The following is a 70490-nucleotide window of genomic DNA, read 5'->3' as shown; positions in this document are numbered from 1 at the left end:
GCCCGAGAGCCGTGGCAGGAGCACGTAGGGCGTGCAAAGCAAGGCATGCGTGCCCCCTCCCACCGCCAGCCGCGCTTCCGCAGAGGCAGCGCCTGCCGGGTTCACCGGGAACTAATCGTTGCCGCCGGCGTTCATTGCAGACTACATCATGATGGGCTGAGAGGAGGGCCGGCGAAGATAGAGAGGGATTGCGATGTACGGGGATGTCCGGATGGACTCGGCGGCCGGCGGCCGGCGACCACATGGTGGTTGGATAGGAAAAATTTCCCGATACAATAATTAGCGCCAATATACCAAATTATCGTGAACGCCTAAGCGGTGGAGTCGCTCGATTCTTCGAGTCGGGTCGGCACAGAGCACCGCTTTGACTGATTGAACATGAACCGCCAGAGTTACCACATCGAAGCCCCCACCATGGGCCACCACCTTCTCAGCCTGGATAGAGCTATGGCCACACCAACAACTCACCAAAGCACAACACATCAGGAAGAAAGGACAAATTGCTACACAGGTGTTAACACCATATTAAAACAGAGCCTGCAACCAAAACGCTGCAAGTCCCCCAACTGTACACAGAAAAGAATGACCAGGAATCAAAATAACCAAAGCACAAACGTGTCAGCTCCAGGTTAATCCTAAGCAGCCTTCAAAATTCTTACAAAAAAGATGTTTGTTCCCAAATAGTATAGTAGTTATGTATCGATAGAACTAAAAGCTTCAGATTCAATCTTATGCAAGGAGGTGCTTTAGAATAAGTGTACCTAAAGTAAAAGAAGTGCTTTAGAATCTTGTAATGGAAGCAAACAAATATCATCCATGGTGATTTCTTTAGGTAGTCAATCACAATCTCATCAAAAAATTGGTAAGCAAAATACACACGCCGGTTCAATTGCATCTAAATATAGGTATTCATGATCGTATCTAACCTTTAGTCTTGTATTCAGTAGTCTATTAAACAAAATGACAACTACATGATCACCTATGAACTTCGGTCTGTTCCGTGCATATTTCTAAAACTTGAGTTTTTTTTTACAATATTAACCTGTTTGCTAAGTGATAAACACATCATGTAAAATTCAGTATTTTGTACTGGAAGGGGGGAACTTACTTATGATAGTCCCATAAAGATAATCAAAATATGTGAAACCAACTCGAAATTGCTCAAGATTTTCCCAATACTAATACTCCTTAACACTATCACTTGACTCCACGTAAGAAAATGCATGTGGTGTGCCGTCGATAGTAGCTAGCAGACCTGAAAGCCAAACCCAGCTCTCAACCAATCCAATAAATCAAGCTCACTCCTTTTATTCTGGTCCAAAAGCCCAACTCTGATCCAAAAGAGAACAATTTCCATGGAGAGGCATGAACAAGGAATGCACATCGTATAAATGCAAGGAAGTGCTCTAGAATAAGTGTCATAAAAGTAAAAGAAGTGCTTTAGAATCAGTGTTATGGAAGCAAACAAATATCATCCCAGGTAAGTTCAATTTGGCAATCACAATCTCATCTGAAAAATTTGACATGAAGTGATATAGAATTCGTAAGACTGCGAAATTAAAGTTCAAGTAAACTGAACTTTACTCCAGACAAAATGCGGCCAAGAGATAGTTGGACATCTACTTGAACAGATCACATGATGCCCCATTTACATACCTTATTATCAAATATGAAAATTCAGTTAGCAAGATTTAACTCTTTAACTGGCATACCATGAACCACAAGGCCTCAACTTTGAAACTGAAACCTTTAATTTTAATGTTTTTGGTAGGCCAAATATCCACCTTTAATGTGAATCTATGTTGGAGTACTGCTGAAGTTAGAATATTGTGTCTAGCATAGAAAAAAAAACTTTATCAGGCACTGTCAAGAGAATAAAGCACTCAAGAGAAGAAAGCACTCCATGCTCTTTTGGCCACAACAAAATCAAAATTCACAATAGGCCAACATCATTTGAAGATCACCTCTAACAAAGTCAAGCGGTGTCCATCTCTCTATCTCACACTTACGTTGAATGTGTTGCTTCAATATGCATCAGGGGCTAGACCGTGTGAAACCCTGCAGTAGTCCATCAGATAGCCAAGTATTACATCCTTTAAAGCACCAATCAACGATCAATTCTTATGAGATCTCATCCTCAGAATCATGTGGTTTGTTTACCTGGGTCAAGGAGAAGGTCCAGATCGAACTCGGGGACGGCGGAGGTAGTGAGACTCGGTGGCGACGAAAGGGAGACCTGGTCCCATCGGTACGGAGACCAAAGGTCTAGTGCGTTGCCGTTGTCGCCCTGAAGGCCTTGATGCCGCATCGGCCGATCCCGTCCTCGCCGACCTCTGCGACAAAGCTGGAGGAGGAGGTGATGCTGGAGCGTGGCATGACGAAGGAGGTCGATGGGGGCGGGGAGGCGGGTCCTTGAGCGTCGAGAGGATGCAGGCCTGGGTGAGCCTGGCCTCGCCAAACTGCGGCTGGTCGGGGCGATCTCCGGTCCTGGCCCAGGTCGAGAAGAGGCGGGGCAGGTAGAGGGGCGACGAGCGAGGTCCTGGCGAGCGGCGGCGGGCAAGGTCATGGCGAGCGACGGCGGACAAGTGGTAATCGACGTGGTCGAGCGGCGGCGGGCGAGGTTCTGGCGAGCGGCGGCGGGCGAGGTTCTGGGAAACAAAGGAGGCGAGGTAGTGGTGCTTTGGAAACGGATTTGTTGGGCTTGGCCGGCCCATCTGTGCGGTAGCGACGTGCGACCAAGGACGACGAAAGTTCGACGTATTGCTCCCTAGGCAGAATAAGGAACATATTCCTCCTTTTTAAGTAGTGTAGATGAGACAGTGCTTTACCTTGAGTATGGCGGGAAACGGTGTGTTGGGGCCTCTCGATGAGAAATGGGCGACCCTCGGCGCTAGCACCCCCTCCCCGACAACGCTCACGGTAGGCGACACCTTCACCACCGGATTCCTAGCATGGCCATGAGACAGACAGACATGAGGTTTTGCAGAAGAAGAAAATTGTAGCAGCCTAATTGTTTCGGACCGTTGATGAAAATTGTAGCTCTCACTCTGTGATATCCCAATAGGAAGTGATTCTGTGCGCGATCTCGAAATCCACCACCACGCAAGGCATAATGCCCTCGCACACTGCCAGGCCGGTGAGGCTGTTGGCAGCGTTCTGCGCGAAGATGAGGCCCTCCGCGCCAGCCTCCACCGTGAAGTTGATGGCGTCCCGAAGTCCTACCCGAGGTGGCGTCACGGGCGCCGCCCGCGGTGCGTAGCAAAGTACGACTTTACCGGTGACGTTCCTGGATGCCAGTGTCTGCGCGTCGCATCTGCAGGCGGCGCACATAGATCGTAATTACGCTGGAATAATGCAGGACTAGATCAAATATATCTAGACTATCTGGATGTTTATTTCATTACCTCCTGACATAAACAAGGGCCTTAAAGTCTCCGCTGATCACAGTTGCGTTGTAGTGAAGAGATTGCCCCTGCGTTTAAAACAAAGCAGGAAATAGCTCACTAGTGACTCCTCTTTTCGAACCGGAGTTTCCCCCAAGAAAGAGCCAACTTTCAACGTGCAATTTCATCGGAAAACATATGAATTAGAAAGACATGATTCTAAGGTGAACTAGTGCATAAATATTTTGTTGAACTATTCACCTCTGAAGTAACCGACCTTCATGCCAATGTTCTAGCTGATGTTCAGCGTTTTGTTACAGATGATATGAATAGGGGCTTTGTTGGCTCCTTTTGCAGCTGAAGAGGTGAGAAAGGCTGAATTTAGTATTGGAGATTTGAAGGCCCTTGACCTGATGGTTTGCACGGAGTTTTTTCGAAATTGTTTTTGGGATCAACATGTTAGGAGATGATTTGATAAAGGAAGTGCTGAGTGCAGTGAATAATATTTCTATACCGGATGGGTGGAATAATACAACAATTCTGACGATTCCAAAGGTGGACAATCTGGATAGGGTATAAATTATTTGAAGATGTTAGCCAATTGCTTGAAGTTTTGTTTGCCAGAGATTATAGGTGATCATCAAAGTGCATTTGTCACTGGTAGGTTGATAACACATAATACTTTATTGGCATATGAAAGTATACATGCACACGGCATATGACCGAGTGAAATGTTGGTACCTTGAGAAAATCATGTTGAAAATGGGTTCTGCAAGGAGGTGGGTGAACATTATCATGCCTTGCATTGTGTTTTTTCTGTAAAATACAGTGTTGGATTTGATTCGATGGAGGCAGACATTTTCACCTCATCGAGAGGTTTATGGCAGCGGGATCCCCTATCCCGTACATTTTCTTGCTGGTAGTGGAAGGACTATCTAGTATGTTAAGAGGTGTAGAATCAAGAGGAAAAATTGAAGGGGTGCGGGTGTGCCATGATGCACCTATGATTTCTCATTTTTTATTCACAGGTGACTATCTGATTCTTATGTACGATGATAGGTCAAATGAAGCTAAAAGAGATATGAGATAATTATTGTGCAAGCTCGGGTTAGAATATTAGTTAAGGAAAGTCCGGTATTTTTTCAGTACACATACTTTGGTTGAGAGTCGAGCTAAGGTATGCTCGATTTTAAATATCATGGCAGAGTCTTTGAATGATAAATATTTGGGTCTGTCTACAATGATAGGATTGGACAAAAGTGATTGTTTTCAACACTTGATTTATAGAGTAATTGCAAGGATTAGTGCATGGAAGGAGAAAATGCTTAGTATGTGAAGTAAAGAAGTTCTGATAAAGGCTATTGATCAAGCTATACCAGTTTTTGCTATGATGTTTTTCAAAATTCCAAAAAACATATGTAAAGGAATATGAGATCTACATTGAATTGGAAAGTGTGGTGGGAGTTAATTATTTATATCAAAGCAAAGTGGTGGAATGTGTTTTACAGATCTACATTGTCTTAACATGGCTATGCTAGCAAAAAAAAAGCATGAGGCTTATGAGTGAGCGTGGATTTCTATGTGAAAGGGTTTAGTGTGCAAAATATTATCCTCATCGCCAACTTCTAAGTGCAAAAATGAAGAGTGGTAGCTCTTAAAGCTGGAAAAGTATTTTGGCGGGTCTAGAACGTTTAAAAAAGGGTTGCATTTGGAGAGTAGGAGATGGTACCCAAATTAATATTTGGGACGACAATTGGATCCTATCAAGCTATAACTTGAAAATTATGATCCAGAAGGGCTCCATTATGCTTATAGTGTAAATGATTTGATAAACCCTACAGATGGTAATTGAGATGAAGAACTCATTAAGGAGTTATTTTGGCCGGTTGATGCTCATCGAACACTTCAGATTTCTCTAACTCCTGACAGGGAGGAATTTGTAGTACTTACCACCAGGTTTTCATTGTTCCCAAGTGTCATTAAAGTCGGAAAAGACCGGTCAATGGTGCTAGCAGCCACTGTCGTGACCCACGGCACAGCATTCGACACTGTAGAAGGCAGTGGGCCATCGTTTCCGCCGGAAAATACGACGGAGATGCCTCTCAACACAGCATGCAGCGTTCCGAAGATCTCATCGCCGGCACCGGCTCCTAGTGAAAGGGACAAGATGTCCACTCCATCTTCTATGGCATCATCGATGGCTGCAAGAATATCCGACACGGGGCAGCTCCCGCCCACCCAACACACCTTGTAGACGCCCAGTCTAGATCGTGGCGCCCCGCCTCGTGCCACTCCGGCGCCAAGGCCGCTCCCTTTGTAGCTCACGTTCCACACTTGCCCACCCGCAATCGTCGAGGCGACATGTGTGCCATGGCCACTGAGGTCCCTAGGTGACATGTAGTTCGCCTTGAGCACCTCATCACTGACGCCGCTGCTATACCACCGGGCGCCGATGATCTTCTTGTTGCAACTCGTGGCATCCCACGCCTGTCCTGCCTGGCATATGCCTTTCCACCGCGCCGGCACCGGGCTGTACCCGGAGTCGTCAAAGCTCAGGGATTCAGGCCATATACCTGCAGCAGCAGAAGTATGGAGTTCAGTTGATGATGATGTTCATCTCGGTCCTATTTGTGGGGCTACCTTTTCTTGTTTTGGATTTGTGAATGGCGATTTGTTAGTTATCTAGACGTGTGATTGCAAATTAACCTGAATCAATCACCCCGATGATGACATCTTCGCCGTAGTTTGCTTTTTGCAGAAGGCCCTGTTGTTGTGATTGTTGGACGTCATAGTCAAGGCCAAGGAAGTCCCAGCTCTGAGTTGTGTGCGCTTCGTGATAAGTGTTCGGCTTCACACTGAAAACTTCAGGGAATTCTGCACTTGTAACATGTTGATTAGCTTCAGCTGATCATGAAAATTTTGAGACGCTCTAAAATAGTTATAGGCTCTCCATTCTGTATGATTCAAGATTTTGTTTCAAATGAACTTACTGGAGGTACTATGCAAGGAAAATAGTAATAAAATTTTCCATAATATATGTAATTCATTAGAAGCATGAGCGCATTAAGGAAAATTTTAGATATTATAATTGTTGTCTAAGGATGGTAGTAAGCTTGCTATATTTGATAAATCTCACCACCTATAAATTCATTTATTTATTTACACACTAATCATTTCTTTCTGAAAGAATAACAGAACTAAAGTTAAGTATCGCTAGAGCAATTTCGATTTCTTATGGACCTGAAATACTAGTTCACATTATAGCTTGTTAATACCCAAGATTTATAAATTTGTACCCATATGAGATTTAAGTACGAAATCAAATTGATTGCTTTATACTCTATGGAAGTTTCATGTGTTCTTTGAAAACACACTAACCTAATATGAAAATCCATAGGCATGAACTGTATAAACGTATGTACTTTACAATGTACCACACATGTGTTTGTACCTGTAGTACATGTATTGTTTTATTTTGAGTCTTAGCAAGCATATGTGCGTAAAAATATTTATTTATACATGGGAGGTATATTGATTGTATCCTGATAAATTAATGAACATCAACGACTGTAGATATTGATAACGTATCCTTTATGCCTTTTCAACAAATCCCGCAAAACTTACCAAGTGAACCAAAGGAGCACTAAAATTTAATTGAACGTTACTTTTACTTTCTAAGAGGCTATTTCTTGGGGCATTTTAAACAAACGTGTACAGGCTGATGACATATATTAACGAATGGTTATTACTTGCAAGTGCCTCTGCTTGAGATTCAGTGAGCCTTGCCGCAAATCCAGAAAATCCGTGCTTATAACTGTAAACCACCGAGTTCAGGGCTTCATTCTTGCTGTTGAAAGTAAAAAAAAAAAAAAAAAAAAAAAAGAGGTGAGAGTTTCACTCATAAAACGGAAAAAGGGAAGCGATCCAGAGGTGCTTAGTTTACATGCATATGATTCAGACATGAACTGGTAGCTAGAAGTACCTCCCAAAGACAGATGTTAGTATGTCATGGTGCGACGCGGTAACCATTGACGGATCATCATGTTTCTTCTCCCCCATGTACACGATGTAGATCTGGAATTGGCGCAAAAACGTTTTCGGTAACCGACATCACCCCCAAAAGAGAAGCAAAAAACGTTTTCGGTAACCGACATCTTACCTCGCTCGACGTGTTTGCTGAAAGAGGCAGCAGTGTCACCAGAAGCAGAACACATGAGAAAGTTGTTCTCAAATCCATGTCTGGTTTCCAGAAGATTATTTACTTGTGTCGTATTGTGTCCTTTGTGTTATCTCGCGCGTTCATGTATATATATATGTAGCAGCCATGAAGAACCATAGGGGTGCAGTGCAAGAACAGTTGAGAAGACTAGATCATGTCCAGTAGAACACGCGACGCTTTGATCAGGTCCGCCCCGAACAGACAAGTATACCAAATTAACAGGATACACAAACAGTAGTATATTCAGGTTTCTGATGCAATGATCATTATCTACGTCCAATCATAACATAGTCTGACGAAAGCGGATGGAATTTCATAAAGTTTGGTGGACTTTTGACACACTGAAACATTCCATGAGCAGAAGATTTGTTGAGCTGAATTCGTTCCTCCTGTAGGCAAGCTAACAAACGCTGAAACGCGGTAACACTCTCAACTATTATTTGAGCCGACGTACGTATGCACAAGTTCAATTGCATTTCAGTGGATACGTACGGCCGCTCCCATTGCGAAACGGCAAAGTCGTCGCTTAAGCGCTTCCACGTCATCAATTAATCCGAAGGGAGATGACATCCCTAGTGGGCGTTTTTTTGTGCCATATCCTCTTTTACTTCACGCCACCCAGCTAGCTCAATCCTCTTCCTTGCCATGTGTGCTCATTCTTGGCCGCCCGAGTCCTGCGCCTTGCACGCTCAGCCTTGGGATAAATTAGCCTCTCCACCGTACTCTGTTTGAGAAGGAGCAGATTGCTAGATTTTTTCTTCGAAATGGGGAAATAATCAACATTATTATCTTCAAATTCGAAGAGAAGGGGCAGATCTCATCGCCCAATTTGGACCAATCACTATTCAGCAACCTTATCTTCAAGATCTTTGTTCCAAGCTTGTCTTGCTTAGACCCCATTGACCACACAATTATTAGCCATAATCAAATTGCTTTTATCAAGGGAAGGTGTGAGATTCGTTCATAAGCTTAAAGTTAAGAAGCTTGGGAGCATATTGCTTAAGCTTGATTTTGAAAAGGCCTACGACAGAGTTAACTAGAAGTTTGTCCTTGAAGTCCTACGGCACAAGGGTTTTGATGCCGGTTTAATTCTATGGATTAATCAGTTGGTCTCAGCAGGACGAACTGCAATCTTCATTAATGAAGAGATTGGTCCTTTCTTCATAAACAAACGCCGGGTGCATAAAGGAGACCCCTGTCTCCATTGCTTTTCAACTTCATTGCAGAAGCTATTTCGATCTTTTTGTCGTGTGTGTGAGGCTGGCCACCTGCACTTGTCCCACATTTAATTTTAGGGAATTTTCTCACTTGTCGTACGCGGATGACACCCTTATTATCTTCCAAGACAATGACGGTGCCATGGGGTTGTTCCTCCTTCTACTGTTTGTTGTGGGCATCGCGAGCCTTCTAATGTTTGTTGTGGGGTTGTTCCTCCTTCGGGATGGAATTCACCTCAATTTTGACTCGCACCACTCTCGATTCTATTGGGAAGAACCATGGTCTAAGCGCAAGTACCACATGGTGAGCTGGTCGCCAGTGTGTAGACCAAAAGAATGTGAATGTGGCACTCATGATCAAGTAGATCTGAAAACTTTATAGTGGATTTAGGCGAGAATTATCCCCGTTAAATACACTAAAGCTAATAACATCTTTGCTGGCTCGGGATAGGGAGGCTCGGCATTCACAAGGCTAAACACTTCTTTAAGCTTAGGGCCAAATATGATATCAGATACGGGTCTTGAACTCTGTTTTGGTATGATTGGTGGTGTGGGGACGCCCCTCTTAAAGATAGATACCCCCTCTTAGAGATAGATACCCGCTTCTCTTTGCTATTTGTGACTCCCCCATACTCATTGCCAATCGGTACATAGGGCATATAGTTTTTTCCATCAAATGTACATATGGGTTATTATGTGTGAATACACATTAATTTAGAGCATGTAAATGTCTAAATTATCAATAACCACCATTAGAATATGGCTCATAGTGAAATATCACATGATTCCTTATTGGGAAAGCCAAGTTCTTTGTTGCACTATAATACATCTCAAACGTATCTATAATTTTTGATGCTCCATGCTTGTTCTACACCAATTTATATATGTTCTGTTTACACTTCGTGGCATTTTTATGCATTTTTCAGAACTAACCTATTGACAAGATGCCACATTGCTAGTTCCCTGTTTTTTGCTGTTTTTGTATTTCAAAAAAGTTATACAGGAAATATTCTCGGAATTGGAAGAAACAAAAGCCGAAGTTGCTATTGTACCGAAGCGAATACGGAGTCCAAAGCAGAGAAGGAGGGGGCGCCGAGGCGGCCAAACCACCCCTAGGCGCGGGTTGGCCTTGACCCGCGCCTAGGCATGGTGTGGGGCCCTCGGGCGCCCACCGATCTCACCCTTCCGCCTATATAAAGCATTCGACGCAAAAATCCTAAATATAGAAGCCTCCGTCCATGAAAAGTTCCGTAGCTTCGCCGCCGTCGCAGACAAGATCAGGGGGACAGAAGTCTCTGTTCCGGCACGCTGCCAGGATGGGGAATTACCCCCGGAGCCATCTCCATCGACTTCACCGCCATCTCCATCTCTGTTGCTGACTCCCATAATGAGGAGTGAGTAGTTCTTCCCTGTGGCTGAGGGCTCTACCGGTAGCTATGTGGTTTATCTCTCTCTCTCTCCCATGTACTTCAATACAATGATCTCATGAGCTGCCTTACATGATTGGGATCCATATGATGAGCTTTGTAATCTAGATGTCGTTATGTTATTCAAGTGGATTTTACTTATGTGATCTCCGGAGACTCCTTGTCTCACGTGTGTAAAGGTGGAGTGTGTGCACCGTGTGGGTCTCTTAGGCTATATTTCACAGAATACTTGTTCACTGAATTATAATTTGAGTTGGATGTCTCTATGAAATTGTGATGTGTTAGTACCGCATATGAATGCTCAAAGTACAGCGCGGGGTGTTTATTAGTACTTGGGAATATATTTTTAAGGTTAGCTTTTGCAGTCCTACACGTTGAATTAGTGTTCGTTATCCAGCCATAGAGTAGTTCAGAATAGCATAATGAAGTGCTTATATTTATATGCCTTCATGATAACATTGTTGAGAGTGACCACTAGTGAAAGTATGATCCCTAGGCCTTGTTTCCAAACATCGAATCACCGTTTATTTATTGTTTTACTGCATATTTACTTGCTGACATATTTATTTCAAATTGTTATTACCACTCATATTCATCCATATCACTTGCATTTTACTATCTCTTCGCCGAACTAGTGCACATATACATCTGACAAGTGTATTGGTTGTGTTGGGAACACAAGAGACTTCTTGTATCTTAATTGCAAGGTTACCTGAGAGGGATATCTTTGACCTGTACCTCCCTGAGTTCGATAAACCTTGGGTGATCCACTTAAGGGAAACTTGTTGCTGTTCTACAAACCTCTGCACTTGGAGGCCCAACATTGTCTACAAGAATAGAAGCGTGCGTACACATCAAGCTCTTTTTTGGCGCCGTTGCCGGGGAGGTAAGGTAAAAGGTACTCACATCCTCTGGCTACTAAGTTTTTTTTAGTTGCTCGTGAGTGCTCGAAGTTATTTCCTTTAGATTCTGCAATTATATTTTTTTGTTTCTTATTTTTATTTTCACTAGTTAGGCTTAATGGAAAACAACAACAAAATTAGAGAGCTTTATAGTATTTATCTTGAGTTAGGACATGAGGTGTTTAAAGAGAAAATTAAGAAACCTATGGAACTTTACTTGCATGCTAGTAGCAATGTTATTAGTATGAATTCTTTGAACATCATTATTGCTAATGCTATGGAAAAGTCTAAGCTTGGGGAAGCTAGTTTTTATGAAAATGATATTTTTAGTTCCCCAGCTTTGGAGGAGGAAATTTACTTTGATGATACTATGCCTCCAATATATGATGATTATAATGATGATTATGTTATTTTCAGTCTACCTACTATTGAGGAGAAAATTAATTATGATTACAATATGCCTCCTGTATTTGATGATTATGGTGATGCGAATAATAATGATAACTATTTTGTTGAATTTGCTCCCACTACAATTAATAAGAATGACTATGCTTATGTGGGGAGTAATAATTATTTTATGCATGTGGCTCATGATAAGAATGTTCTATGTGATAGTTATATTGTTGAGTTTATTCATGATGCTACTGAAAGTTATTATGGGAGAGGAAAATATGGTTGTAGAAGTTTTCATGGTACTAAAACACCACTCTATATGCTGAAAGTTATGAAGTTACGCTTGTTTTATCTTTCTATGCTTGTCACTTTGTTCTTTGTGGATTTATTTGTGTACAAGACTCCTATGCATAGGAAGTGGGTTAGACTTAAATGTGTCTCATATTTTCTTCTTGATGCTCTCTATTATTTCAATTCATATTTCTTATGTGAGCATCTTCTCAAACTACTGCGCCAACATTAAAGAGAAGCACTTATGGGAGACAACCCATCATTTTATTTCTGCAAGTTTTCTTTTATGTTGAGTACTGGAAGTTATTACCTCTGTAATAACCTCTCTTTATCATTTTTATTTTGATTTTGTGCCAAGAATAGCCTCTAATAAAGAGAAAGTAAGATTTGGGAAAGTTGTTGTCCTGAAAACAGATTCTGTGTTGTTACCATAAAAATTCATAAAAATATCCAGAGCGTAATTTTGAGCTGTCACTTTTATGCATATGCCCCAGGTTATTATCTAACTTTCGTTAGTTGACCACTTTTCGAGATGAGCAACAGAAGATTTTCGAAAAAATCGATCTTTACCTGTTGTTCTGTTTTGACAGATTTCTGCACTATTTGCATTTGCCTCTTAAATCTCTTTCTTTTTTAGTTCTTCTGATCAAAGAGCTTTTTGAATAGTTGCTACAGTATCTAATGCACTAATATATATATGTAGAACTGAACCCAAGTGGATTTATTTATTTTGATTGTACTAATGCTGCTAATAGAGAATTGTGTGAAGTTTCGTATGAAGGAAGTTTTCAAGTGTAGCGGGAGAAGAATGATGTGATGAGATGAAGAATGGACAAAAGCTCAAGCTTGGGGATGCCCCTGCCACCCCAAGAAATATCCAAGAGGTACAAGCGTCAAAGCTTGGGGATGTCCAAGGCATCCCCTTCTTCATCAACAAAGCAACATGTCATCTTTCTGTACGCTATATTTTTATTGCTTCATATGCTATATGTTATTCTTGGAACGTCTTTATTTTGTTTTTAATTTTCTTTTGTTTTGTTTGATGTAGCATATGGTTGATCCTAGCATTATTGTGTGGGAGAGAGACACGCTCTGTTTTAATTGCATAGAACACTCTAGTTTTCGCTTTTATTATTCTGCGGGTGTTCTACTTGCTAGTACTGCGTTTAGCTCTTTGTTTTCCATTATTATTTTGTTCAGAGCTTGTTAGTTTTATTTATGTATGTATGATTAGCTGTCTGGTCCATATTGTATTTCATCTCTGAGAGCTATTTCAAATAAGTTGATTGATGTTGGATACGAGTAAAATGTTTCATGACTATAGTGATGCAAATAGAAGCTTGTCTAGACTGTGGCATAGACTTTGGCATGTCATGTTGGATGTTATTCTTGTCATATGCTTAGTATTTATTGTTGTAGTATGACTTGTCTCATATGGCTGAGAGTGCATAATGTATCATTGAAAGAATCATGTGTTGTTTCCATCATATAAGCATAATATCGTGGTATTCTCCTTTGATGCTTTATTGGGTCGACTTGGCGCATGCTTACACCATGTTATGACTATAACCAGTCAACAAAAGCCTCTATGATCATTTAGTTTTTGACTTGTAATATTACTTTATGCTTTGATTGATAATATTTTATCTCTATGCATGATTATGGCTATTATTGCTCTCTTAGTTGGTCGCTCCCGGTCTTTTGCTAGCCTTCGCATGTGCTAACTATGATTTCTACTCGTGCATCCAACCATCATGAAACAAAGTTTGCCAATTGTGTCCACCATATCTACCTAGTAGCATTATTGATATTCCAAGTAATTCATCATGTTTTTATCTTGCAAATTAAATCTTGGCATGAGAAAATTAGTCAGTAATGCTCTCACGAACTTGATGGCACATTTACTTTCTTGAATTAATAAATTTGATCATTGTGCCTATCTTATGAAGTTTATATGTTTGCAAATTGTGAGTTGGGAGTTAGTATAACCATGCTTTCATGGGGAACACTTTCGACATTGCACTTATATTTAGTTGATGTCATGTTCTTTTGTTTATGGATGCCTAACGGTCCGAAATAAAATGGAAACTTATAAGTCCATGGAGTTTGTATATGAGTTAGGGAAACGCTTGGGCCGCTAATCTAAGACATGTATCATTCATGGTGGCAATTTACAGCTAAGCCATAATGAGCATTCTATGAAGCATTTTCAATAAAAAGCTATACTCATAATAAATAAAAAAATTGCTGAGGTGCTCACTGTCTGTTTGTCTTGTCATTTTGGCATGAGATTGCTCCACAAGAGTACCTCCATATCATCGGGCAAGAGGTACCCCGTTGGCGGTTCTCAATGATACATGTATATTTAGAATGATAAGAACTTATTCGGGGCCTAAGTTGAGTAGCATGAGGTTTAGGTACTCGCATTCAAGGGGCATGAGATTTTCAACTTGTGATTTGCAAGCATATAGCTCATTTTTTACTCACATTAACTTTAACCATTCAAGATGCTTGGGTCAATGAGATCTCAAAGCTAATAAGTACCATACTTTTGGAAGGTTTATAAAACGTGTTTGTCTTGTTTACTCTGCAAAGAGTCTCTCTTTTACTTTTATGTTGAGTCTTCATCTTCTACTTTATGCACCAAGAGCATAGATGTTCTTCTTAGTTCAATGTGCATAATCCCAAAATTATTATTGATTTATTCATGATTGTGCTATTGCTTGCTCTCAAATTATTTGTATTTAGTCACCCCTTAAACTTTAAAGGTGTTCTGGCATTTATGTTTTGCTACTTCATAAAGGACAAGATGAATACCACTTTATTATGTTTACTCTATGCTCATAAACAAACAGTTGCTTTCAATGCATTATTATTCATGATCCTTTGTTTGAGTTACTCTTCCTGTTATAACATAGTTGCTAAGTTCTATTGAATTATATCTATCATGCCTATGTTTAGAGTACTTTGATCCCAGCTCACAATGATTTACATGCTTGATCAAGATTGTGTTGGCTTCATGTCACCTCAAAAATTATTTTGTTATCACTTACCTACTCGAGGACGAGCAGGAGTTAAGCTTGGGGATGCTTGATACGTCTCAAACGTATGAGGCTCCATGCTTGTTCTACACCAATTTCTATATGTTTTATTTACACTTCGTGGCACTTTTATGCATTTTTCAGAGCTAACCTATTAACAAGATGCCAGTTCTCTATTTTCTGCTGTTTTTGTATTTCAGAAAAGTTATATAGGAAATATTCTCGGAATTGGACGAAACAAAAGCCGAAGTTGCTATTTTACCGAAGCGAAGACGGAGTCTAAAGCAGAGACGGTGGGGGCGCCAAGGCGCCCAAACCACCCCTAGGTGTGGGCTGGCCTTGACCCGTGCCTAGGCATGGTGTGGGGCCCTCGGGCGCCCACCGACCTCGCCCTTCCGCCTATATAAAGCCTTCGACGGAAAAATCCTAAATATACAAACCTCCGTCCATGAAAAGTTCCGTAGCTTCACCACCGTCGCAGATAAGATCCGGAGGACAGAAGTCTCTATTCCGGCACGCTGCCGGGACATGGAATTGCCCCCGGAGCCATCTCCATCGACTCCACCACCATCTCCATCTATGTTGCTGACTCTCATGATGAGGAGTGAGTAGTTCTTCCCCGGGGCTGAGGGTTCTACCGGTAGCTATGTGGTTTATCTCTCTCTCTCTCCCATGTACTTCAATACAATGATCTCATGAGCTACATTACATGATTGAGATCCATAAGATGAGCTTTGTAATCTAGATGTCGTTATGCTATTCAAGTGATCTCCGGAGACTCCTTGTCCCATGTGTGTAAAGGTGGAGTGTGTGTACCGTGTGGGTCTCTTAGACTATATTTTACAGAATACTTGTTCACTGAATTATGATTTGAGCTGGATGTCTCTATGAAATTGTGATGTGTTAGTACCGCCTATGAATGCTCAAAGTACAGCGCGGGATGTTTATTAGTACTTGGGAATACATTTTTAAGGTTTGCTTTTGCATCCCTACACAGTGAATTACTGTTCGTTATCCAGCCACAGAGTAGTTCAAAATAGCATAATGAAGTGCTTATATTTATATTCCTTTATGATAACATTGTTGAGAGTGACTACTAGTGAAAGTATGATCCCTAGGCCTTGTTTCCAAACATCGAATCACCGTTTATTTATTGTTTTACTGCATGTTTACTTGCTTTCATATTTATTTCAAATTGTTATTACCACTCATATTTATCCATATCACTTGCATTTTACTATCTCTTCGCCAAACTAGTGCACCTATACATCTGACAAGTGTATTGGGTGTGTTGACATAAGAGACTTCTTGTATCGTAATTGCAGGGTTGCTTGAGAAGGATATATTTGACCTCTACCTCCCTGAGTTCGATAAATCTTGGGTGATCCACTTAAGGGAAACTTGCTACTGTTCTACAAACATCTGCACTTGGAGGCCCAACACTGTCTACAAGAATAGAAGCGGGTGTAGACATCACACTAACTAGACTTCCGCGTATGCCCTAGGCGAAGTGTTTGTCCATCGACTAGTGCCTACGCATGCTAAAACTTCATCTAGGCGCCGCCTTGTCCAGCTTTATGCCACAACATGATCGGTTAAAACCTAAGTGCTTTATTAATTTAAAGTCGCCCACTTCATGCCTTTTTATTTAAAATAGGGGTAATTAGCTGACATCTGAAATTTGTATTAATTGATGCATGAAGTCTTTTATTACCTTATTTCAAAATTCAAACCTCATGGGTCACATAAATGTGGATATATGGATCAACCATCTAAAAATGAAAGACAACATTGAATGATTATGCATCAGCATGTTATCAGAAGATCAAAACGCCAATTACACTGGCTGTATAAATGACGTGCAACCATCTCTAGGCGGTTGCACCAAATATCCATATCTCTCGTTTCTCCATTTTTTGTTGCTAAGACGACGTATGGATCTAATGCGTAGCGGAATAACTTGCATATATAAAATATATTTTGCATTGTTAATGATATAGTAGTAGTCATTTCTTATATTCCACATGGCCCAAATTAAAGCGCATACTCCTTTTTGGGGTATTATATTAAAGTACATATGTACATTTCGTCAAATGATATTTGCTAGCGGGCAAGAGATGAATAAATGTTGAATTGTTTTATTTTGGTCACAAAAACAATATTTTGTACTACCTTGCCAATTTCAAGTTATCTTTGGTAAGAAGCACTCTACGATGAAAAAAGGCGGTGAAATTTTTGATCTTTTAGTGGTACTTTTATTTTGAAAATATATTTGCGGATGAACCTCGAATGATCATTCAAGTAGTCCAGATACAATGATTTGATCATAAAAGATCCCGTAGTTGTTAACTTCCAAATGAATGCATCTGGCTTAGTGGATAATTGAACGTCCATTAGCTTACGAACCAATAAAGCCATCTTTCCAAACTGTTCTCTATTGAAGTTCTTCTAAAGGTTACGTTTAGCGGATTATGTTGGCAACATAAGCTTGTTTTTGTTGTACAATGTTGCATAAAGATGGGTATTGTTGAGACAATGTGAATCTTCTAACCTCATGTCTTCGCAAAATTGAGTAACCTCTCCATTACCTACATGAAAGGAACTGCTCTCAAATAACTCATCTTTCACCTCTATAATAACTTTCTAGAATGGTGAATCCGTCGACTTGAACTTAATGTGGGACATTGGTTTTGACTGTAGATATTTATTTTGTATTAGATATTTACATACACCTTTTTTTGGACTTCAGTTTACAAGGTCACTTGCTCAATAAATATTTGTTCTTAATATCAAAAACCTCTACTCTGAGGTCACTTTGGTCCTTTGGGCGACAAATGATGTTCCAGTTCGTAAGTCTATACTTTTTTTATATGGCCATCACTTTGCCAAAAACAATCTGGAGCAAAAAAAATGTCCAATCTTTTCATTAGACCTTTGGGTATTTCAAAAAATGAAAGCATAAACATCGGACGACTAGTTTGGATATAATTAATAAGATCCAAACGGTCCACATCTGACAGCAATCTACCCACCCAATTCGCAAGCTTTTTCTTAAAGCGGTCCTCCGCGGCTTTCCACCCATTTGTGAGTGTTCTATAGTGAACGGGAATTCTCAAGTACCTCAAAGGAAGTGAACCAGACTCACAACCAAATAGGTGTTGGTAACGATCTTCTACCTTCTCTGCTCGTCCAAAACAAAAAATCTCATGCTTTTAGTAATTTATTTTGAGTCCCAATAGTTGCTCAAAGATACAAAGTATTAGTTTCATGTTCAATCTTTTTTGTAAATCACACTCCATAAAAATAATTGTGTCATCGACATACTCCCGCAACTAGATGAGGTATGAGGTCTTCTACTTTCCCATATTCTTTGACTCGAGCAATTAAAATTTCTAACATATCTGCCACAAGATTGAACAACATGGGTGTTAGCGAATCACCTTGCCTCAATTCTTTTTTAGTCTGAAAATAATTCCCAATATCGTCATTTATTTTAATACCTACAGTTCCTTGACTAGCAAAATGCTCTATCCATTGGCACCATCTAGAGTCGAAGCCTTTCATTCTCAATGCTTGCTTCAAAATAGGCCACTTAATCCATCATAGGCCTTCTAAAAATAAATTTTAAGAAGTGCACCATGCAATTTCTTCCTATGAAGTTCATGGATAGTCTCATCCAAAATCAGTACCCTGATATGTCTTCGTGGAATGAACGCCATTGGTCTAATGACCCTATGTGTGACCTCCGTAACTCTACTAGTACCAACCTTTATCAAAACTTTAAAGTTCACATTTAACAAACAAATTGGCATGTTGCTAAATTTGAATTGCGTTTTCTTTCTTTGGTAACAAAATAATCGTGTTTTAATTGAAACAAAATAATGGTAATTCTCCATGTTGGAATTTTCAAACATATTCATCAAATCTATTTTAATAACCTCCCAAAAAATTGGTGCCTTGTTCTTTCCCATTTTCATAATGACTTCATACACCCCCTTCTCTATGAAATCGCCTGTAAGAGTCATACTGTCCACATGTGAGATCTGAGGTATATCAATCCTTTCTATTTCTACTAGAGAGAAGTGTAGTTTTGAGCTGGTGCTCCAAACAACATCTTTTAATACTTTCTAATATAGTTTTTAACATTATTTTGTCCAATAATTGTGCCTTCGTCTTGCTCCAGTTGAAAGATATTCTTTCGTCAGTGTTTACCATTTGCAACTAAATGAAAGCATTTCTTATTATTACCTCCTTGAATATATTATACTTTTGTTCGTTGGGCCCATTTTGATTTATCGTCTTGTTTTTTAGTTTGACAATTTTATCACTAGCCCCTCTCATATCCTCTCTCTCGGAGGTTTCTATAGGATTTGTATCCACTTTCAAATCCAAAGCATCAGTAATACACAAAAGTATTTCCTTTTCTTTCTTATAAACTCTGCTTTTGTTTCTCGCCCAACCCCTTAAAAAGTTACGGAGATGACATATTTTATTGTGCCTTTCTTCCATAGGATTCCGGCCATATGAGACGGCAACCTACGATAATTACACTCCTCTCGTACCACAACATGTCTTCCCTTCGCCGACGAGCATGTCACCCCTCCTGCACGAGGCTCACCCCTCCGCCAATGGGCACAACGCCCTCCCGCGGGCGCGCTATATCGACGGCCAAGCACAACAACTCTCACTCATGCTACCTCGATCGCCCAGGAAATCGTCGGAGAAATTAGCCGGAGAAAACCCTAGCTAATCGAGGGGAATGGGGAATGGACATAGCGTGAGATATAGCCACACAATGACACGTCCCCCAATATTTGAAACAACGTCTACTAGCGACTCGTCACCCACAGGCCTAGGTGGCAATTGCCCGGGGGCATGTGAGACTTTACCGGGTCAAGGTAAAACCACGCGTGGGGCGATCGCACGTGTCCGAGGAGCATCACACGGCCAGAAAACGGATGTTGGAACCTGTCAATTGGCCTCCGTGCAGTTTTTAGCATCTAGGATACAATTTTGTCGTCCTTACCATTTTTTCGAGAATACACCATAGAAAGGTGTATCAATCATATATAGAAGGGTGTGAAAGAAGGCAAAGTTGTTTCTGTCCACAAGGGGGGCTCCCCACACAAGCCTACTCTCTGTGGTACCATGGCAAAACACTCGAGTCATGAAACACAAAAGGCGTGCCACGGAAGAGCTTGGCAGGTCGCCACCTATCGAAATCCTCTCTAACCTCATCCTTAATGGCGGACTGTGAGGCCACATCACCATTGAAGACTGCGTCGTTCTGGTGCCTCCATATGCACCAGAAAACCAGGATGATAGCAGTCCACATGTCTCACCTATGAGCCGCCAGGCAAGGGCGAGTATCTCACCACTCCAGCAGCTCGGTGTCCGCCTACGGGAGCCACTCCACCTTGCCCCAATAACGAAGAGTCCACGCCCACACCTCCCGTGCCACCACGCGGCCAAGAAGCAGGTGTTGCAGGGTCTCCAGCTCTTGTTCACAGAGGGGGCAGGCCGGTGGATAGGGCAGATCACGCCGCTGAAGTATGTCAGCCATCCAACAACAGTTCATCACGGCGAGATACACAAAGAATTTGCAACTATAGGGAGCCCTCGAGCGCCAAATTTCCTCCGAGACAGAGGCCTTCTCCTACCAGAGGCCTTCTCCTACCAGCGAAGAAGGCCCCATAAGATGACTTGGCGGAGTAACAACCGTCGGCCGACCATCTCCACAGAAGCACATCCTCTCGCTCATGGGTCAGATGTTGGCCAGTCTGTGCCACATCAAGAAGAACCCAGGGAGGGCCTCCTCTACCATGTCAGGGCCACAATTTCACAGTCATTGGCCGGATAGGCCCTCCTTCACCGAACCAGGCAATGGACCTCCTGTTCGAGACCATCTTAGCCATGTTTGGCGCAATCTCCGTGTGGTGACCCGGCATACCACTGCATGGTGTAGTATGCAAGTCTGATATAACACCAATGAAACACCGTTCCACTAGTATTATATCGCTCAGAGTGGTACAACAGAAACATATGCGGGTCCAAGGCATGTCTATAGAATTACATACAGACTCTGTTACATAAGATCAGCATAGCCTCCTACTTTACAATGAGGTAAATCTGCAAATAAACTCCAGAAGAGCGACTCGTAGTCTAAACCTATCACGAACTCTATTTGTAGAGTATTTACCTAGCTAGAGAGGCTAAGAATAGATTCTAGCTAAATAGGAGCTAGGTTTAGGAAGCTAGTTCCTTTCTATTGCTAATCTAGGTTTCTCTTGGTTGGATGTGGTATCTGACTCCTCTGACAGGGTTCTGTCTCTTGAAGTAGGTGTTGACTCCTCGGCCTTCGAGTTGCACTGTAGATCCTTCTTCGATGCCTCCATATCTAAGCAGGGGATTTAAGAGTGGGATGAGTACGAGCGTACTCAACAAGTTCATTATAGGAAAGAGGTGTTTAATGCACTAGCTACGGCATTAGACCAGAAAGTCTAATACCAATGCAGGTTTTCATAATCATTTCTTCAAAAGGTTGCTTTTATTCGGAAGAACTATGTCCGTCAGCCTTCACCGGTTTACTAGAACTTCATGGAGTTCCTTTCCGGCAGCGTTCGCAGTTCCAAAACCCGGAACAGGGAGTGACTGGTCACGATTCATTACACTCTGCAGAGGTGTGTTGCTTTACCCATAAGAGATCTTATCCTTGGTGCCAACCAGGTGTACATTCATGTCCACACTTCCTTTGGTGTGAGGCCCGGTATAAGGTCTAGCCAATCATGTTCCTCCGCTACCTCGAACACCCACCCTTTGTTGCAGACTCCGACCCTGGGTCCACGCCGGTCCCATTATTCCCATAGATTTCGGGGTGGACCCCGACCACGACGTCAATGCGGGGCTCTACCATACATTCCTACGCCGGCAGCCGCAACCCATCATAGACCTCATTACCGTTGGGACTTCTACGGGTTCCCACCCCCGCATCATGTCTCGCAAGATCATGTGCACCCGAGAATGAGCATCCGTTGATGAACGAGAGGTGGAAACACTTTTGACTACTCCGTCCCACTCCGGATCTTATGGTTAACACGGGTATTACGGCACAAGAATCATCTGGACGACATTTGTTGTTTAATCCTAGATGGATATAAACCCTTGCAATGGAACCTCCACCATATCAACACAATCCATGGTTCCATTGCCCACCACATAGTCATATTCATAGTTATGAAAATAGTGGTTTTGCTTTTTATGCAATAGTGATAAACATAGTACTTTGCAAGTAATTTGATAAAGATACTCAAATGACATGAGCAAGTGATGAACTTGCCTTTCTTGACTGCAAGATTATGCAGACAATGTCTTCGATACGCAATAACTCCAAATTCTGAAATAGCATCATCGTCCGGTAAGGACGATGTTTAAAAGATTGGCAAGGATGCAATAATGCATAAGTATGAGATGCTATCGCTCTAAGCGTGACCTAACCCCGATGATTTAGGATTAGTGAGTTGTAATGATTAGTTTCGGGTGTGTTGCACTTTTAGAGTGATTCACAAACAAGGTTCTTATTCAGGTGTGATTACTTGGTATCATAAACAGGTTATATAATACAGCATAATAATCAATTGAGCACACAAGGAATTATAACTGGCATAATGTTCATATGTAAAGAACAGTTGTTGGTTTTAGCACTCTATGGCATGGTTAATGGTTATTTATTATATACTTCAAAAGAATAACTTTTGAAGAACATGTTCTTTAATAAAGAACAGATATGACAATTAGGTTTGTGGTTTCTATGGTGTTCTATGGTTCCAATTGGTTTCAAGAGTAAGGATTAAATGGATCCCAATAATGGTGGATTTATCGACACCTAGGGCTGGTAAGGCTGAGTTAGACCTAGGCATCCGAAGCAAGTATTCATACAAGGTTGTTCTTAAGATTGGTGCAGTTTGTTGGTGATAACTAGCTAGGGTTTATAGGTCCTTATAAGGCAAGGTTGATGACTACTATTAGTTTTCTTCAAAAGAATAACTTTTGAAGAACATACTTCTTAAGTAATAAGAAGTATCTCAATTAGAATTGAGGTTATCTAGGGTTTACTATTGAATCCACTTAAGTAGGATATAGTTGGTTTCTGGATATTGTGGTTCATAAGTATATAACACTAGTAGGGTGTAGTGGAACATGGTTATGTAATGCACAATAGTAGGTATGGTTGCTATTAGGTTTCATCAAAATGGTGTGATGCTAAGCATGGATAATTAAGGATGATTGTTTTGGTAATAGGATCTAGGGTTTACACTTGGTTAACCCTACTTGATTATCTAGGTCTGATGAAGATGAACACAAGGAATACCCATATATTAGTGATAGGTCTACTACATTTTATGTGGCCAAGACAAGTATTTAATTGTTATTGTGGTTCTATGATTGAAAATAAAATATTATGATCACATGTTCTAACCTAAGGTTTAGGTTAGAAGCAATTTAGGGTTTACATGTAATAATGGAGCTAGGGTTCCTAATGAGATTAGGGTTTTAGGAATCACATGAAATGATGAGGTTATCACTTTATTTAATATGGAACTAGGGTTTACTAATTACCCTATAATTATTGGATTAATAACTTTGAAGTAAAAATAATATTGGATTTGGCATTTTATTTTATTTTAGAACAATTAATAATTAGGACAATTTAGGGTTTAAATCCTTCTAATAAGGATTTCATAAAATAAATAAAGAAAATTAGTTTTGATGTTTTCTTTATTTATTTACTGGTTTTTTATTTAATTTGGAAAGTTTTCCTAATTATTGAATTTTTAATTCAATAAAGAATAAAAGAAAAGGCTTATTATTAAGTTTAAAATAATTAAATTTTTATTAAAAATAAAAATTTCATATTATATTTTTATTTGATAGAGTTTATTTTTCTAAGAGTTTTGATATCTTATTTATATTTTTCCGAGTTAAAATGAATTTTATATAATTTTGCAAAGTTGCAGTAATTATTTAATTTAAATTAAAACGGAAGAAATACTAGAGTTACCCGGCCAGAATATACCCACAGTCAATGACTAGTGGGGTCCTGGCCACGTCAGCTGCCACGCCCTCATTTGACCGAAGTCAAAATTGACGAAGTGGCGCTGGAGCTCACTGCCGGCGGGATTCGGCGACGGCGCCGCCGTTCCCGGGCTCGCGCGGACGAGATCTTCACACCACTCGACTCAGCACAACGCGGGGATCCTAACGGTACCAGCGCCGCCCCTAAATGGTCGCCGGAGCTCGCCCGTCGGCGAGGCCGAGCGGCGGCGCTCACAGGCTACCGATGCGGGCACGATTGAGGGTGAAAATGAAGAGGCTATGGGGTGCTTGAGCACCAGTGGCTCACCCTGAGCATGATGCGTGTGACGGCGAGGCCAGGGGTGGTCGGGTTCGCCGGAATCGTCCACTCCCGCCGTCGGAGAAGACGAGGTCGACGGCGGCGCTCCAGGGTGCTGCGGCTCGATTCCCTCCGCTAGCAGAGCAAGTTGAGCACGGTGATGACGATGGTGACTACGGCGATGCTCGGGGAGGCTTCAATCAACGGCGGTATTGGTGACCGGGGTGAGTTAGGGTTTCGGTTTGGGGGCGAAATTGGAGCAGGGGAGGAAGAATCTGAAGCTCCAGGTCGTCGTTGGGCTTTTATATGGCGCCAAGATGCGCCTCGTCACGTCGTCGAGGAAGGAGAAGTCGCCAGCGACGAGGGGAAGATGGGCACGCCGTCGTGCTGTCGTCCATGCGGGGAGAAAGGATGAGGACGACCTCCTCCCAGATCTTTTTGACGAAGGGGTACGTGGGCTGGCGTTGGGCCGTGGTGCTGGGCTTCTCTGCAGGCTGCTGCTGGGCTTCTTCACAGGCTACACGGCCAGGTAAGCCAGGTAAGCTCTTTCTTCTCTCTTTTCTTTTTCTGTTTTTATTTTCTGTTTTTTTTTTAAATTTCACCTTTTGAATTCTAATTTGAATTCAATTCTATTTACAAATAGTTTTACATATTTTAATTATGACTTAATAACAATGACAATTTCATGGTGTTGTTGTGCAGAACAAATATTTAACATATCAAGTTTTGTTGCAACTCTCATTAAGCATGAATTTATGCACTCATTTTAATTTCCTTTTTCTTGTGTAATCAAATCTATTTTGAATTATTAGGGTTGATAATTTCTACTCTAAGTCTTTTAGAATTTATCATTAGGGTTTGAGCTCTTAATTGAGAATTTAGTTCCCTGCATATGATTTTATGTGATCCTCTATTTATTAAGATCTTGTAATTTTGATTATCACTCTATGTCAAGGTTAGCACTATTATTATATTTTAATAACACTTTGATTTACCTAGAGTAGACATCACTCTCCTCATGGTTGGACTTTGGTTATAAAGATAAGTGGTTGTTAATCACACTTATGGTTCTAATTATAAGATGTATCACAAGAGTTTTCCCAGGTTTAATAATTATAGCTTAAGACTTTATTAATGTGCCATACTAGGTTTCTAATGATATTTACCTAATGGCAATTGGTTTGAATCTTAGTCATGGCCTAGGTTTATATTATGATCACCATAGTGATATATAACTAGGGTTGAGGTTTAATTCTAGGTTGTGAGATGAGATGACACCATATTGCATGTGCTAGGGTTAATCTCCCCTAACCAGGATGAGGTGGTGGCTTAATTAACATTTTATGTGCTCCTTTAGTTACTAAGATATTGAGAATTGGTTTTATATTCTACCAATTAACTTCTATTACTATCCTCAATTTATCATTAAAGTAACTGAAGTTGTTATAGTTCTTTTTATAGTTAACTTTGGTCATATGGATGGATGGTTTCTCACCATATTAAATATGGAGTTTTACTCTAAGGTTTTCTTAGGTTCTTTATTTTATGAAATATAGATATGGTAGGATTCTACTTATGATCACCAAATGGTTCACAAGTAAAGGTTGGGATATAAGTATAGGGTTGCTTACTAGTGATCCCCCTATGATTTCATGTGGTGAATAAGACCTACTAGTCATATAAGTGTTAGCATTTGGATTATTCTCCTATTTCCCAAAGCATGGTCATGGATTAAGCATGATCCACTTGTTCTTAATATCTCTACCTCAAGTTCTTAGGGTTTATGATCATCACTCAATTTATAATGATCAAGGTTTGGATTCCTAAGGTATCTCTAACTAAATAGGTTTCTCACTTCCATGATCAAGCATTGTCTTGATCAACTAAGGTATAGTACTTCTAATTTACCTCCTTAAATGGGACTACTATGGTTGTCTCATTAGTTTATATCCCAGGAGAATGTCTGAGATTTTAACTTAGGGTTCTTTCCAGGAAATGATGATATAATCATCTGGTATATGGATAGTTCTCTCCCTCAAATTCAGGTGTTGCCTCTACTAGCTTGAGTATAACACCATAGGTTGAGCTCTCTCATTTAAGAACAGTTATTCTAGGGTTTATGGTGTACTTCTAATATTTATTTAGGTAGCTAAGCTAAAGATTCAATTGTCTAACTTAGTTGGTTTATCTCTCTAGGAATTGTCTTGGATAATACTCTAGGGTTCCTCTTGAAGATGATGATTAGATTACTTGGATGTATATCCAAGGTTTAGCTCAAGGTTTGTTATGCTTTTCTAATAATTAAAATAGAACTCTCACCTCTCTAGGTTTGATGCTTAACTATTTGGAATGGAGAAGGATATATATTTCTAGAGTTGCTCTCCTTGTCATGTTTCCAAGAATGTAGTAAAATGAATACCATGAGGTTCATGGTAGGGTCAAGGTTTTAGTTTAAGACATGGAAAAGATAAGTGAAGAATGGTTTCTTCATTTATTGTTACTTGATTTCCATTTAAATGGATGTTCATATGTTATGGCAAGGAATACCATGTTGTGATCTTTAATAAGATCAAGTAGTTGATCCTTGATTCATATGTTCTTGTGTTGGTTTTAATTCCATTTGATCTAACCCCTTAGATCAACTTATGTCTACCCAAAACAAGGTTTTAGCAAAGTCACATTGAGGTTTATAGCACTTGACTTGATGAGCTACTTCAATTCCACCAAGGTCAAGTGAAACTTCAGTTTCTGTGACTGTTTTACTTTAAAGCGCGAAAATTCCCCAGATTTTCTATGCATGAATGCAATGCACACATTTGTTTCCTCTATTTTTGTAACCCCAATACCTGGGATATTACACTCCGCCACTTTGGTTCCATCAAGCTAACGATCAGTCCAGAAACGAGCCCGCTCACCATTACCCACTATATAGCAGGTGTCCTTACCATTTATAATGTGCATACACATTTTATGATTTATATTTAACCATCAATTTGAATGTAAGTATACGATGATTCTTTAAGGCATGCAATGGTACAAATCATACATTGCAAACCACTTTCGTGGCATGTAACTTAGTTATATATTTTTGGTTAAAGATATGTTCAAAGTTGAACCCCCAAAGAGTTTGCACCTTTGTTTCGCAAAGCTCTTTGAGTCATCTTTGGCCGATATTGTAGTCCGTCCCTCTGGGTGACGGTTCGTTTCCGTAATCTTCGCTCGAGCGACCGCAAGGCGATCCCGTCTTCGTCTCCTCCAGTGTAGTCGGCTTAGTCTTCTTCCGATCCCGATCTGAAAGTGTGACCTTCATCCCATCAACTGTCTTTCCTCCTCTGCGACTTCGTCTTCCCATCCAGTTTGTCCCGTCCCTGTTCACAAAACCCATCCACAAAAGCCTTTCGCACGTGGCTAGGGCGTGTGACCGTAATACACCAGATCCCTAGTGTTTTCGAGGTTTCTGCTAGATCGGGTGATATGGCTGGCGTTGATGGTGTGGCGGGTTTGATGCAGAAGATGCAGCTGTCGGAGGCGGAGAAGAAAGGCGTGAAGATTGGATGGTCTAGTGGTGATCAGGTCGGGATGATAGAACCGCAAGCAATAGGAAAACTGATGTCCGAGAAACCTGCGTTTGCGGAAGGTATAAAGAAGGCGCTCGGCCGGATCTGGTGTCCGTTGCGTGGGATCGATTGCAAGACAAGTCGGTGAGAACATCTTTCTCTTTACCTTCTATCAGGCTAGTGGCAAAAGGAAAGCTGTAGACGAGGGGCCATGGATGTTTGATAATGCACTGCTAGTTATGGAGGAGTATGATGCAACTAAAGCAGCGGATGAGTATGAGTTTGCAAGCATACCAATCTGGGTAAGAGTTTTTGACCTGCCATTGGGAATGATGAAGAGAGAAACGGGTGAGAAACTAGGAGATGCGATTGGTGAATATATGTCTATGGAAGCAAATGCAGATGGGATGGCAGTAGGAAAGTGTCTTAGCGTGAAAGTAAAATTGCAGATTCATAAACCGTTATTGAGAGGTATGATGGTTCAGATTGGAGAAAACAATAAGGAGAAATGGTGTAGGTTCGAGTATGAGTATGTAGGATAACGTTGCATAGAAAACAAAAAATTTCCTACCGCGAACACGAAATCCAAGCCAAGATGCAGTCTAGAAGACGGTAGCAACGAGGGGATTATAGAGTCTCACCCTTGAAGAGATTCCAAAGCCTACAAGATGAGGCTCTTGTTGCTGCGGTAGACGTTCACTTGCCGCTTGCAAAAGCGCGTAGAAGATCTTGATCACGGCGCCACGAACGGGCAGCACCTCCGTACTCGGTCACACGTTCGGTTGTTGATGAAGACGACGTCCACCTCCCGTTCCAGCGGGCAGCGGAAGTAGTAGCTCCTCTTGAATCCGACAGCACGACGGCGTGGTGTCGGTGGCGGTGGAGAACTCCGGCGGAGCTTCGCTAAAGCACGCGGGAGCTATGGAGGATAGGGGGGCGGCTAGGGTTTGGGAGGGGGTGGCCGGCCACTCAAGGGGGGCGGCCAGGTTGTGGTCTTGGGGTGCGGCCAGCTTGTGGCTTTGTGGTGGCCGGCCCCCTCCCCTATGCCCCTCATTATATAGGTGGAACCCCAAGTGTTGGACTACAAGTCTTCGAATAAGACCCCAACCCAAAACCTTCCATGTAGTAGGGAAACCTACCCAAGGTGGGACTCCCACCCAAGTGGGATTCCCACCCTTCCATGAAGGGGGGTGGCCGGCCCCCTTGGTGGAGTCCACCTTGGACTCCCCCCTCTAGGGTTGGCCGGCCATGGGGAGGTGGAGTCCCTCCGGGACTCTTCCTTCCTTAGTGATTTCTTCCGGACTTTTCTAGAACCTTCTAGAACCTTCCATAAATGCACCGGATCATTTCCAAACTTGGAATATGACTTCCTATATATGAATCTTATTCTCCGGACCATTCCGGAACTCCTCGTGATGTCCGGGATCCCATCCGAGACTTCGAACAATACTTCGAACTCCATTCCATATTCAAGTTCTACTATTACAACATCAAACCTTAAGTGTGTCACCCTACGGTTCGCGAACTAAGTAGACATGGTTGAGATCTCTCTCCGACCAATAACCAATAGCGGGATCTGGAGATCCATAATGGCTCCCACATATTCAACGATGACTTAGTGATCGAATGAACCATTCACATACGATACCAATTCCCTTTGTCACGCGATATTTTACTTGTCCGAGGTTTGATCATCGGTATCACTCTATACCTTGTTCAACCTCGTCTCCGACAAGTACTCTTTACTCGTACCGTGGTATGTGGTCTCTTATGAACTTATTCATATGCTTGCAAGACATTAGACGACATTCCACCGAGAGGGCCCGGAGTATATCTATCCGTCATCGGGATGGACAAATCCCACTGTTGATCCATATGCCTCAACTCATACTTTCCGGATACTTAATCCCACCTTTATAACCACCCATTTACGCGATGGCGTTTGATGTAATCAAAGTACCTTTCCGGTATAAGTGATTTACATGATCTCATGGTCATAAGGACTAGGTAACTATGTATCGAAAGCTTATAGCAAATAACTTAATGACGTGATCTTATGCTACGCTTAATTGGGTGTGTCCATTATATCATTCACATAATGACATAACCTTGTTATTAATAACATCCAATGTTCATGATCATGAAACGATGATCATCTATTAATCAACAAGCTAGTTATACAAGAGGCTTACTAGGGACTCCTTGTTGTTCACATAACACACATGTATCAATGTTTCGGTTAATACAATTATAGCATGGTATGTAAACATTATCATAAACTTAAAGATATTATAATAACCATTTTATTATTGCCTCTTGGGCATATCTCCAACAGATCTCCCACTTGCACTAGAGTCAATAATCTAGTTTACATTTGTAAAGATATAACACCTTGGCCTTCCGGTGCTTTATCATGTTTTGCTCACGGGAGAGGTTTTAGTCAACGGATCTGACACGCTCAGAAACGTATGTATTTTGCAATTCATTTGCGTCTCAACGCATCACTCATTTCCAAATGAGTCGGGATTAAATATGTTTGGTCTTCTGGTGGAACCTTAATTCCTTGGTCTGAAATAAGTCACTTAATATTGTCACACACAATATAGCTTCAAAGTTCTGACACTATTGGAACTACACCAAGTTCTCAAAGAACTTCTTGACTTTAACATCCTCAGTCATTGTCAAAACAATGACATAATCTGCCTTCGTTTGTAGAATCCGTCATAACATTTAGAACTCATCTAAATCTAACATAGACAACTTCTATCTCATTGTGCTACCTTTTAAACAACACTTAGTCTAATTTGAAATTGAAATTTTATTTTCATATGTGACAAAACAAATATCGTTGCAACACCTTACGGTTGATTTGTTTGTCATTTCTCCATACAAAACTATATATATATCCTTGGTTCTTCTTAAGTACTCAAGGATATTCTTTACTGTTTTTCAATGATCATCACATGAATCATTCTGGTATATGCTCCTAACTCTTTAGAGCACGGGATATCTGATTTTGTACGTATTCTTCGTGATCTAAATCACTCATGTGTTTTTACTCATCGAGTGTCAGATACACTTAAGTCTTGTTAAAACTTCACATGACAAGAACATTTTCTTAATATTTATATATTGAACAATTTCAATATCCATTCTATGTACTTTGACTTAAACATATTATGTGTTTCAATCTATCTTCATAGATCTTGATACAAAATTTGTTTCAGTCCATATCCTTTCATTGAAGTTAATTTCTCAATGAAACCTTTTAATCAAGTATATAATTACATCATTTATAACCAACTATATGTCTTCTACATAAGTATTATAAATATGTCTCAGCGCTCCCACTTAATTTCTTGCAAATGCAAGCCTCTTCATCGTCTCTGATGAAATCAAAAACTCTTTGACTATTTCATCCGGTGAAGATTCCAACTCCGTGATACTCACTTTATCCAATTGAAGTTCGTATACCTATCTAGTATTCTACGGACTAGCAAAACAATTGGTTGTATCTTGTATACACTTCTAATACATACTTCTGTTAAGTAGTGTATTTTGCCATCCTACTAGCATATCTCAAAAGAAATATGTAGTGATTACTAGAATAATCCATATAGACTATAAGCATTGCTACGGAAGATCTAATCTTGTCGTAGTCAACTCTTTGAAGTTTGTCGTAAACAACTTTTCGACAAGTCAAGCTTCTTCAAAGATATTTCATCCAAGTCCATCAATTTTATAGATCCATTTACTTTCAAAAAGTATTCATCTATCATGGATTTCATGGCGTATAGCCATTTTAACGGAGTCAGGGCCCATCATAACTTCTTTGTTTGTAGTTGGTTTATCATTGTTCAAAATCAATCCTTTGTCCACAAATCATTTATTTGATCACAAAGTAAACCATACTTGCAAGGTTCAATATGTACTTTGATCTCCATGGCTAAAACACTTTGTAGTCATGGGAGCCATGATCGTCGTGGTCGCTTCCGGAACCAATTCCGATGCTGCGCTACTCTGATCATTATGCTCAGGTTCATAAACCTTATCAAATTATATTGTCCTCCCACTCAAATACTTCACTAGAAACAATTTCTCGGAAATAAGAAACATTGACAAACACTTTTGTCTTTGTCTCGTGGGAAGAATTCCCAATTAAATCTTTGGGATAACCAACAAAGACATTCATCCGATTTTGGTTGTAAACTCTTAGACCAAAATTTAAAGAAAGGACTATAAGGGTTTATACCTATGCCATAACTCGTATGGTGTCATTTCAACGGATCATGATGATGCTCTATTTAGTGTAAAAGCGGTAGTCACTAAAGCATAATCCACAAAAATATAATGGCATCATAATATTTTATCTCATCATTAATCCAACAAGGTTTGGATACATTTCTCGGATACTATATCATCATTATGATACTCCAAGAAATGTGAGTTGTAGAACAATTTCATGACTCTCTTAGATGTTCGCTAAAACTCGTAATTCAAATATTTCCACCATGATCCAATCATAGATATTTGACTTTTCTATTACGATGATTTCCACTTCATGCTGAAATTTATTTGAAGCTATTCAAATGTTTCAAACTTCTTCCTTATCGAATATATCCACATATATATACTCAATTCATTGTTGGAAGTTTTCATGAAGTAGAAGAATCTCCCGCACACAACTATGCCGAGTGAACCACATACATCATCATGTATGTTTTCACTAAGTTAGTTGCCCGTTCAACTCTTGGCCTATGAACGGTATTTTAGTCATTTCTCTTTTAGAAAATATTTGCAAGCGCCAAACGATTCAAAAAATCAAATGACTCCAAAAATCCATTTGCATGGAGTTCCTTCATGCGTTCCTTTCTAACATGACCTAAATGGCGGTTCCACAAATAAGTGGAATTCAAATCATTTGCCTTATGGCATTTTAGCGTCAGTGTTATGTATGTGTGTTTCACCATTAAGATTTATAATAACTTATCCATCGTACATGGAGTAATGTCATAATTTGAACAACTCATTGTTTTCATTTGACCGAGCAAAATAACAATTATTAAGTTCTTTATTATAAATTCTAAGGGCTAGATAGAATGCTAACGACGAACATAATAACACTTTATTTTGTTCCGGACGTGCATTATCATATTCCTTGTCGAGTCACTTAGGCCATTGTATTCTTGTATTGCGTTGTTTTGTATGACACTTCATACCAACCAATATAGTACTAATACCCAAGAATTTCATAGTGTGACTTTACTAGGAATACAACCATAACATGTATATCATTTATATACACCTGAGCTAGACTTTCTAGTCTTTTCTTTTCTTTTTGCCAAAATATCTTTTGCAGTTTCTCTTTTAGCTTTCCTCATTATTCAGAAAAACACTTCACTTTTAATAACTTCTAGGTTTGTCGGTCAAATAACAATAACCTTGATGTTCTTACTTTGAAGTTGATCATCATATGACAAGTTTTTCAGATTTCACTATTAGTAACTTTGTAATATGATGAACAATTTCACTCATAATTTTATCCATTATATCATGACGACTTTCCGAGACCATGTCTGTACATGTTAGGCTCGTAAAGTTTTAACCTTGGTATTCGCATGTGCAAATCTGGCTTGCACCCGTTGTATGCACACGTAGAATCTATAACACCCGATCATCACGTGATGCTTCGAAACGACGAGTCTTAGCAACGGTGCATACTAAGGACGATCACTTCATGGATATGCGAATATCGTTAGTGCCCCAATAGTTGGAGGATTGGGACGTCTTGCGTCTTCAACCTTCGTACATTCCCATAAAACTTATGAGTTTATGTAGTCTCACCAAATTATATTCTATCATCTTGTAATAAGGTCTTAGATATCAAATATATCTCATACCTTGATTATTTTTGAAAACTAAATTTTCAGCTCCTTACTTTTCAAACAGATTTGAACTTCAAGTTTTACGGAGACAAGATAACTTTAGGTACTAATTGAAACCATAGCTCTTTGAATCAACAATGTGAGGTTTACTAAAAGTTTGCAATAGGACTTAATCATTTCTTGATTCTTTAACAATACGGTACCAGTCCGTAAAGTTTCTTGTCAGATTTTAACAGTATTGCTATCTCAATTACAAGACTAGCGCATGGTAGAATACGGATGCCAATACTACAAAATTAATTCAAAATACTACTTAGACTATGTTTATGATAATTAGTTCATGTTTTAATCTAATTACTAATGAACTCCCACTTAATACAACATCCCTCATAGTTGTTAAGTGGTACACGATCCACATCCACTACACCAAAACCGATCATCACGTGAGATGATGTAGCTTCAATGGTGAACATCAACATGTTGATCATATCATCCATATGACTCGTGTTCAACCTTTCGGTTTCCGTTGTCCCGAGGCCATGTCCGTACATGCTAGGCTCGTCAAGCAAACCCAAGTATTCCGCGTGTGCAACATGGCTTACACCCGTTGTATGTGAACGTTGAGTCTATCACATCCGATCATCACGAGATGCTTCGAAACGACGAAGCGTACAGCGGTGCATACGAGGGGAGAACACTTTATTATCTTGATATTAATGTGAGGGATCATCTTATAATGCTACCGTCGCGTTCTAAGCAAAATAAGATGCATAAAGGATTAACATCACATGCAATTCATATGTGATATGATATGGCCCTTTAGTCTTTGTGCCTTCGATCTTCATCTCCAAAGCACGAACATGATCTCCATCATCAACGGGCATGATCTCCATCATCGTCGGCGTAGCGTCAAGGTCCATGGCGCCGTCTTCATGATTGTTCACCTCATGTAGCAACTATTACAACTACTTTGAAATACTACTCAACATGAAATTTAAAGACAACCATAAGGCTCCTGCCGGTTGCCACAATACAATAATGATCATCTCATACATAGTCATCATCACATTATGGCCATATCACATCACCAAACCCTGCAAAAACAAGTTAGACGTTCTCTAATTTGGTTTGCATATTTTACGTGGTTTAGGGTTTTCGAGTGAGATCTAATCTACCTACGAACATGAACCACAACGGTGATACTAGTGTTGTCAATAGAAGAGTAAATTGAATCTTCACTATAGTAGGAGAGACAGACACCCGCAAAGCCACTTATGCAATACAAGTTGCATGTCGAGCGTGGAGCAAATCTCATGAACGCGGTCATGTAAAGTTAGCCCGAGCCGCTTCATCCCACTATGCCACAAAGATGCAAAGTACTCAAACTAAAGACAACATAAGCATCAACGCCCACAAAACCATTGTGTTCTACTCGTGCAACCATCTATGCATAGACACGGCTCTGATACCACTGTAGGATAACGTTGCATAGAAAATAAAAAATTTCCTACCGCGAACACGAAATCCAAGCCAAGATGCAGTCTAGAAGACGGTAGCAACGAGGGGATTATCGAGTCTCACCCTTGAAGAGATTCCATAGCCTACAAGATGAGGCTCTTGTTGCTGCGGTAGACGTTCACTTGCCGCTTGCAAATGCGCGTAGAAGATCTTGATCACGGCGCCACGAACGGGCAGCACCTCCGTACTCGGTCACACGTTCGGTTGTTGATGAAGACGATGTCCACCTCCCGTTCCAGCGGGCAGCGGAAGTAGTAGCTCCTCTTGAATCCGACGGCACGACGGCGTGGTGTCGGTGGCGGTGGAGAACTCCGGCGGAGCTTCGCTAAAGCACGCGGGAGCTATGGAGGAGAGGGGGCGGCTAGGGTTTGGGAGAGGGGGGCGCCGGCCACTATAGGGTGCGGCCACCTTGTGGTGTTGGGGTGCGGCCAGCTTGTGGCTTTGTGGTGGCCGGCCCCCTCCCCTATGCCCCTCATTATATAGGTGGAACCCCAAGTGTTGGACTACAAGTCTTCGAATAAGACCCCAACCCAAAACCTTCCATGTAGTAGGGAAACCTACCCAAGGTGGGACTCCCACCCAAGTGGGATTCCCACCCTTCCATGAGGGGGGGTGGCCGGCCCCCTTGGTGGAGTCCACCTTGGACTCCCCCTCTAGGGTTGGCCGGCCATGGGGAGGTGGAGTCCCTCCGGGACTCTTCCTTCCTTAGTGATTTCTTCCGGACTTTTCTAGAACCTTCTAGAACCTTCCATAAATGCACCGGATCATTTCCAAACTTGGAATATGACTTCCTATATATGAATCTTATTCTCCGGACCATTCCGGAACTCCTCGTGATGTCCGGGATCCCATCCGAGACTTCGAACAATACTTCGAACTCCATTCCATATTCAAGTTCTACTATTACAACATCAAACCTTAAGTGTGTCACCCTACGGTTCGCGAACTAAGTAGACATGGTTGAGATCTCTCTCAGACCAATAACCAATAGCGGGATCCGGAGATCCATAATGGCTCCCACATATTCAACGATGACTTAGTGATCGAATGAACCATTCACATACGATACCAATTCCCTTTGTCACGCGATATTTTACTTGTCCGAGGTTTGATCATCGGTATCACTCTATACCTTGTTCAACCTCGTCTCCGACAAGTACTCTTTACTCGTACCGTGGTATGTGGTCTCTTATGAACTTATTCATATGCTTGCAAGACATTAGACGACATTCCACCGAGAGGGCCCGGAGTATATCTATCCAGTCATCGGGATGGACAAATCCCATTGTTGATCCATATGCCTCAACTCATACTTTCCGGATACTTAATCCCACCTTTATAACCACCCATTTACGCAGTGGCGTTTGATGTAATCAAAGTACCTTTCCGGTATAAGTGATTTACATGATCTCATGGTCATAAGGACTAGGTAACTATGTATCGAAAGCTTATAGCAAATAACTTAATGACGTGATCTTATGCTACGCTTAATTGGGTGTGTCCATTATATCATTCACATAATGACATAACCTTGTTATTAATAACATCCAATGTTCATGATCATGAAACGATGATCATCTATTGATCAACAAGCTAGTTATACAAGAGGCTTACTAGGGACTCCTTGTTGTTCACATAACACACATGTATCAATGTTTCGGTTAATACAATTATAGCATGGTATGTAAACATTATCATAAACTTAAAGATATTATAATAACCATTTTATTATTGCCTCTTGGGCATATCTCCAACAGAGTACCTGCCTGACTTTTGTTTTACATGTGGGATGATCGGCCATAAAGATAAAGGGTGTGATATCCAGTTGAAAAAAGGGGAGATACAACAATTCGGCAGTTGGCTCAAGTGGACGCCGAATCAGAAGAGCAACAACTCGGGGGATAGAGGCTTGTGGACTACCAGAAACCAGAATGATAATAGGAAGTACAATGGCCCAGGAAGCTGGGGAAGCGACTCTGGAAGTGATAGTCTCTCATGGAGGAAGGACCTGACCCGGGTTTCGGGCCGTGGTGGTAGGAATAATGGGGAGGAGAAAGTGGGTTCTAGTCCACTAAAGTTGACTGATAGAAGTGCGAAAAACGGACATCAAAATGACAATTCGACAGTAGGGGAAGGCTTTACGAAACAACCCAGTCTTGATGAAACAAAACGAGCAGGCATTGAGAACGGAAAGATAGCACCAGGACCCGTTCAAAATGATAAAGGGTTTACCACTACAATAAAGGAAGGTTTGCAAATACATAACCAACCAGAAGTAGTGATGGATGGACATGGGCAGCTATGTCGGTCGGAGGCTCAGGAGTTGATGCAAGGAAAGACAATTGCGTTAAAGGACAAGCAGCCACAGGGGTCATGCAACGTCCAAGCATCAGCTGGGAGGAGTGGAAGGGAAATCAAGGGAACATATAGGAGGAGGCAGCGCAAAGCAAAAGGCACAGATACTTCCCCAAAGGTGATAGTGGGAAGGAAACGTCAGAGCACAGAGGATGTGATGGACATTGATGAGGAAAATGCTCAAAAGAAGAAGAGGAGTGGGGAGGATAGTGATAAGGGAGTGATGAAGAAGGGGAAGGGAGTTACAACCTCTGATGAGGTCGTGGAAATTGAAGCAATATCGGCCGGGCTGCAGAACCAGCCCCGCCGGGCGCAATGAAAATATGTGGACACAACGCGTCGGGGACGGGAATGGCCGGCGGTGAATAGCCTCTTGCAGCTCAAGAGGAGGGAAGACCACGATGTTTTATTCTTGTTTGAAACAAAACTTGATGGACGTGAGATGGAGAGGTTTAGGTGGATGCTAGGGCTCGCTAGCATGTGGGTGGTGAATCCGATGGTAGAAGTAGGGGGCTTGCGGCTTTACGGAGGAAAGATTTGAACTTGTCACTTCGATCATCCGGGAGGAGACACATTGACTTTGATATTACTGAGAATCAAATGGGGAGATGCGGAGGCTGACTCGGAGTATATGGGGAATCACGGACGAGAGAGAAAGAAGGAAACATGGAAGATGCTACGTACTCTTGGTCGGCGGCACCAAAGACACGGACCATGGCTTTGTGCGGGTGATTTTAACGAGATACTTACAAGTGATGAGAAGTGTGGTGGGGCGGTTCGGCCCCAGGTATGTATGGATCAGTTTCGGGATGCTTTGGAGAGTTGCGGTTTGAATGACTTAGGCTATGCAGGAGATAAATTCACGTGGCGAAATCATTGTCACAATGTGGATGGATATATATGTGAACGCTTGGACCGAGCTACAGGAAATAGTGAATGGTGTCTAAAGTTTCCAAAATTTAAGGTTGTAAATGGTAACCCGAGGCATTCTGATCACAGGCCAGTCCTAATCGATACGGAGGGTGAGGAAGAGGGTCCTTGTTGTGAACCGAACTTCCGTTTTGAGGAAAGATGGGTGAGGGAGGAGGGTTGTGATGAGATTATTGAGGCGGCATGGAAGAGAGGTTGGGAGGAGGGAGGACGAAATGTGGCCCAAGTGATTAAAACAGTAGCTAATGATTTAACTTGCTGGAGCCGGGATGTTGTTGGAGATTTGGATAAGCGGATAAAAAAGGCTAGAAATGAGTTGGAGACATGCATGCTTGCACCGATCTCAAGGGAGAAAGTAGAGGAGGAAACTAGGCTACGCTGCCACCTCGAACATTTGGAGGAGATGAAGAACATAAAATGGAGGCAGCGTGCACATGCATGGTGGCTGAAAGAGGGTGATAGAAACACACGTTACTTTCATTCCTTTGCTTCGGCGCGAAAGAAAAATAACCGCACCAAGAAGCTAAGAAGGGAGGATGGATCAGAGGTGGAAGAGGGAGGAGGTTTAACTACTTATATTCTATCTTATTTTCAGGACCTTTTCTCTTCTCAAAGAGGTGATCGCATTGAAGAGTTATTGGCAGTGGTGCAGCCATGTGTGACACAAGCTATGAACGAATGTCTAACGGCTGAATTCACGGCAATGGAAGTAAAGGCTGCGCTAGATCACATTGGGGACCTCAAGGCGCCTGGTCCGGATGGGATGCCATCTCTGTTTTACAAAAAATATTGGCATGTCATAGGGGACACTATAGTGGAGGAGGTTCTGAATGTGCTAAAAGGTGGGGCTATGCCAGACGGATGGAATGAAACATTTGTTGTGCTGATTCCAAAGGTGAGGGATCCCTCGAGAATTAAAGACCTGAGGCCTATTAGTCTATGCAATGTCCTTTACAAATTAGTTTCAAAGGTACTCGCAAATAGACTCAAGCTCATTCTTCCGAACATCATCTCGGACAATCAGAGTGCATTTGTGCCCGGGAGGCTAATCACAGACAACATTTTAATGGCATATGAGGCAACACATTTTCTGAAGAATAGAAGGAAAGGAGGAGAGAGTTATGTGGCTGTCAAGGCTGATATGAGTAAAGCCTATGACCGCGTGGAATGGGAATTTTTGCGTCAAATGATGTTAAAGATGGGCTTCAACCAGAGTTGGGTGGAGGTGGTGATGCGCTGTGTGACAACGGTGACTTATCGAATTAAGGTCAACGGGCAGGCCACGGAACAATTGTCACCAACTAGGGGTCTTCGTCAGGGAGACCCTTTGTCGCCTTATTTATTTGTCATTTGCGCGGAAGGACTAAGCTGCGTTGTTGAAGGAGGCTGAAAGGCAAGGAACATTCGATGGGTTGAAGATTTGTCAGAGGGCTCCAAGTCTTACCCATTTGTTCTTCGCGGACGACTCTGTCATGCTCATGAAAGCTCAGCGAGAGGAAGCAAGGGTGCTAAAGGAAATTCTTTGTCTCTATGAGAATTGTTCAGACCAATGCATAAATTCAGAGAAGTCATCATTGTTGTTTAGTGCGAATACAAAACGGCGAGTCAAGGATATGATCAAATCTGAGTTGGGTATTGAAAGTGAGGACTGGAATGAGAAATATCTGGGGATGCTCGTGTATATAGGTCGTTCAAAGAGGAAGGCATTTGCTTATATAAAAGATAAAATCTGGAAAATCATACAGGGATGGAAGGAAAAGCTGTTGTCTAAAGCGGGGAAAGAAATTTTGATAAAAGCCGTAGCCCAAGCTATTCCAACATTTCTTATGTCATGTTTTTACCTCACAAAGGGATTTTGTGATGAGCTTAGTGCTATGATAGCAAAATATTGGTGGAGCCAACAAGATAAGGAGAACAAGATCCATTGGCTGAGTTGGAAGAAATTAATCAAACCAAAAGGTCAGGGTGGTTTGGGTTTCCGTGACCTGCACGGTTTTAATATTGCTATGCTCTCGAGACAAGTCTGGAGGTTTATCCAAAATCCAGACAGCCTTTGTGCAACAATTTTGAAGGCCAAATATTTCCCAAACTGTCACATTCTCGAAGCTGAACCAACTGATAGCATGTCCTACACCTGGCGAAGTATTCTCCATGGTGTCGAGCTGGTCAAGGAAGGAGCAGTGTGGAGAATTGGGGATGGAGAACAAGTTAAATATGGCAGGATCCGTGGATTCCAAGGGCATGGTCACGAAAAATTATTACACCTTGTGGGGACAGTATACTGACTAAGGTGGCTGAGCTTATAAGTCCAGTAACAGGACAATGGGATCAACAACTGGTTGTGGACACGTTTTCAGCAGCGGAAGCACGTATGATACTAGACATGCCTCTTCGAGATGGAGCGGTCGATTTTATTGCTTGGCAGTTTGATCCTCGCGGTCTTCATTCGGTCAAGAATGCTTACAAGTTATTTACTGAACTTGAAATGCAAAGAACCGAAACTGATGCTAGCTCTAGTCTGCAAAGACCAGAAGTCCTTGGAGGAGGAGGAAAGCAGAAATGGTGGCGTATTTGGAAGCTCAAGTGCCCAAATAAAGTCAAACATTTTTGGTGGAGATGTGCACACAATTCCCTCGCCATCAGAGATAATCTTATTAGAAGAGGAGTTTCTATAGAAAACACAAATTGCCTGTTCTGCAACCGTGCTCTTGAGGAGGGTTGTCACCTATTTGTGAAGTGTAAGGAAGTGAAACCACTTTGGAGGTTACTGGGGTATGAAAATCTGAGGCAAAACTTGGAGACAAGCAGTAGCATTGAAGCAGCGATGGACCTTATCTGGAGTTTGCCAGAAACACAAAAGATACAAATCATCACCATGTGGTGGCTATGGTGGCAGGAACGAAACAGAATACGAGAGGGAGAAATTCCAATGCACACACCGAACCTAGCACATCGGGTTAAGTGCACAGCAGCTGAATATTTGTCCTCCTTTGCAAAGGATACAAACCAGATGGGTTCAAAGGAGGGGAGCTGGAGACCACCGTCCGAGGGTACTATAAAGATTAATACTGATGGAGCCTTTGTAGAGGGACAAGCTCTTGGAGCATGGGGGATCATAGCACGTTCGGCTGACGGACAAGTTGTTGAAGCGCGAGCTGGCAGCTCAACCGCCATTCATGATGCTTTCTCAGCGGAGCTCAAGGCAATGGAGGAAGCCTTTAATCTTGCAGCAGAGCTAGGCGTGATCAGAGTTGTATTTGAAACTGATGCTCAAGTGTTAGCTATGGCGCTGAATAATAAGAAGCCTGACTTTTCAAGGGAGGCGGCGATCATTGAGGATCTCAAGGTTCAGAGTAAAACATGGTTTTCTTCTTGTTCAGTCCTATATACCAGGCGAGCTACTAATAAAGCTGCCCATGAATTAGCCAAACATGGTCTTACATTACATGTGATGTAAACTCCAGTGGGAGTATGAGGTGCCGGAGTGCGCCAGTGCCCAGTACTGCTGTAATGGACGATTCTGCCCAGATTGTTGCGTAATAAAGCTATATATGCTTTCTCTCAAAAAAAAAACTGGGAAGAAGGGTGTGGTTGTTGGGTGGGGTAAACCGAAGCAATGAACTCAGTCAACAACGTGGTCGCTGAATAGCTTGAACTGTCCGGCGTCCAGCACAAGCTTTCGAATGGACGCGACTGCGCCGATGACCCCGACGGCCGTGAACACGACGATGATTGCCGCATTGACTATGTACACCGGCGACCTCCTAGGCGGGGCCAGCGCCACATTGTACATGACGACGGGGAGCACGAAGTCGAGCGGGATGAACCCCACGGCACCGATCACGCCCACGATGTCGCCAAAGAACGGCAGCGCCGCCGCCACGAGCGAGCACACCGCCACGTAGCCGGTCCGCAGCGCCACGCGCGGCACCAGGTTCCGCCGCGAGAACCTTCCGTGCTTCGCGTCCGCCGACCGCTTCTCCATCATCTCATACGCCACCTGCGAATACACCAGCGCGATGGCCAGGAGCTGGAGGAGGATGAGCACCACGGAGAGGCCGAGCAGCCACGTCGGCGCCAGCGAGGGTCCCGAGTCCGGCATCAGGCTCTGGAGCGCGTTGGACTGCACGGCGTTGCCGAAGGCCCAGTAGCCGGAGATGGCCGACAGGTAGAAGGTGAAGAAGATCACGGTGTAACAGAGCAGCAACGCCTTGAGCATCTTCCCGGCCGCCGGTGGCGCCAGCGTGGCTTGGATCTCCGGTAGGATGCCGTTGCCAAACACGGTGGCCAGGATGGAGATGGACAGGAAAGTGTCGAAGGTCCTCCCGGACTTGGACGGAGTCAACGAGTAATCCTTCACCGGAGCATTGCTCAGCATACCTATAAAAAATTCCAGAATTGAGATCGACAAGAGATATTTCTTTAGAAATATGTGATCGTTGGTGTTTATGTGCTGCACCTGCCCGGATGCAAGCGGCGGAGACGAGGATGGTGTAGCCGAAGCTGAGGATCAGCGAGCCGAGGTTGATGTACCGCAGCGAGTGGAAGGACGGCATCTGAGAGAACAGGGACAGCACGACGGCGACGATTATGATGAAATGGTACAGCTTCAAGGAGCCATCTGGCGCCAAGCTCGTGTACATGATCTGCAAAAGAAAGATCAGTTAGACAGGCTAAATAAGATTGGTGGACATTGTGTTTCTCTGCAGCATTTTATTTCAGTTTTTGTTGACACGATTTGTCCCTGTCTTGTAGGAGTTTCTGACCATGTGCTCAGCTCAAGTTTGAGTACTATGCATGTACCTGCAGGCAGTCGCCGGCGATGAGGATACTGCCGATGGTGATCCCGGCGTTGATCGCCGTCTGCACGGTGACCACCAGGTAGAACACCAATCCAGATCCTGCCAAAATACATAGATAATCTTAACCAGGCCACGAATTGGTTGGTGCATAGTAATGTTATGAATTAGCGCATTGATGGACGAAACAGAGATAAGTAGTTACCGAGGACGTCGGCGGCGAGCTCCCGGAAGCGAATGTGGCGGCGGCCGGCGGCCTCGCAGTGGTCGAGCACCCTGGACATGAGGTAGTACGTGTAGAAGGTGACCGCGGCGACGGCGGTGAGGGCCGCGAGCCCCAGCCCCCAGCCCATCCCCCGGAGCGCGTACGGCAGCGTGAGCACCGTCGGCCCGACCATGGCCGTCGTCAGGTGGAACCCCGCGTGCCACCACGTCCCCTTGGACTCCAGCACGAATTCCGCCCCGGCGTCGCCCGCCGCCGCCTCCTTGCCATCGCCGTCGCCGGTGGCGGTTAAGGAGTAGGAGGCGTCGGAGGAGCAGGGCATGGCGTGCCCCGTCTCCGGCGAGACGAGGAACGGGGTCCCTCCGGTGTGGCGGCCGGCCATGGATGGATGCCTCGCAACGACAACCGATCAAGCTAGTAATTACTTACCAGTCCGCCGTATATCAAGCATTGTCACGTAGAGACGAAGGATAATACGGAAGCGCGCGGAGCTAATGCCGCGGGCGCATGTGGGATCGAGGAGATGAGATCGTGTTCTTGCTGGATTACACAGCACAGCCGGGTAAGGCTGTACGTACGACCGAGGAGACCTTGAAGGCTGAAGCTAGCCTGTGCCTGACAAAGTCAACGTACCGGAAGACAACTTCCGGAGATTCTTCTTTCCTTCGCTCTACTATATACTACAGTAGTAAGTGTGTAAGCACAACGAGGCATGTCCTAACTGCAACCGGATCCTCGATCCTCTATGGGCATGCACTTGATCACGAAAAATGACTATTTCCATCTGTATATGTCGGGCCACGGACATAAAATAGTCTGCCATGGCAGGATTGATCCTTTGCATTGGGTAGCCTGGACGCAAGAAAAATGATGATGATTTTTTTATTCATAGAAATAGTTTACATAATTCGTGCGGACGATTCAAGAGCTTGAGGTTAAAGAGCCCATCAAAAGAATGAAAGGAGGAAAGTCTCTTGTCCCAAATGATATTTCAATGAGGTGTGGAGAAGTCTTGAAGATGAGGCGATGGCTAACTAAGCTATTTAACCACACTTTTCGGTTGAATAAGATACCTGATGAGTGAAGAAAAAAAGCATATTAGTACCTCTGTACCTACTATCTTCAAGAATAAAGGAGATATTCAAAATTGTACTAACTATCGAGGGATTAACTTTATGAGCCGTACTATGAAACTTTGAGAGAGAACCATCGAGCATCGCTTTAGGAGAGTGAAAAATGTCACTAAAAACCAATTAGATTTTGCACGTACAAATTTATTTTGTGCATTTACAGTAGTTACATACGGACAAAATTATGGTGTAATGAAGTGTATTGTTTTTTATGTCAACGGTAATTACCTATGTACATTAAGTTGCTAACAATCCCTAACTTCCCTTCTACATTTTACACTGGCTAGGACTCCACAGGACAACTTATTTCATATTTCTTTTTTACTTATTTTTTGTTCGATTTTTACGCTTACTTTCTCAGAGCATATCTTCCATTTCAGTATGTCAGGCCTTTATCCCAATGAATTTGTACATGGCTTTTTTGAGTTTATGTTTGACTTTTCAATTTTTTACAAGTTTGTACAGGTTGTGTCTTTTGGTGCAAAATAGCGGGGGGAAATGCATAACTGCTTCAATTTGTGTGAGGATCCACAACATTGTCCAATTAGAAAACACAATCAACCAATTCAAGAAATCGGGAAGCAACATAGGATTTACCGGAGATTTTTTGCTTACAAAGGTGAACACAATTCCATGTTTTTGAATTAAAGGCAATTATCCTCACTCAAACTTCAAAATATTTTTGTGTTTTATGACGTAAATTCTTTCCGTAGAATTATCAGCCTGCTAACGTGAATAAGATAAGAATCGCTCAGCCTAGAAGCTGAGGAAAGAAACTATTTGATCAATAACAAAGGTAACTAGCATGATGACTGCGAAAAAAAAATAGTAAACTACTGTCAAAACGAAACTCAAACTGAGGCAATTGAGAAGAGAGAACGACTAACGGATCTCAAACGGGTTGGTAAAGCGCCAACAGATCAATGGGTACTCGACCATCTGAGCTAACCCAACCTGTCCTTATGTCTACCGGAGTGCGCTCAACAAAGCTGCTCACTCACAAAATCAGAACCATAAAATCAGAGGGAAAACATAATAAAAAGAACACTGCTCTGTTTTATGTATCATGCAAACAACTACTCGGAAGTGGAGTCAAATGCCAAAGATTCCGAATTTGAAAACCTAGGCTGACACTGCACAGGCCACTCCGCCAGTTTTCAAAATTCATTAGTCCCTCCGGGCTCCGGCCTAAATCAATTGGCGCACTCAGGAGTACACTTATACTCCGTATTGGACATAGCATGATTGTGCCAAGTAATTTGGGCCCGAGGTAGTACATAATGACACATACGTGATTCAACGTAAGCTCACGGGTAAGGGTAATGATGACATATTCATATTGGCAATGAGTTTTTGTTCAGTGGTCACGTAAGCAAAATATATCTATTGCATGACATATTTGCAAACCACGTCTCGGTGAGTGGTTAATAAGCAATTTTCTACTAATTCTAGCCTCTTCCTAGTGAATTAGCTCTCATCGAGGATGTCCTAACAAGCAGTGTATTAGTACAGAGACAAAATTTTGAGCAACTACGAACTAGATGGCTATGCAAGGTTGGAACAGAGTGGGGATCCTACATGCAGTTGCGGAAGCGTTGAACCAGCCCTCTTCGCTCAGAATAAAATATGAGCCATGCATCCCCAGATACGGTGCTGAGAGCAGCCTCAGTTGATGCCCATTGCAGACTGAAATTATGATCAGGGATCTCTAGCAGGGCTGAGCTTCTTTATTTTCTCTTGGCCGATGTAGCTCCGGTTATCTTACCATGGCTGCCAGCCAAAAGTGCAGCTGTCAAAGCCTTATTTGGCCCCAAATAGCTGTTCACGTTATACCAAACTTGTTAGACGACCAGTTGCCAACCCTTTCCTTCGTCGACGGCGCTTTTGTTGCGCTCGGCAACTGAGGTACACCATAAGGCCTGCGTATTGGAGAAGCGGATGAGAAAGTTACACACGCATTGGCGGGCCCACATTTGCATGTATTTAATATTAAGTGTACATTACTTACAAGTAGTGGCAGCAAAGCAAGGTACCATCCATTGGCTTGCCACTAACATTCCTATGTCAACCTGCAAAACAGTAGTACCACAGAATCAGCACTAACAAATGTCAATGATGCTAGTCAGTTTAGTGTTTACATAATTTCCACAGCTCAAAGGGAACCTTGAAGCCGACAGAACAAAGAAAGGAAAAGTGTTGCTTGCATGGTACCTCTTCATGACTAATAAAGCCAAAGTAATCTCTTTTATCATAAAATTTATTAGCACTTGGTGTTGAATTAGTTTTTTGCAAGCCACCTTCATCTTGTCTGTTTTCAGAAGCTTTTATTGTCAGATTGGGAGTACTAGAAACTTCACTCCCTTGGTATTCTGGCAGCTTTCTTGTTGTGCCTGCTGGTTGAATACCATAACCTTTTGTTCCCCAAACCTCAAACCGGGAATCCTTGTGACAGATCAATTCCTTGTCAGTGACAGTAGAATACAACGAAAAATTTACATCAGGTCTACGCAAGGGTTGCTGGATGTTCTCAAAAACTGGAAATTTCAACTGAGCCGCTTCTGAGAAAAGGACGGGATCTCTGACTCCGTTGCCAACAAACTCCACAATTTTTCTCAATAGCCAATAACAGTTTGTTACCATGTGACTACTGTCAAGACAATTTGAATCTCCATAAACTGCTATTCTCCCTTCGCCTGCTTCAGTCATACCAAGAATCGAGGAGAGCTGACAAGGAGAAATAGATAAGCCTTGAATAACGAATTCATATGACAATGTTACATAATGTGAAGGTTGAGAAAAAAAATACTAGTGTAAAACAGGTCCAAAAAACTATTCTTGTGGATAAAATCGTACGGCCAAAAAAAATTTTGCATCTACAACGAGAACTTCCGAAACAAGAGCAAATAGACCCAAGTCCAGTGTTGGAAGCAGTTTCGCCACGCTGGATGATGACTGGTATCAAAGCAGGCTATGGGAGTGAAACATGAGGTGCAATTTAAGACAGGTCCACACCTCCTCTGTGGTCTCAAACTCATCACGATGGCAAACCAGAGTCAGTTAGTGACTTGTGTGACACAACAAGAAACCACCATCCATGTAACAATATCACTCTTTGCATTTGTTTAAAAAAAAATTATTGCAAATCTAGCAGTATAAACCTTGAGCTTCTGTTTAACCAAAAGAGTGTTATACATCGAAGGGGCTACCATTACGAGGTTAACATGATGATAGCTCCTAACCTCACACTCGCAGATAAAAGAATGTAACACCAGAAATTAACCAACTAACCTTCCTCTTCTCCTGGGACTGGGAGTTTTGTGTATCTGGGGTTGAACTATCCTGTGCAGCTTTGGAGTTCTCATGGAGTTCGAAGCTATGCAAAAAACCTCCTGCTGGGAACTGCACTATATCAGTCCCAGAAGCATAGTGCGACTGCTCGCCGTTGATTGAGAAGTCGCCACTCAGTATTTTGCCCCCCAAAGCAATGTCAAATGGTGCCAAAAGTTCATTAAGGGCAGGAATATTTGCACCTCCAGTAATCGGAGTCCACCAACTGCGGGTATTTTCATCAAAGAATGTCATCTTCACCATTGTATCAACATGATACCACTCAGCAAAAACAGCAAGACCAAGCCCCTTGTGTACAACATCATCCCTCAGTTTCTGAATCTCTTCACTGAAGTACTCATCCTCAAGATCAACCATGAGCAGTGTACCATAATTGCTAGCATCAAAGCAGGTAAGTGGTGACCCAAGGGTCTCAATATAGTATCCTGCATCTCTCAGCATGTTGAACAGTATGTGAAAATTTGTGTGCAGGTGATCACCATGCCAATCAAGGATATCATTATGCACATTAAGTGAATCCCTTGGAACATATCCAGATGGGTACTTGATGTTATGAAATTGGTCCCACAGTATTCTTCTGGACCTAACAGGTGTTGGAACCACCATGATCTTCAGGTAAAGAACACATGTACTACTCCGTGGGCTGCTTTCCCCCTGAGCAGCTGGGCTGTAAATCGACAGAGTAACATTGCCACTAATTATACCTGAAAACTGAGAACCTTCGCTTTTAACTTGCATGTGCAGGGCAAGGTACCCTGTCCAAGGCCAGATGGTGTCAGAGTATGTGAAGTGAACACTAAGAAGATTGCCCACATCTTCAGATGGCTGCCATACAGGTGGATCCTTAACATAACCGATCACCCCCATCCCGTTCAGAATTGTAGCATTGAAGACTACTGGCATAGCTCCAGCGTACAGAGGTTGGCGACAAAAAGGCCAGAAATATGGACATTCGGTGAAGTCAAGCATGTTTGGAAATATGCTTGCACGTGGTTGGTAATTTTTCAATATTTCATATGATTGCCAGCTGAAAAAGGATGGTAGAATAAATGAGCATGACTTGAGCAAACAATAAAAACAAAAGGCAGACAAGGTTGACAGGGATACATTTGAAATGTCCGACACACCATAGACCTATGAAGAGGTATATAAAACAGAGGCAAGAAACTTACAGATCAAGCTTGCCCGCACCCTGCTCATATATGTTTGGCCCCAAAAGTTTAGAAGCGCCCTCGACAAGGGCCTGTTTCATACTAGCAGGATTAAGGATGGACTTCCGCTTGTCTTCTGGTATGACACTAACTAGCAGACATACTACTCCAGCAACCACCGGGCTTGCGACACTGGTACCTGAAAGGGTCTTACAACCTGTACTGATCTTAGAGCCCATTATATCACGACTATACGCGACAACGTCAGGTTTTACACGGCCATATCTGCAAAAAAAATTGAAGACACACATTCTGAGGATACTATTTTCCAAAATGAAATGAGGTGAGTATAAGAGTAAGGTTGATTGGAACTGTAAAAAAGGAATCACTACAAAACATACATCACCTTTGCAACATCAGCTTTTTCTCTTCAGTAACAATTACAAGCTAAGTATAAGTAACCCATAAAAGTTAGGAGTACCGAAAATAGTTTTTTCCATCGCATTTCACAAAAGAACACATAGATATTCTGCACTAGCATCCCAAACAAGAAGCTCTCATAAAAGGTGCAGATGTTGAAATATGTCACACCAACATAAAAAGGATGTAACTACAGCCATCAAGAGTCACAACATTATAAATACAGTCATCTGCTTGGAACTTTACATGACTAATTTTGCTTGACACCAGAAACAATATTGTGTGTATTGGTTTACAAGAAACACCATATGAGATGGAAAATTTCATAAAGAAGACCCAGCAAAGACCTTTACCTCCATAGAAAAGATGAAAATATGAAATATCCATAACCTAAACGTTCAATCATTTCAAGATTACAGATATAGCAAACAATGCATACCCTTCGCCCACTGTTCTAGTGAACTCTTGCCAATGTACGCTAAAAAGACCCGGCAAAATCTTTTCGTGGATATGAGAAAACTAGTGACAATCAAAGAAAACAGTACACTACCAAGTTAAAAGACTGACCCATGAGGAAGTTCCCAGGTAGTCATGCCCCTAGAGGAAAATGAAGCTATATGGTTGTTGTAATCAATACCACCAACTCCGATGACATCGCTTTGATCAGCTGGGTTATTTAATGTGCCATAGAGAGGACCATCATTTCCAATAGCTGATACCATAATAATGTTGTTCGCTGTGAGCTCCCAGACCTACAGAAACAATTCAGAAGATTTCAAGCTCCCACTGGAAATTTACTGCAGACATTCTTGACCCAAATTTTTACTCATTAAGCAGCAGGTAACATATTTTAGCACTGGTGACTCAGACTGGCTCTTTTTACTCAAGTAAGCAGAAAAGTATGCAATACCATGCAATGAAGGAAAAATGCAGTGAAACCAAAAACATGAGACAGCAAGGATAAAGAACAGGACAATCCAGCTGAGTTATTCAAGTCAATGACAGACAACATTCACAAAGAACTTTAGCCAATAAATACTAATTCATGGCCGATTAGATCTGCACAGATATGGTATGTGGATTCCTAGTATAGATTAAATGCTACAAATTACTACAGAATCCTTTATTCAAAACAACGACTTTATTGGGTTAATAAGTGGGCCTCTTCCCATCAGTGCTATGTCAATAAGCTCACACCTATCATCAACAACTAAAATAATAAGATGATAACTAATTGACAAAGAAGCCAGGATACATACTATACTAAGGATGCTGCCAGTTACCAGTAGCCCATCATTAAAGAGCTACAAGCTACTATCATTACATTGTAACTACAAGCTGCAATATTTTAAAAACCATGCAGTACAAAACCCGAAAGGTGATGTAATACAAATAATACAGTGAAGAGGTAAATGGAACACATGGAAGTTTGACAATCATAGCCAAGTTGTACCTTTTCCACAAAGGGCAGATCCAGGTAATCAGGTCCACCAATACTCAGATTCAGTACATCCATACCAGTTGCTATCGCATAATTGAATGCATCCAAGAACCATGATGTGTAGGATATCTGCACTGAGAACAAGAAGAAATTCTCAAAAACTTACCAGCACAACTTTCAACATAATTAATTGTAGGGCTTCCAATAGATAAGAATAATAATAAAGCATAGCACCTCATGGCTCAATATGACTCTAAATTTTATTTTGCACCTACAGAAATAATAATATTCCCTCCGTCCCAAAATAAGTGACTCAGCCATTTTAGTGTGTAGATACATCCATATCTAGACAAAGCTGAGCCAATTATTTTGGGACAGAGGTGGCACATATAACATATCAATTGCATGTAAGACAGTGGAAGATTCCTCTACATCTTTACAGAAAGTTACAGATCAGTTTCCCCAGTTTTGAGGGCATTCCCTTCCATTTGCAATTGTGAAGCTCAAAGAAGGTAACAAATAATTACGATGGTGAGAAAAGCTGGTGGGTGTGCTTCATATATAGCAACCAAGTCCAGTACCTGAGCATCTGTGAACACTCGAAATGCATATATCTCAGTGTCTGGTGCAAATCCAGGGCATTCTGCATCTTGACCAGCAATAACTCCAGCTACAAATGTTCCATGCCCAAGGTTATCATTTAACGTGTCTTCATTTGTCCAATTTGTACGCTCCTACAAAGTTATGCTGTCTTAGAAAGACTTCAACCTTCTGGGAAAAATACAAACTCTAAGATAACGTCATATGCAGAAAATAATGCAGCTATACGTTTGTCTTGCAACAATAATTAATCAGGGTAGCAAGCTATAATTGCTTTTGCATAGAAGAAGATAAAAGTATAGCAATTTCCACAAGGCATCGCCACCATAGTTTTCATGAAGGCTGACATGAATTAGTGATGTAACATCTCCGAAGAAGCACTTCAGTAAGGGCAAAGTGTTAAGCAAGAACACTCATAGGTTCATTGTAAGATACTGAATGTGGTGTTCAAGAGCACGGCATGAGCTTTTACAAAAATAGTTGTTTGCCTTGCTTTCCCCAAATTCATGTTTTCCTACCTCTTTATGCATGCATACTATATAAAAAAATCATTGGTAACAAAATTTACTCCATATCGCATTATCATACCTTAATATTACGAAAGTGTGGATGATCTGCCCGGATACCAGTGTCAAAAATGGCCATTTTGACTTTCCTGCCCGTGAAGCCTCTTCCCCAGAGTCGTTCAGCTCCAAATAGAGATGTTACAAGTGATCTCTGTCAAAGGACACATATTAAATCAGAATCCCTGATCAATTCACAAAATATGAGTCATCTATATGATATCATCTAATGTTTAGAACATTGTATACTGGCATTAGCGTTGCAACTTAGTGCCACGGCATCATGCTAATTCGGAGCAGTTCTGACTTTAAGCGGAATATACACTGCATAAACATTCATTTCTGCTTCCAGTTTGTATAGGAATATGCTAATATTCTGGGTCCATTTCCGAACTGTATAAGGTATAACGCTCCCATTTTTAGTAACTACAGAAAAATCATACATGTAACACCTTTACTCAAATACAACGATTTTCGCAACAACTTGACAATATAAGAACAAATAAGGTGTTAAAAATAGCCTTTCAATTCCTTTACTTCCTTTTTTTTTAACAGATTCAATTCCTTTAATGAGATAGCTATACAGATAGCACTCATGTTCGGCTGTAAGATGCTGCCAACAACGGCTTATATTATGGAACAGAGTGATACGGAGTGCTAGTTTGCAAGGAAATGATGATGCAGAGATGTTTCCACCATGGGTACAGAAATGCACCTGCATTTGAAGCTTCCGCCTCCAGCTACCAGAGGAAGAATTGCTATTCTGGCTGGAAACAGGCTCGGTATTCCTACATACATCGTCCTCCTCCTCCTCCTCGCACTCGAACGACATGGCGGTGAACCGCTTGCCCCGCCCGTGCGGCTGATCCGCGGACAGGACGCCCCGCGAGTAGCTGGTGTCCGCGTGCACGTCCCGGACGCGGCCGAGCGCCCGGAGGGCCGGGAGCACGGCGTCCCGGCGCGCGTCGCGGATCTCGAGCACGGCGAAGTCGGTCGGGAACGCGGCCGCGGGGTTCCGCCGCTCCACCCACCGCCAGGACGCGGCGGCCCCGCGGAGACGGGCCTCCAGGTAATCCCGGTGGTCCTCGGCAGGGCGGTACTCGAGGAACCGCACGACGTACCTGGCCGCAGGCGGGGCTAGGGTTTCCCCGCGGTCGGGCGGGGGGGCGGAGGGGAGGACGCGGAGCGCGAGGAGGATGAGCGGGAGGGCGGCGGCGCACGCCAGCCTCCTCTTCTCGGCCGCCATCATCGGCGGTGTCGCCGGAGATCGGCGGGCCCCGCGCGGTGGCTCGCCGGAAATGCGCGTGGGTCTAGAGGGGAGACAGGCAGAGACAGAGAGCACGAGGGCAATTAACTGCGGTGTTACGGACACGGGGCCGTACAGTACACTTCACGCTGACAGTGGGCCCGACCGTTCCTCCTCGCAGAACGAGAAGAGGAAAGATCTTCTTTAAATAGTGAGCGCATGTACAATCGGGTGATGTCAGTCTTCTCTTAGAAATGTCACGTTAGATTTTTACTTAGTTGGGGAGAGAGAACAAAGAAAGAGAAGGTTATCTTCCCTTAGCTAAGGGATCATCTCTTAAGAAATATAAGAGACTATTTTCTCCATTGTATCACATATGTCTCCCCTTACAACAAATTTCCTACCAAAATTTAATTATTCATATTAATTGCTAGAGATGGATGTAAGAGATAATTCATTGTAGGTAGTATGAATTATATCTAATGTCTTCTCTAGCTGACGTTGCGGGATAAGGGAAGTTATGCCTTCTCTACCATTGTACATGCCCTGAGAGGATATCCAGCACGCTAACCCAAAATGGAGGGATCCCAAATTACAATCAAACGGTCATATTTGAGTCGGCCCCCCAAAAAGATTAGAGCATCTCCAGTCGCATCCCTCAAACCGTCTCCAAATGGCGCTGGATCGAGCGTTCGGGGGACGTGTTTTGTTCGTGTCGCGTTTGAAGGACGTCGCTTCCCAGTCGCGTCCCCCAAACGCCGCCCCCAAACATCAAAATACAACCATTTATTAAATATAGCATACAAATAAATATGTTGCGGAGATTATTTTCAAATTAAAATACAACAAATAACAAAACAACTAAACAAATAAATAGGGCTAGATCAAGGTGCCGCGGCATTTGCTGATAATTCTTTGATCCTCCACAAATGCTCAACGAGATCAGCTTGAAGTTGCTCGTGAACATTGTTGTCACGGGGCTTTGCGTGTATGACGAGAAAATCAGCAAAATCCGCAGTCAACTCATGATCAACCTTCGCAAGAGGGACCTAACACTCATAGGGACCAACATATGTCCTGGCATGATTCTTGTGGTCATCCTTGATGATCATGTTGTGCATGATCATACAAGCCTGCATCACCTCCCACATTTGGTCATGAGACCAGCTTAGAGCAGTGTACCGAACAATTGCAAATTAAGTTTGAAGCACACCAAATGCCCGCTCGACATCCTTCCTGCAAGCCTCTTGTCGCGAAGCAAGTGGGAATTCTTCTGACCCGATGGATTCGAGATTGTTTTGACAAAAGTAGCCCATTCTGGATATATACCATCTGCTAGATAATAGCCTTTGGTATATTTGTGGCCATTGACCTCATAGTTGCATGGTGGAGCATGACTTTCCACTAGTATTTGCCAAACTTTTCCACCACAGCTCGGCAAAACTTGTACATGCACTCAATGGTAGTAGACTCACTCATGCGAAGCAGGTGCTCCGTATGCAAGCATCCTCATGGCAGCGGTGCACTTCTGAATCGACGAGAACCCGACATCGCCTACAGCGTCGTGCTTGAGCTTGACATAGGGGTCGAACTCTCGAACGCCGTGGAGGATATTCATGAACAGACCCTTGCTCATCCTATACCGGCGCCGAAAATTGTCGGCATGTGTTGCCTCATCTGCGAAGTAGTCGTTGTGCAGCATGGTATGCCCCTCCATCCTCTGTCGGGGCTTCGACTTCTTTCTCCCCGGCTTTGATCCTCCGCGGCGCGGCCTCTTCATCTTCTCCACCTTGGCGTTAAACGTCCTGGAGGGACGCGATGATCATCAAATGCTCCCGGAGGTCATCGTTGAAGGCTTGCTCGTCCTCCAGCAGTAGGGCAATCATCTCGTCCTCGCTATCCATGTGTGAAGCAAAATCAATGGTTAAAAATGCGCCGCGGCAGACGAGGCAACGAACAGCGGCCAATCGTGCGTACATGACAAGTCGTCGAGCACCTTGTGTGCGCAGAGGTCGGGCGGATTTGACGCCGCGTTCTGGGACGCGCTGGCGAAGTGGCGGCGGCGGAACGACCGGCGAGAGTGCCAGTCACGACGACGGTGCCGACTCTCAGAAGAGATCAGTCGTCGAAACGGCTGGCAAATCCAGCGGCGGCGGGGGGATGGGAGGCGCGGGAGGGAAGGAGCGAGAGAAAAAAAGGCGCGAACCAACGATTTATGGAAATAGTCGCCGACATGTGGGATCCCGCCTCGCTTTTCGCTGTGTCTGGTGTGCCCGAAGCATCCCTGTGGGGCGGGGACGACCTTGGGGCGTCGGACACCGTATCGGGGCGCACCAGACAAAAAACGGTTTTGGGGAACACGGCTGGGAACGTTTTTTATCTGGCACGCCCCAAATCCCTTTGGGGGACGGTTTTGGGGACGCGACTGGAGATGCTCTTAGTGGTGGCTGTTCGTATTGGTTGGGTGATGCGTCCAGCCCGACTCATATTGTCCTCTCCACCTGCCCGTTGTCAAGGATGACGCTCTATCTTTAATGACGATGGGACGCTAATGCATCGTAGCCGGATTGGCGCGTGCCCTAGATGATTCCCGCGCTTCCAGTTGGTTCCGGTGCACGGCGGCTCCAGTTCCCTGCTCCCGGTCGTTTATCGTTGCCCGCCGCGACCGGAAAACTTCGCGCGCCCGACAACCAATTTCCGCCCAATACGAGGGCTATAAGAACACCCACTAGCGCAGCGACAAGCACCACCACCACCACCCCACCATTGACATCGAAAACACCAAATTTATCGATGCCTCACCGAAATATCGCCAATTGCAACCACATAAGGGCGATGTGCCTAGCCAGCTTCCCTCCGAGGTCCAATGAGGAGGTAGAGATCATGCCATGGAGATGGTCCACCGGTAGGCTTACGACGAGGTGGCCACCTTTGAGCACGAAGGCGACGTGGCCTAGCATGCGTTAGTGGAGGTGGTCGAGGCGGCGACGCAGCAGGCTCACTAGGCTCTGGCAGACGCAGAGCAGACGGTGGCCAAGGAGGCCGCCGCGGCGACCATGCGTGGCGTACGCCATGAGGCGGCCATGGCGCTCTTGAAGACGGTGGCGCGCGGCGCTGCCACCATTGTCGTGCAAGAGCGTTGTCGCACCGCGGTGCGCATGTAGGCGACAAAGGAAGCGGCGATCGATGTTGCAGCCAATGCGGCACGCAACAAGGCCTACCGCATCGCCGATGATGCAGAGAAGGAAGGCCGCGTCGCAGAGGTGATGACCTTAGCTATGGCTTGGGGCCTCCTAGCCAAGGAGGAAGGGACCCCTGGCAGGTGCATAGGACGCACCGCATGTCCGCCGCAAGAGACCTCGATCATCGGAGCATGACGAGGAAGCGTCCGCAGTGTGGCAGGCGAGGGCAGCCGCCACAGCGGCAGTGATGCACGAAGCGGCGCTAGTCACGGCGGTAGTGGTGGAGGAACATGCGGCATCGGCGACGGAGGAGGAGATCAGGAAGCACTGGGCGACCGAGCTCAACGCCGCCTTAGTCCACCGTGAGGACAAACTCCACCGGGCTGCCGAGCGCAGGACCGACTGCCACCGCTCCGTCACCAAGCAATGCCGCTAGGAAGAAGCCATCTGGACTGTACGCCATCAACAGGGATGGACTTGACGGCGGGGAGGAGTAGACGTGTAGGATCGATGTACTTGCGGCCATTTTATTATTTTATATATTAGATGCGGGCCTTTTTGAAATGGCTGTTGAAACTTAATGAATCATTAACTAGACTAATGTCTCACACAGGAGGACTCGCGCGGTCCACGCGCTATCGCATCCATTTTACAAATTTAATTAATGGTGAACGGATCGGTGTGTTTGGGTTGCATCGCTGGATCGTAATTAAACGGGATTTCAAGGCCGCAGCATCGGGTCAACACGGCCCAAGGAAACGTACATGGCGCGCGAGAAAGCCCAGCTTGCGAGAGGCTCTCGTGCTGTTGCGGGATCTCTAATTTAGTCCCACCTCGGCAACGGAGCAGTGCCAGGGAAGGGAGCGGCTATAAGAGGAGGAGGTGGGCTAACGTTTTGAGGCATCTTTGCGCTTGGGGCAATGACGCAGCTAGTGAGGTAATACCGAGGCGCGTCAATTGCTGGTTGAAAACTATTTCCAAACCCCCTCTTTGGCCTTCACGGGTCACTGAGAATTTCTGGAAGGGCTCCCTCTCCTTCGGGCGAGGGGAAAGCCCTACAAAATTAATTCCAAATTTTCTTCTTATTTGTTAAAACTTCTTGAAATCCTTTGTCAAGTGTTGTTACAGTTGAAGTGGAACGGAATATTGTGTAGGTACACTGCACTTACGTTTGCGTATTTTTCTCTGTTCCCTCGGAATACAAGTAGTATCTATTTCTAGACTTAGCCAATCTCATCTACCTATGTTATATTTGACTTCTAAGAGTTTACCCTGACACCACAAAAACATAAAGTATGAAACAGCAGAGGCCCAACCCGAGCTTCGGTATTCATGCAACTTCTGATGCTAGAGTGTCTGAATTTATTTTATTATAATACAGGATAAGGCTAATTCACAGTATGTGCTACATTACATATGCCAGTTGAACATGCTATAATAACGATTATTACATTATAGGAAGTAAACCTGGAAAGTCTGACTACCCGTATACATCATCAGCACAAAGAAATTTAATCTTAGATGTTCATTATATCTGAGGTGATGTCCTACTCTATTTCCTTGCCTGTCGCCGTAAGTCGCCTTCAGTGGATGCTCAAAGTCTATGGATACACAACAAGAGCATTCTACTACAACTCATCCTTTACACCGTCAGCGGCAGCCACTGTTTCGATGTCAGGAGTTTGCGGCTTCTCCTTGATTTCCACATCGGAAATCTCGAGCTTTTCCTTGATGAACCTCGTCATGTCCTTCAGGCTTAATTTCTTTGAAAGTTTGATCTGCATTTCCGATAAACAAAGCAAAATATATCACTAACATGCGGTGAAGAATGACTTTTCACGGCGTGTTTTGCATTTGTTTCAGAAGACGTACCGGGTTGGTCTTGTCCCCAGCAGGATAAAGCAGGAGTGTGGGGTAATTGTTTACCTGCATCGAAGCATGGAGAATTGTAAGAGAAAGGTATACCACAATACATTGATATGCACAGTGGGCTCATTAGATCGTTTCATCAGGCAGAAAGGCAACAAACTGTGCTTCCAGATTCCAGCAGTCAAAGCAAACATACTCAAAAACTACACATCTCTTTTGCAAGTGCAACTTCAACGAAAATGCTAGTTGTTGCTCATTTCATTACCTCACCTAAACTATTCCAGCCTTTCTTCCAAAGAGGGGTTAGCATATACAGTCATAAGTGGCACCAATTCCACCAGAACATCATATTCAACGTATGGGAAGTCATTCTTTTGCTTCTTTTTTACAAAGCTATCTTTTGGAAGTCAATGCATGACAACATTTGCGGTGAACAACAAACAAACTCCACATCATCATGCATGTCACTAAGTCGATATTCATGTGTTCTTCAAACACATATTATTATATAGGCTTAGTTACAATATTCTTGGAATGTACTCCAAGAAAATTCATTTGGTGGAGTAAGTTTCAAGCAACCTAATTTTAAGTTCCATAAATAATCTAACAAAATAAATATAAATGGACTGCATGGCCTTAAATTACCAAGATGGAGATATAGTAATTTACAGCACATAATCCTAATTAAAATGGAAACCATACACCAACAGATAGCATGACGCAGCTAAAAGGTTAAACGTATTTGATATCTCTGCTGTGGGCATATGGTGGTACTGCAAATACTGAATTACCTTCAGTTTGGGATGTTCATTCACAGAAGCATCAATACGTGCAAATTTAAGATTGTCCAAACCACTGAAATGTTTGGCCAGCTTCTCAATGTTTTTGCTTATCGCTTCACAGTCAACACACCAAGGTGCATAAGCCTGTGTTTTACAGATACAAGATACTGTGAGATGTTGGGAGGTAAAAATAAAATATTTTGAACATGACAGATTTTGAGTATTAGAGCACAAAAGAAATCATAGATAAATAGCTTCAAGTAAATTAAATACCTCGAGGAAGACATGGTGAGGGCTTTCTAGGACAGAAGAATCGAATGTGCGTCCAACAACCTTTTCAACAAGCTCCTTCTGCAAAATGTTGGGGGAGGGTCAAACAAATTAATTAAACAATCTGCAAAACCTATCATATATATGTTAACAGAGGTTATTAGAGAGCAAAGGCTATCTACTAATGTCAGAAACACCAAGTGTATAAGTTGCTCCAACTTAAAATGAGGTTGTGCTTAAGTTAACTGCTACAGGAATTTATATCACGATGCATTAAACTTGCAAGACACAAAAGTTGACAAAAATAAAAGCTTACTTCTTGCGGTACTTGTTCTGATCGGAAGTATGGAGGAAGTGTACCATCCGCAAGCCTTAAGCAGAACTCCTGTTGTTCGGTTCATAGTTGTTCAGTTCATAATATAGTTAATCAATTTGCCTCAAGTAACATGCCATAAAAGGTGAAATAAATAACTCGGTACCTTTAGGTTCTTCATGTTAATATCTGCCTCCAACAGATATTTGGAACCATCATTGGTGTCAAATGCTGTAACCTGGTAAATTTTATAGTTTTAGCAATAGTCTATATCGTTAAATAATAATAATACAGAAACAAATCCACCAAAATGCAAGCAGTCAGGCACACATTTCTAGACCGGCATCTACTGGGAAATACATACTAAAGATGGAAATTGTCTCCAAAATGAGATCCATGAAACAATGAACATACAGTAGGTTTATCTCCTTCAAGGCCATAGAGTGTCAGGAATGGTTTTGCAAGGTTTTCTTCAGCGGTGTCGACATATACAAACATTATCTGCAATCCAGGGAGAAAACAGTTTTCATTTAGATGATTATGACAATGGTCAGGAAACCAGAGTAACGACAGCTACATCTGTTTGTATCAAAAGTGCACACCTTTGTCTTGAATCCACGGGCAACCTCTTGAACAATTGATTCAAGATCTTCAAAATCATAAGCTTCGGCAAAAGTGAAGACCTAGCAAAAAATTGCAGGAAATTATATGCAATTAACCATATAAAAAAGAGTCCATTTATGTTTTCTTCATCAATATATATTTAAAATGCTTATTGCATCCTTCCACCCTCTAGGGAACAGTTTTTAAATTAAAAATATGGTGAGAAAGGCTGAGAGTACTAACCTGCAGCTTAATTGGGCTTCCGTAGACTTTAGCGGAGTTTAGATCAGTGAATACAGTAACTAGCGGGAACTTGTTGAGTTCCACAAACTGCACTATCTCCTTTTCTTCAAATGCTCCATCTGCAAAATGATTTTACATAAGCTAATTCACTAATGTGCTCAATTCTGATTGCTAAACGTACACCAAATGGATAAACATGAGCCACAGAAATTGAAGCTTAATGTGGCATTACCTTTGAATAATGAGTAAGGATCTCAATTATTAAGTTACTGATCAAATCATGGCATGCAACAGAAGGGAAACATATGCAAAAGGTACTTACCAAACTTTTCAAACTTCTCAGGTTCAGTTTTCACAAGGCCCAGGAATTGCTCTTCGGATGCAATTCCTGGAAAAAGAATCTTGGCCACACTCCTATCATTGGTTTCTACAAACTGTACTTCATTTTCAGCAGTGGCTGCCTTGATGAATTCTTCGTGGTCGGCTCCCTGACAAAGAAATGGATATGGGTAAACAAAACAATATTTAAATCCAGGGAAAGTGTAGCTTCAATCTCAAGTTATTATCTGAAGATGTAGCAAACTGAACATTTGCATCTAGCAATTCGCGTACCTCGTAATTCTTGAATAGTCCGATAGCAAAACTCTGGCCTTTTTTGAGAAATGCCTCAGCCGAATCCTTGGACTGAAGGGTAATTACTGGTGCGCCGGTCTTCTTTCTTACCCACGTAACTATGCCGTCCCTATCAACAAGATAGCGAAGAACCTATTATAGTCAATTCGCCGAGCAGATGAAAGGCAGCTGCAATATCATCATGGAAGAGAAAGAGTAACCAGGGTCCTCACTTGGTGTGGAGGCCAGTGTAGGTGTGCTCGGTGCCATTGACGAAGAGGAGCACGGTGGGGAATCCGCTGACCCCGACGGCGGCGGCGGCCTTGGGGAAGCGCTCCCCGTCGAGCTTGGCGAAGGCGACGTCGCTCCCCATCGCGCGCAGCGCCGCGGCGGCCTCGGCGAAGCGCGGCATGAGCTGCGCGCTGCGCTCGCACCAGGGCGCGTAGCCGAGGAGGAGCAGCTCGGCGTGGTCCTCCACGGCGCGGCGCGCGTTGTCGTTGTCGAGCACCAGCACCATGGACTGCGTCCGCCGCACCGCCTCCGCGCCCCCGCCGTCGCTGTCCTCCGGCGCCGCGGCAGACGCGTCCTCCTCGTCGTCCACGGCCAGAAGCGCCTCCAGGACCTCCGAGTCGTCCACCTCGTCCAGATCGAGCCTCGCCGCCGCCGCCGCCGAGACCGCGAGCAGGGCGGCGAGCAGCGCCGCCACCGCGAGAAGCCGCCGGGCCCTCATTGCGTGCCGCGCTCCGGGATCTGGGAGAGGGAATCCCGCACGACGAGGCCACGAGATCGAGCTAGGATGGGAATGGGGACGCGGTGTGTGTGCTCTAGTAGTGGTAATGGCGAGCGAGCTCGAGTGTTCAAACGGTAATGGAGAACGCCGGTGCGGCCGCGGCGATCACGGGCGTGAGTGACGCTGACGGGTGGGGCCGTGTGAGCGTGGGGCCCAGAGTCAGTGAGGGCAGTGGCGGTGGGGACGTGTCGGCCGCGTCGCTGGATGGGAGCACATGGGGTTGGGAACTTGGGATCGTGACCGCGTGATTAGTGCTCAAGCGAAAATCTGTGAAGGTGCATGTGATTAGTGAAGGAAGGTCAACTCTTGCCATCTCTAACGGGGTCAAAGGCTTTTGTCCGGATCAAGGAACGTGTTTTCATATTCTTTTATCGAAGTGTTTTGACAATCTTTTGGAGGCATTTTGATGGGCCAAAAACTGCCAAGCTACACTTAGCCCTTTATTTTCGAACAATTGAAATTCATATTTCAAAGTTTTAAAAAATTCGAAACAAAATTTTAGGGATAGCTGAAAATTTTAGGAGTATATTACAATTGTATAAAATATCAATACAAAAAACCTCATATTCCAGGCTATACAAAAACGGCAAATCCTAACAAATTTTATAGTGATCAATGCACATTTTAAGACTACAAAATATATCAGATTTTGTCAATTTGGTGTAGCCTAGAACACAAATTAATTTGCATTGACATTTTACAGCTACCTCTAGAACTTTATTTCAGATTTTTTTTTTGAAACTTTGCAATATGAATTTTGATTGTTTAAAAATAAGGAGCTACATGTAGCTCGGCCTCAAAAACGTCTCACTCGATACAATATGGCCTTTTGTTAGGACGGTGACTTCTCTACCGTCTACTACAATAAACTTTACTTCAGCAAGGTTTGCCCGGCTCCAGGGCGAAAACGGGTTGCGGGCATTCGGCTCTTTCCACCGCTCGTAATCCGAAGACCTATTCTTAATTTTTATTACATTTGATGTCTTTTGCACCGTTCACGATGATTAATAGATCGGTTGTTCTTTCTGTAAACAAAACTTAAGTCCTACACAAGAATTCAAGACTTGCAGTAGATGCTCTCCCTCAGAACACTTGATAAATGACATCACATGAGACATGACCGTCAAAAGTTGTGTTCAGTTAATTTGAAAAACTATGAGAGAAGATTGAAATTGTCGTCAGGGATATGCATATTGCCGAATTACAAGAACAAATAGATCAAGTATAGACCCTGGACCTATAATCGAAGGATAGCCATGGATTACAAGAACAATCCGATCATCGCTTCACATGTCTACCTCAAAAGAATGGTGTTGCAGATTCAAAAGCCAACTTAAAAAGATGGTGAGATGTAGCAAGGAAAAGAGTGAGGAAGTCTAAAAGAATACAACTATACACTTTGATCATTGTCATTGCTTGGTCAATCTAGGCATATAGAGGAACGCCGGTGTCTTCAGAAATGTTCAGAGACAACTAAAACGAAACAAATTTGCCTGAACCTTGTCCTTGTGTGGGTTGAGTGAGGGTTACCGTGTTCTGATGTTCATACATCAGTTTGCCCCAATCTTGTATATTAACTTGCTTTTACTTCTATACATTTTTGTTTTGCGGGTGTTATTCTATAAATAAAGATATGGCGCTTTGCGCGTGCTCTCAAAAGAAAGAATCCTATAATAATTTGGATCCTACATGATATGTTTCCAACTATTGTTTGATCCACGGGAAAAACATAGAAATTGTACGTGAGTAAATGAAATTCTTTCTCTAAAACATAGTGCAATACAATCTATAGAAAAAATTCTTAAGGATGAAAACCTAGAGAATTCCTATGACATTCCTTTGAATTAGACTAGCCCTTATTTTTGCTATAGCTTGGGGTGACTGTTTTTCTTTAAACATGTTCGACCTAAATCTCAAACGCATGTGAACTATGAAAAAAGGGACCAGGAATTTCTCAGGAACCTTCTCTTTTACACCACATTGTAAGGATCCTAATTGTGACCTTAATCTCAAATGATATACTGTCATCTTCTAAGGTGTCCAAAGCAAGTAGAAAGATCAATCATTTTCTCTGCTCAGTTTTTTTTAGACGGAAGGCTCAAGGGTCGGTTTTGAAGTAATGAAGCCACCAATAGGCAAAATGCAGTGAAACCAACACAAGTACACAACACATTACACACTACTACTTATTGATCAAGGATCCCAAATGAACATCGATGCTAGCTGCAACACAACACTAAGAGGTCGTTTGGTATCCATCATTTGGGCCTGAAATCCTAGAATTCGTTTTGGAATTTTATAGGTGGGTTGTTTGGTTGCCACAGAATTGGGCCATCATTTTATTTATGAATTCCAGCAAAATGACTCCATGGGTAAACACGATTCCAAGCTGAGACCTGTCATTTGCGATTCTCTATGGAAGTCTCTATAAATTCAATATTGAATTCTGTTGTCATTTGCAATTCCTGTGGCAACCAAACAAGTGTCTATTTCTGAAATTACAATGTAAATGAAATGAATACATGTATTTATTTCAAAATGCTACAAACGAAATAAAAACCTGGCTTCCAAACGACTTCTAAAATGGTTCGCCCACCTACGCACAACCTGGTAGCATATCCAGATACAAGCTAAAGCTAGAGAAAAATGATAATTGTACGTAGGACTACTCGGGCCCATCCCAGACGCTTGCGTGGAGCGAGCGCATTCTATCGATTTTGAGAACCAAGTACGTGCCTGCTTGGTGGTAGAGCTCAAGATGTCGAGCCAGCCCACCCGAATTTAAGTCGCAAAAGCGATCGTTGATTAACAGGGTGCTATCTTGTGCTGAAAAATTGCACGTGGGGAGATCTCAATCTTTTTCCCGTTGATCAATGTTAATTCTATCGATCACCAGCTTCAATGTCTCACGACCCTGTCTGACATGGGGCATGTGAGGACGCGGAGATGTTGATAGTAGAGACGGCGGACGAGAGACCTCTGCAGGTGGCGATGGGCTCCAACACCGTGCCGCCAGGTCGCCGCACCAAGACCGTCCCAGCCAGCCATCGCGCAAGAGTGCGTGTCATCTCGGCCCAGCAGTCTCGATCCCCGTCATGTAGCACACTCAAGACTGCGTGGCATCGAAGTATATGTCCAGTTTTCTTTAATCAATACCACATTTTTTTAGAGATACACGAGTTGTCTTTGACAATTACAAAATAATGAAATATAAAAGAAACAAGTAAATATTCGAGGTCTTCAAATCTTTTTTCTTTCATGACATAATCTTACACTTTTCTGAATGCAACCAAATAATCATAGACCTATAAATTCCAACCAAGGTTCTTCTATAATTTTATTTGAGCTGCAATGCCAAGGCTATGTACGCGCACATCAATTTTATTTAAGTAGTCAATAAACATCTGTAAGAGTATCAACATCAGTATGACAAGGGAAATGAACCGAACAACATCGTCAACATTGCTGGGGATACGAGAGTAAGAACAATGGCGAAGAACAGAAAATTTTTGAGGTAGGGAAAACTAAAAAAAAATGATGCAAATACCAAAATAGTCGTAAGACATGAACATCATATATGATTCTAACGAAATAACTTAGTACGATAAAAACAAAGGCATATTTGATATATGTAGAACCCAATAACATAACAATAATGCCACCTCAATGCCAAGGCTTTACTTTTTTGCAAAAAGAATAATTTTATCGATTAAGACTTTTAAATATCCATCATGAGCAACTAGGTCTTAATGATCTTTGTCTCCAAGAAACCCTTCCAATTCACCATCTCAGTGAGGTGATAATGTCTTTGATGAAATCATGATGTGTCTTTCAAATATCAAGAAAATCTCTAAATTTTCAATTCTACACTGAATAATGAATATCACAAAGTTATCCTGCATATACTAAGATTCATGATAAATCTCTATAATAGAAATATACTAAGATTCATGATAAATTTCTATAATAGAAATATAGAATCATTGTTATTTACATTGAACCTAGAATATGAGTCTATGTTTTCAGTTCGAAATCGATTTTACACAATGTTCACTAAAACAAGTATAACTTTCTCACACGGAGTTTGTTTTCGATGCACGGCCACTCAAAATATTCAAAAAAATATGTGCATCTAAATGTATTCACCAAAAATCAAGATAGGGCCGCTGCCTTGCCTTGCCACAAGGGGAGCTTCGCCCCTAAGTACGAATCACCATTATCGTAACAACCGAAAAAAATACTGCAAATATAATCCTCCTCCCGGCAACCATGAGAAAAGATCCGAAATTGATCTAGCGAAGCAAGATCTAAATAACCATATCTAGAGAATTGTAATCTTTCAAACACCACCATTGACGTCGTGAAAAAGATCTCATCGTCGAACGAAAGGCTGACATCACCATTAAGGTAGAGGCAAAAAAAAAGACAGGTAACAAATCTCTAATCTAATCTATTGGAACACTACTTTAATTAAGAACAAGGAAACACAAAAGAAGACAGGCTAGCCGGAGGACGAGTATGGAGGAGGCGGAGGAGGGTGGCGGCGCTAGGTTTTTCTGTGCCGGATTACTTGGAGATGATCGACTTCTTGATCGACAATTATCTGTCCAGTTAAGAGCCAACTTCCAGCAAATAATTTTGTGGAATGTTCAAACTGTAATGCTGTACGTGGTTCCAGTCTACTTCCAGAATTTCTGCGGTCATACTATTACTTGCTTCTCCAAAAGGATATGGCTCTCTAGCTCTCTGAAGGATCTCATTTCTTTCTGAAAAACGGCAGAGTTTCTCTGAAAACATAACGCAAAAGAAGGCCTAGTCTCCTACACGCGAATTTGCAAACATGAGGATACTATCTTGTAACCATTCCTAATACCAAACTTAGGTATACATCATTTCCTGATAAACAAAAAAACACTGCCGCACAAGGGTAGCTTATGGACAAAGACCGAAGCTCAAACAAGTTCTCATATACTGTATGTTTATTGTTCTTCACAAGAACAGTAAGTACATGCTATAGCTGCAGGAACGCAATGACTCGCTGGATCTCAAGAAACCAGGGGCCTGTCCATCAGCCCTTGTTCACTGCGCAGGCATCCTTGGGGAACCTGATCGGCCTCGTCGCCTGGATATGAACGGTGATGTTGCATGTTACTTGCAACTTGTGTGTCACCCGCACGAGCTGGCCGATGATGTAGCCCCGTGAGATCAGCTTGAAGTCCACGGTCAATGGCACCGACCCATCATCGTCTAGCCCGCCTCCTGCGCCGTAGAGGGGGACCTTCTGTCCGTGAATGACCGCCGTCACGTGGCGGCGACTATTCTTCGGCTGGTAGTACTGGCGAACCTGCATTCATAGGAGAGATCAGATTCTTCAATTTACCTGGAATTCTAGATGAACCAATAATGGTACACATGTATCTTGTTGATGAAACAATAGCATAGATTCAGGTGAACAGCTTGCTGGACCATTGTTCATTGTCTTACTCCCCCAACATTTGCAGCTTTCCTAATATTCTTCTGTTCTTACACTGAATGTCCATCAGCATCAACATATTCTTTCCTCTTTTTTTGACTGAAAGTTACTCAGCTGTCCTAGTCTAAATAGGACCTTCGATCCAATGCTTCGAGAAGGGAAAGCAGAATCCAGTGTATCGGAAAATGTTTCAAAGACTCAGTCCATTGAATACAGTTAGCAGATTTGCCCTTCACTCGAGAAGTGAAATGCAGAGCGTGAGAGAACAATCGGTTATTCACTCTGTATTTCATGTTGTTTACATTCATGGTAAGAAGCGAAGTACTACTCCCTAAAGGTTGTTAAGAAGAAGCATGGACAATACCTAAAGGTTGTTACAAGAAAAAGAAAATAAGGCCAGGGATGCTGATAGGCATACCTGTCCAACCCCGATAGCGATCTGTGAATAGAGCAGACGAACAGGGCCCGAAGTGACATGTATTCCAAACATTGAAGCGGGGTTGGACACAATCATGTTGAGAGAGCAGTTCACTGTGACCATTTTGGTTGGAACCCCACTGTGGTCTGTACCCTCACCAGCATAGAAGTTATCGATGGCGATATTCTGTTCAAAACAGAGATAAGGAGCTCCTGGTTAGAACAAATTTCACAGAACCGACAGATTCAATCCACAGAAACTTGCGTAGATATGAAGTTCACCGCATGTAAGTACTGTACATAATTAACCATTATAAATTTATTTCTATAAACAGGGTGAGCAACGGTTTGGAATGTAACCGAGAGTTAAGAGACAGTCGACATTCTGACTGCAGTGGCAACTGGCAACATCTCTGCCCGAAACAGAACAAAAAGAAATCATTTGGTATGCCTTGTGGTCATTGTTTTATGTATCCTTACAATTATTTATTAGCTAGTAGTATGACCCAGGCTTTATTTATTTATTTATTTATTCGCGAGAGAGAGAGAGAGAGAGAGAACGTCCAACGAAGTGACTTCAGCTGATTTGGCTATTCTTCAGTTTGCAGTCCTCTGCTTAAGCCTAGAAGAATTCCATTTCTAACTGTAGCAAACAAATACCATCCGAATGAACAAGCGCAAATTTCAGAGAAAGCAAGCCCAAATGAATCTAGCACCAACTTTGTGCGCCCAATTTCCTGAAATCGCAAACTACATCCATTCCTCTTGTACAGAGTAGAGACATGATGAAATTTGAGCAATAACACCTTCCCATTCGTAGCATGTGTTGGATGTGTGTAAATTTGAGCAAATTAAGCTGGATGCCTGAATAAATGGATGTAGTAGTAGAACACATGCCCGGAGTATATACCTTGACGACGATCTCCGGCACGTATGGTCGTGCGGCGCCCCAGACGATGAGGCAGATGACGGTGAAGAGCAGGACTAAGCTGAGGAACCCGAGCAGGATCTGGCAGCGGCGGGTGAGGCCGCTGTCGCCGCCGGAGAGGCCCTCGTAGGAGCCCTCCTCCTCGATGACGCTGCACTCGGGCCATCCCTTGGCGTTCACGGCCTTGAGGTCGCCGGCCTTGCCGCCGGCGCGGACGACGCCGGAGAAGCGGCTGACGGAGGAGGCCCTGGAGTGGCGGCCGAAGGAGGGGTGCGAGGGCGACTCGTTGGGGCTGTTGAACACGGGCGTGGCCTGCATCGAGGAGGACTTGTAGCCGCCGCCGCCGCCGTCGTGCGCCGAGTCCCGCGACGGGCTCTGCACGTAGTAGTGGATGGTGGGCGCCCGCTTGGGCGACCGCGGCGGCGACGACGCCGCCAGGCTCGTCACGTCAGACTCCGACTTGGTGTGCATCATCTCCACCTCCTCAATCTCCCCCTGGAGCAAGAACGCCCACGGTCAGCTGCGGCAAGATAAGCAAAGAAACGCAGCGGTTTCGCCGGAGGGTTTCGGATTCAGTCCGGCGCGGATGGAGACCTCCCGCCGCCGCGATCTACCGCACGCACGTACCTGCGGAGGCGCGGCAGCAGGAGCAGGCGAGTGACGGTGGTAGTGCGGTGGCGCAGAGCCGGGGGTGGGGGTGGAGTGGAGGGAGCAGTAGCAGGAGAGCACTAAAAGGAAGAAAGGGAGGGCGGTAACGCGCCGGAAAGTGCCGGGCCAACCTCCGCCTGCGGGATCCTCTGCGGCGCACGGTGAGGTGAGGTGGCGTGGCGTGGCGGCGAGAGGCGGTGAGCGGTGGCGCGTGCGGGATCCAGTTGGCGGTGGTGGTGGTGGTGGTGGCAGGATTTACCGGCGCCGTGCGGGGAATGGTTTACTGGTGTGTCGGCAGCGGTGGCGAGGAGAATGTTCCATTTGGTGTTAACCACCTCGTGCACCTATCCCGTGGTGTTTGGATTTGAGCTACTGCTCACTCTATCTCTCTATGCTAGAAGGATATCCGCGCAGTTGCAGTGGACATCTTCTAAGAAATTATATTGTCTAAATAAAATGATATGATACATATGTAATATGAATTGTCTGTAGAAGTATGCAATATTTAATTGGTCAAAATAGTTGAGATGCTAAATTTAATTCATATTATTTTTTATATTTGACGGCTATAAATTAGCTATGTGGACATTTTAATCAAAAAATGGTAACATAGATAGCTTGCATGCAAGGATACATCAATAATGAATGTTAGTGGGGATGACATGGATATTTGATTGACTAATGGAATAGATGATGTGGATGGCTTGTATGTATACCTAGGCATGTGTCGGGCCGGGCCGGGCCTCGGGCCGGCCCGAGGTAAGCCCGACGCAAAAAAATCCGGCCCAAGCCCGGCCCGGCCCGACCAAATACCCACCAAGCCCGTCGGGCCGCGGGCCGGGCCGTAGTGTTAAACACTGTTTTCGGGCTACCCAGGCCCGGCCCGGCAGTCAGGCCAACATTTCTCGGCCGAGGCCCGAGTTTTTCGGG

General features: G+C 43.0%; 5 protein-coding genes and 1 non-coding gene across 9 annotated transcripts in view; 1 reads left to right on the top strand and 5 right to left on the bottom strand.

Moving 5' to 3' along the window:
• Nucleotides 1-7620, bottom strand: part of LOC124669757 (subtilisin-like protease SBT3.9) — a 25307-nt gene extending 17687 nt beyond the window's left edge. For both annotated transcript variants that reach the window (XM_047206309.1, XM_047206313.1), the window contains exons 1-8: nt 7543-7620; nt 7366-7457; nt 7133-7230; nt 6090-6257; nt 5334-5956; nt 3405-3472; nt 3047-3313; nt 2829-2946 (exon numbers count right to left, since the gene is read on the bottom strand). In XM_047206309.1, the coding sequence (XP_047062265.1) occupies nt 2829-2946; nt 3047-3313; nt 3405-3472; nt 5334-5956; nt 6090-6257; nt 7133-7230; nt 7366-7457; nt 7543-7620 (1512 nt within the window). The remainder of the gene's footprint in view (nt 1-2828; nt 2947-3046; nt 3314-3404; nt 3473-5333; nt 5957-6089; nt 6258-7132; nt 7231-7365; nt 7458-7542) is intronic.
• A 34511-nt stretch (nt 7621-42131) lies between these two features.
• On the bottom strand, nt 42132-43913 carry LOC124705669 (probable GABA transporter 2). Its single transcript, XM_047237375.1, has 4 exons — nt 43514-43913; nt 43313-43410; nt 42969-43155; nt 42132-42889 (listed from the first exon to the last, which is right to left on the bottom strand). The coding sequence occupies exons 1-4, from the start codon at nt 43911-43913 to the stop codon at nt 42132-42134; spliced, it is 1443 nt and encodes a 480-aa protein (XP_047093331.1).
• Nucleotides 43914-46030: 2117 nt separating this feature from the next.
• Nucleotides 46031-53104, bottom strand: LOC124685092 (subtilisin-like protease SBT6.1). 3 transcript variants are annotated; one of them, XM_047219398.1, is made up of 10 exons: nt 52900-53104; nt 52210-52338; nt 51603-51755; nt 51034-51150; nt 50148-50332; nt 49182-49445; nt 47950-49036; nt 46873-47385; nt 46666-46730; nt 46484-46580 (listed from the first exon to the last, which is right to left on the bottom strand). In XM_047219398.1, the coding sequence occupies exons 1-10, from the start codon at nt 53014-53016 to the stop codon at nt 46484-46486; spliced, it is 2727 nt and encodes a 908-aa protein (XP_047075354.1). In that variant the 5' UTR covers nt 53017-53104. The 3 variants fall into 3 exon arrangements, with proteins under 3 accessions (XP_047075352.1, XP_047075353.1, XP_047075354.1); XM_047219396.1 differs by lacking the exon at nt 52900-53104 and having other exon boundaries at nt 46031-46580; nt 46670-46730; nt 51034-51155; nt 51603-51792; nt 52210-52322; XM_047219397.1 differs by lacking the exon at nt 52900-53104 and having other exon boundaries at nt 46031-46580; nt 46670-46730; nt 51034-51155; nt 51603-51789; nt 52210-52289.
• A 4410-nt stretch (nt 53105-57514) lies between these two features.
• On the top strand, nt 57515-57667 carry LOC124685469. The gene has a single exon (XR_006997463.1). It is a non-coding gene; the product is annotated as a U4 spliceosomal RNA (small nuclear RNA).
• A 241-nt stretch (nt 57668-57908) lies between these two features.
• LOC124669745 (protein disulfide isomerase-like 1-5) lies at nt 57909-62034 on the bottom strand. Its single transcript, XM_047206302.1, has 12 exons — nt 61538-62034; nt 61305-61434; nt 61015-61180; nt 60693-60811; nt 60449-60529; nt 60261-60347; nt 60013-60084; nt 59850-59918; nt 59537-59614; nt 59273-59407; nt 58485-58538; nt 57909-58390 (listed from the first exon to the last, which is right to left on the bottom strand). The coding sequence occupies exons 1-12, from the start codon at nt 62032-62034 to the stop codon at nt 58241-58243; spliced, it is 1638 nt and encodes a 545-aa protein (XP_047062258.1). The 3' UTR covers nt 57909-58240.
• Nucleotides 62035-66925: 4891 nt separating this feature from the next.
• LOC124669733 lies at nt 66926-69682 on the bottom strand. The gene is made up of 4 exons (XM_047206295.1): nt 69540-69682; nt 68895-69407; nt 67986-68171; nt 66926-67438 (listed from the first exon to the last, which is right to left on the bottom strand). Exons 2-4 carry the CDS (start codon nt 69384-69386, stop codon nt 67163-67165), a joined length of 954 nt encoding a protein of 317 aa, XP_047062251.1. The 5' UTR covers nt 69387-69407; nt 69540-69682; the 3' UTR covers nt 66926-67162.
• Between the last annotated feature and the right edge of the window lie 808 nt (nt 69683-70490).

Source organism: Lolium rigidum, chromosome 1 (assembly GCF_022539505.1).
Source record: "Lolium rigidum isolate FL_2022 chromosome 1, APGP_CSIRO_Lrig_0.1, whole genome shotgun sequence".
In the NCBI taxonomy this organism is placed as follows: Eukaryota; Viridiplantae; Streptophyta; class Magnoliopsida; order Poales; family Poaceae; genus Lolium; species Lolium rigidum.
This window is presented reverse-complemented; position numbering and strand designations above follow the sequence as displayed.

Coding starts and splice junctions, on each gene's coding strand:
- LOC124705669 (XM_047237375.1), bottom strand. CDS start 43,913: ATGGCCGGCCGCCACACCGGAGGGACCCCGTTCCTCGTCTCGCCGGAG. Junction 43,411..43,513: donor GCTCGCCGCCGACGTCCTCG/GTAACTACTTAT, acceptor GTATTTTGGCAG/GATCTGGATTGGTGTTCTAC. Junction 43,156..43,312: donor TCGCCGGCGACTGCCTGCAG/GTACATGCATAG, acceptor TTTCTTTTGCAG/ATCATGTACACGAGCTTGGC.
- LOC124669733 (XM_047206295.1), bottom strand. CDS start 69,386: ATGATGCACACCAAGTCGGAGTCTGACGTGACGAGCCTGGCGGCGTCG. Junction 68,172..68,894: donor TGCCGGAGATCGTCGTCAAG/GTATATACTCCG, acceptor TGTTTTGAACAG/AATATCGCCATCGATAACTT. Junction 67,439..67,985: donor TCGCTATCGGGGTTGGACAG/GTATGCCTATCA, acceptor CTATGAATGCAG/GTTCGCCAGTACTACCAGCC.
- LOC124685092 (XM_047219398.1), bottom strand. CDS start 53,016: ATGTCGTTCGAGTGCGAGGAGGAGGAGGAGGACGATGTATGTAGGAAT. Junction 49,037..49,181: donor GGTGCGGGCAAGCTTGATCT/GTAAGTTTCTTG, acceptor ATCCTTTTTCAG/CTGGCAATCATATGAAATAT. Junction 46,581..46,665: donor TTTGCTGCCACTACTTGTAA/GTAATGTACACT, acceptor TCCAATACGCAG/GCCTTATGGTGTACCTCAGT.
- LOC124669745 (XM_047206302.1), bottom strand. CDS start 62,034: ATGAGGGCCCGGCGGCTTCTCGCGGTGGCGGCGCTGCTCGCCGCCCTG. Junction 58,539..59,272: donor ATGAACATCCCAAACTGAAG/GTAATTCAGTAT, acceptor GCTTCGATGCAG/GTAAACAATTACCCCACACT. Junction 58,391..58,484: donor CTGGGGACAAGACCAACCCG/GTACGTCTTCTG, acceptor TCGGAAATGCAG/ATCAAACTTTCAAAGAAATT.